Raw genomic sequence first — 60,948 nt, 5'->3', positions numbered from 1 at the left:
CCCAACAAATATACCCCCAAGGATTTGGACACAAGTCCCTTTTACCATTAGTTTCACTGCCTTTTGCCAAATGGCAAAAATCCCAGATCCAACTCACTCACCGCCAAAATTCTGAATGTTCTTGGCTGAAAGCTGCGCTTTCCACCAAGATTTAATAGATATCTGTGTAAATGTTTTTGTTTTAATATCGTCTGGCAAAGATGGGAGGGGGGACTCTAATGGGGCCAGCAGGGCCTCTGATGTATCTCCCTCTCTGTGCTTCAGAAATAAACTTAAAGACACGGGAAGTGACTGAAGGCAGCAGCACCTATGTCGGGCTCCCTCTACTGGCGTGAAGCTACTATTTCACTTTTAGTTTGACATTATTTAAACAGCGTTCTCTGAAACTGGGTCATCGAAGTCATAACCTGTCTGACTGTGACTCATCTAAAGAGAAGGTTTGTTTCTCCAGAGTGTGAGAGATGATAATTAGCTGAAATGACAGAGACCGTGTGGTATTCACAGCCATCACAATAGCACACCAAGGTGGACTCGTGAACTCCCTTTTGTGTCTGCTCTGACACGCAGACAAACAATCTGAGACCAGAGTAGCAAAATATTTTTAATGGAGGAATATTAATGTACAATATAAAAATGCAAACTGAAAAATAAAAAAATGTGGTACAGTTTGTTGTGGGGCCTAAATGTTGGGCTAGAGATCTTTCATGTCAGAGATTTTGTCTAAATAGAGCTAAGTGATTTTATTGTAAGTGTTTTAGGCATCAGTCGGTTTCTTTTTTCACTTTGAGATGACGTGAGTTTTTGGAAATAGCCCAGGACACACGACAGGCTCTCCAGGGTTAAACATCTATATTCTGAGGACAACAACAAATGCCAAATTGCCTACATAGCGTTGTGTGTGTGCTGTGAGGAGGAGGGCGAGGCAGCTGCACAGGACGAGGAGAGCGAGGAGGGAGGAGGTTGAGGGGTGGACGAGGAGGCAGAGGTGGCAGCTGATGAAGTCTCGGCCTTGTGCGTGATGAAGCGGAGACGCAGCTTCATGGCTGGACGCAAAGTCATGATGATTTTTTCCACCTGAATTAGAGACACGGAGACAGGTGGATAATTTGTGAATGGGATTCTTTGTGAAGGAAAAAATAAAAATGTAGGAAATGCAACAAATACCACTGAGAATCAGGAGTTAAACAGACCTATGTTCTGAAGGTACAGTAGAACTATAAGTACGACACAGACCACATTCATTAATGTGATGTCAGTCAAACTACAGCATGAGGTTAGCCTCAGATAAAGGCTAACCTCAGTGTACAATAATAGCGCTGTCCATTTAATTAATTATTTAATACACTGATAAATTCACTTTGCCTTTAGGTTAAGGATTTTTTGATTTAATCACAGGTAGAACAACAGCTCACCTGTTCTTTCACACTGTCTCCAGTGTACATGTATTTAATGTGATAAAGGAAGTCGCAGATCGGGTCCATGTAGCTGAGATGCTGGCAGCGTTGGTCCACAGCCTGGAGCATCTCATAGAAGGCCACGCCAATCTAAAACAAACACAAAACAAATATATGAAAAAAAAAACTACACAATTCAGACAAAATAAAACTTAATCAGCAAATTCTTGTGCAACTACAGATTAAACTACAGGTATTCACTTTTTCTTACTATCAATGTTATCATCTAAAGTATCTATGGTCAAACTTGTGTACCTCCAGCATGCATCGTGTTCTCTCCTGCTGGAAGCGCTGCAGGAACGGCCCTACCAGGTGATACACATAGAGCAACTGGAACTCAGTCTGGACGATGGGCTTCAGAGTCTCTGACAGGAATCTACACCAACACACAGTTATGTTAACATGATGATCATAAATGATATGTGGGCTATAAAACAGAGTCAAAGAAGAGACAGAGACTGAAAACGTCCTTACTTAGGAATCAGAGAGAGCTGTCCGATGGACGAGTGATGCCAGACAGCGTGTGCCAGTGCGAGCACATAACTGCAGTTCATTTCACTGTAACTCTGATGGCAGGCGGTGAAGTCCAGCAAGGCGAAGGGATAACCTGCCCACTCTGTCTCCGATGTCAGAGCCGGAGAGCTAATTACAGACACAATGCGGTCGTGGAGAACGATCCAATAGGGCTCCTGACAGAGGGAAACAGAGGTGGGCACGGTGAACAAACTGCTAATTTATCAAATGCTTAAGTGTTGTCGAGACTTGATGTGAATGCTTTTCTTACAGGCAGTGCGGTGATCACAAGTCCAATGGCATTCATCCAAGCTGTGATGCTGTCTCTGGGAACAAGGGGTTGGCTGTGAAGTAGAAGGAAGAAACTGATACTTTCACAAACCACGAGAGGGCACTCAGTAATCGCTGAATACTAAAAATAATATTTACTGATGCCAAAAGCGTGAAGTTAGAGTGTGGGTCAATTTCAGCAGACTAATGCGAACTGTAACATTTTGTGTGTCTATCGTACCTCTTCAAAACAACATTGAGCAGAGCATTGCCAACATCTTTTCCCGGTACTGCCAGAGCCATCAGCTCGACACAGGTGACGTGCAGGGCGTGAGCGGCAGGGTTGGGGAACTCGTTGAACCTCCAGTCACAGTTGGGGAAAGGACCAGGTGACTTTCCCGCCATGGGTGAAAGAGAGTTAAGGTGTGTAAGGGTGCAAGGGTTGATAGTGAGAAGGATGTTGGGTGTGTGTTTTGTTTTCCAACACTGTACTACTGTCCGCCCATGAGCCGCTTAAACATATTCCATCTTGTTTACAATATCTACAACCCTACCATGCGATACAATAAAGTGAGATTCAATTAACAGCAGACACAAACAGGTAGGAATGATTACTCTCTTTAAAGCAAAGAGACATTGAGTGAGACTAGTGGCATCAGCAGTGAGCTAAATATATTATGCAGCTACCCCCAGAGGCCCATGACTTTAGCATTAGACAGCAAAAGGGCAATGCTGTTAGGGAGAACAGTGATGGATCAATCCATCAACTGTACAAGATTAATAAGGATATTGTCCACCAGTCGTCCAATAAGCTTGCAGTAGTAAGTGTCATCAGGAATCCACACATTGTCCTCTCTGGGGTTCATGCCACACTTCAGGTAGGTTTCACTAAGGCACCATCCTGGGGTACGGTTCTCCTATAAAAGACAAACATGGAATGAGACAATATGGATGGTTTTAATACGTAATACATAATGTAGGTTTTTTTTAAAACATGATATATTAACTTGAGTTTATGTGTGTTCCCTGCATACCTTCAGAGAAGACATGATGGCATGAACAAGTTTCCTCTTCAGGTTTGTTCTGTCTCTCAGATGCCGTTCGTAGTAGTGAAGTGTGTTGTACAGGTAGGTGACTGGGCGGTCTGCAAACAAACGACAGTAAACAAAGATCATGCCTCTAGTGCTCAGTTTAAAGTCGAATTCTTTTTCATTCATAGGCGTGCTCGCTCACCATGGAACTTGTACAGCCCTCCTAGATGATCCAGCAGCGTTTCAAGTGACTTGGAGACAGGGAGAAGCTCCAGGAAGCGGTGGATGACGATGTCAAAGACAGGCAGGAAGCGCAGGCACACGTTACCGAAGTAGATTGGCAGGTACTGAGGCTGGAGCTGCATGGGCGGATTGACCTGCTCAGCAAGACCCTCAAAGTACAGCTTCTCTGGGTATTTCTAGAAAAAGAACAACAAATACCTTTTAAACTAATCTATATAACACTTTGTTTAGTTCTGTTACATGATTTGACCTGAATGTAACCTCATTTCACTTTTTCTTTTGTCTAAAAGTGTTTCTATCGTGTACCTTGTGATAACTCATGTGTTTATTGTGCCAGTCACTCTGCAGCCAGTGCTCGGGGGCGTTCTCCTTGACAAAATCATTGACTCGGTTCCTGAAGTCATTGGGCTTCAGCAGCAGCAACTGGATTATGAAGTAGCAAACCTGAGCCTCGTTCCCTTCATGGCTACGCATAGCCTGAAGGCAGAAGAGCAGAGTGACACATAGTTCTTGTCATATTTAGGAGATGTAAAGAGGCATATCTGCCCATGTTGTACTAAACAATCCAATATACTTCTCTGCATGCTTTATTATCCTCACCAAACACAGAATGAGTCTGTCCAGAGTGACTATGTTATATTTCCAGACCATGTCATTGAGTATTTCGATGCACTTGTTGAGCTGCTGTCCGCCAGCGGAGGTCGAGAACTCGTAGACAAGAAAATCTGCAAACGTGCGCACATGAGCCACCAGCGCACGAGCCCCGATACGGTCTAAGACCCTGTGGGAAAGAAAGTCAGGCTACAGTTAGTGCTACATCCCACAGCAATGCAAAATTTGTTTAAAGAGGCATCCCCATCACTACAACATGCATTCACTCAGTGGTTTCTGACATACTGAGTGTAGCGGATGGAAATATGGTATTTAATTTGAAATTCAAATATATTTTTTTGTTGATCAGCATCAGCCCTTAACAGTTAAAGTGTATTTAACTGCACAAAATAATGACAGTCAACCTGTAGCCTATCTGGTTTATTTGGTCTGTCTCCAGCAGCATCTTCCACAGCAGACAGAGGAACAGGGGGGGTGAGCCTTGCATGGAGAAGTGGGTAATGATGTCGTTCTCGTTGGCCATGGACTTCCACTTCCTGTACTCCTCTTCTACGTTCTTCTTCAGGTTGAAGCGAGACTCCTGGGGAACATTGTTCTGTTTAAAGAACGCCTGACGGAGGAAGAAAAGGATGGGCGTCATTAAGGCAGGATCAAGGAATATAAAGTGAGAAGAAACAAAATGAAAACGTCTGTCAGTGTCATTTATGCCAAAGTAACCACATGTACCTGTAGTGGAGCAGGGAAGCAGGACAGCGTGTGTGAGGCCCAGTTATGAGGTGTGAAGGTCATGATGGTCTGGAGAATGTCTTTACACCAAGTACCGTGGATAGAGTCTGATCCTGTGAAAAAGTCTGCACAAAAACAAACAGTGACCATAGGAACTCAAACAAATAGATATTGACAAGAACATGGAAACAGACACAGATAAGTAAGTAAGAAAAGTAAACGATGGGTACCAGTGACGTGCGTGGCTCTGGCCAAAGTGAGGATCAGGGCTCGATTTAACTCCTCAGACTCGGCTGAGAGAATCGTCTTTGGGTCGTTGAGGAAGCGGGTGAACTGAGGCTGCACCTCTGAACTCCCCAATGCTGTGATCAGCCGCAGAGCTGTGCTCTCAACACTGGACGAAGAGCAAGACAGATGACAAGAGATCACACTGATTGTTTCTGGGAGGTTTGACTTGACTTTGAGTAGTAATAGATGATACACAACAATATTGTTTGTGAATGTGTGGGTTCACGTTACCAAAGATGCAGCTGATTCTGGTTGGTCTGGGGTACAGCAGCCAGACTGTGCAGATGACTCAGTAGCTGGACTCTGTAGTGCGGCTGGATGTGGTGCATCCTGTAGCTAAACATCTCCAGCAATGTGTGAAGGATTCCCCACGCGTGAGACTTAAACACATTGGGCAACAGCTGGCCTGAAAAGACACACAGTGACGTTATTCAGCGTGCATCTGCTAGCCCAGCAAGACAAATTAATGTTAAGCTCAACTGTTTTCAATCAGAATGCAACCAAGTGGACAAGTGATGATGACTGGACACACAGTGGGCTGGGACATGCAACATTTTTACAGTCAATAACTATTATTCAACTATCATTATTATTGTTTGAGAAACATAATGATCTGAAATAACTAAATTTTAGCAGAGTGGACTTTTTCAGTAAATTAATATGTACTCACTGATGAATCCTTTGATGCCCAATGACTCAATCTCCATATAGACCAACAGTCTGCTGTATGTTTCCACCAGTGCAGGTGCCAGAGCAACACTGGACTTGGCATGAGCCAATTTTATCACTCGTGTAGCAATGCTGTGGATCAGACTAGACAAACAGGCAGATCATTAAGTTCCGTTAGGACAAGAACAATTCTACGGGTGTTAAGAATGGATCTGTGTACCTCTCTGTCTATCGCATATTTATTAGATGTTTAAAGATTTTGCAAATTTTCATCTCCATTTTCCATACCTCATCTTTGCATGCACTGTGAGTGAATCTAGCAGGTTCATTGGCAGTGGGGTGACGGACCCCGATGCCATACAGTTGGTTCCAGGTAGGTTTATCCTCATAGTGCCATTGCCATAGATAGTCTCTACCAAGACGCCCATCGGTAAGGTGAAGCATTCTGAGTTGGTGCTGTAAGCGTTACACAGCAGGGCGATCTTATAGTCAGACATACCCAGGGTCTTGTTTCGCAGAGACTGCTGGAGAAACCTAACAGACAGGATGGAAGGAGACTAGCATAAGTTCACACTTATGGTACCGCTCAGTTTGTAGTCATTTATTAACGTGAATCACATATTTCATGGTCCAGTATTTTAAGACACATACTCATGATGTAGTTTCAGAGAGTGTGGTATGGGTATCTGCAGTTTGGAGTTGTCATTTTGAGCTTTGCGGTTCAGGTGGATCCAGATGCAGGTCATCGCAAAAGAATGTGTCGACTGGGGCTTGTTAATGTCTGGAACTGGGATGCACTGAAGAAGGAAAAAAAAACAACAACATACAAACACATAAATCTGAATTTGTACTTTAACTCGAATAAATAAAACACTAAAACAAAATGATCCCCTCTATTACTGCATATACTACCATGTGACAAAACTGTACCAATAATCATCATTGTCTTACCTCTTTTTCTGGGTAAAGCAGGTCAAAGAGCTTCATGACAGGCAGGAAGTCAGCTAGGGCGTTCTTCTGAATGCTTCCTGATATGAACTGTAGTAGGACCCACATCAGGTGGTCTCTCCCTTTAATAAGACCTCTGCCTGCTAGCTGCAAGGGAAAAGAAGTGAGTAATAGAAAAGGTTACAGTGGAGCACCAGACCAGCTGTAGGCCTTACTGCATACATGCAGTCTATCTATTTAAAGTTGGTATGTATGTGATCGGAATAAAACTTAATTCTTAACTGAATATCAGAAATTCATTGTGCATTTACACTATTAATAATACAAACCTATGTATCAGCACACCGTCACCTGAGGTGATTGTTTTTTCAGTTATGATATGTGTCTGCAAACCCGTCATTCATTAAAAGGTTCATTATACTTTCCCGCCTCCTCTATGTTCTTCCTCACCTTTTGGTGTAACGACAGCACCATGTGTGGGAAGCTTGCAAACTGAAACAGCACAAAGAAAATGAGCTGGGAAGAGAGGTGCTGCCACAGCAATTGGCTGGTTCCTCCAATATCGGCGTCGAAGTGTTCCTCCGTCTCAGAGCGCTCCATGGCGTACACCACCAAGTCCACCAGCTGCTCCTCTAGCACCGGGCAACGCTGCTTTTGCTGACAGGGGAGGAGGGGAGTGTTAAAGGATGAAGAAAATAGTGGGCAGGAGATAGGAGGTTAAACAGGGAAAGGCATCCAAGGACAGAAAGTGACAGAAAACACGGAGAGACAGAGGAGGAGGGCAGATGAAAGAGAGACAGGCAAAGGGAGGGAGAAAATGACAGGAAGATCATCATCAATTTAATTCTCATACACTTTTTCATGTTAATGGATGCTCCAGCAATTGTTAGAAATAAAAAAAAAACAATAAAACACATTCCCATCCCCTGCATGCAGGACTGCACCACCTCCCTTTCCCTGTCATCATAGCCCCATTTCCACATTGACTGACTTCCTAAATGTTGCCTCTAATTTTCTTGTCATGTTATGCTGGCGACAAAAACGAAAAAAGCTAAATTTAAGTGTCCATGTAGCTCCAGTAATTAGTTTCACTGGAATGGTTTATGTCAAATGCTTTTCTACAGCTCCAGGGCACGCAGGAGGTTTTACAGTGAGTGAGTGAACCAATCACAAGCAATTGTGTCTGTGGGTAGTCTGTAGACAAATCCAGACAAGTAATAAGTAAACATGTCACCTTGTAAAATCAAATAATGGAAATTATTTACTGATTTTACTGGTGGCAGCAGGTCACGTAACATTGACCAAACAACAAAAGTAAATAATATGCGTCTGCTTTTCTGCGATGATCTCAAATATCACGTTAGGAACCAAATGTTTACATTTTATACAGTAAAACTTATATATTATTATATACTTGTTATTGTTGTGGGTTCCACATAAAAGAGACTTTTGATGAAAGACAGGAGGTGAACGGGAAGGAGGGAAGGGAGTCAGGAGAAAGTCAGAAAAATGGCTGGAGACAGAGAGAGACAGCAGAGTCGTATAGTGATGGAAAGGTAAGTTAAAAGACATTAAAGGTGCAGTGTGACGATTTGGTGGCACCTAGTGGTGAGGTTGCAGATTGCTACCAAATGACTACCATCATCCCCTACTCCTCTTATTCCAGGTGTAAGAGATGTCATTAGCTACCACTGCATCAATTAGCAATATGTCAAGTGAGAAAACAGTTATATATTTATAGAAATTAAATAGAAGTGTCGGCCATATGACTACATGTAAATTAAGTTAACGTATGGATGAAAAACAATAGGTCATAGCTTCCTTGGAAGGAGAACAGCTCTCCATGTAGATACAAAAGGTCCTAAAATAAAGAAAACATAATTTCTATGTTAAAATGATTACATGCCACTGAAAACATAATTATGAATACTAAATTCAATCTGATAATTGATCCCCTAAATATTACACACAGCAATTGGAAGTTTTATGTATAAACCCTAACTTCAGGCTATGTAGTACAATGTTTGAGTTTGGAACAGGTGTACTCTTCTGCGTGGGTTGGAGTTGAAATACCAAGTGGATGACTGTGTAGAAATGGCACTATAAACTATTACCGTTATCTATGGAGCTTAATTTTGAATTTTATGAACAAACTAACTTGAACCACTAGTGGCAAAGTAGGAGTGAGGACCTAACTGGGCCATTTTCACAAAACTGGGACACAGCATAACAGGGGATTGAGCAGCACGGCACAGCAGAGAGAACCAAAATATGACACAGAACAGCACGTCACAGCACTAAAAACACCAAACCAAATCAAACAGTGCAACATGTTCCTGCATGCAGGCTAACAGGTGGGGGAAGGTGAGGAGGTGGTGTGCTTGGGAAGAAGAAGAGCTGTGAAGATGACCTTAACTTCTCTTCTCCGATCCCTAAACACACACATGCACACGCACACACACACACACATACACACACACACACACAGAAAGAAAGAGAGGGCAAGAGTGGTGGAGAAGAGAGAAAGATCCACACATCCTCCGTCTACAGAGTTACATCTAAAATTCTTGAACTATCCATAGTACAACTAACAACTGATCCATAATCCCACCTAACACCTACCAACATCCCAACCCAAGGCAGGCTGGCAGGACACTGCCTACGGTGTCCGCCAGCCGTCAACTGCTTATTGAAAACTATAAAACATTGCTCAGTCTATCATTCTCTGCCACATTTAGTGGGATAACCACAATATTTGAGAAGTAGGCTGATACCTTTCATTAGGGTCATTTTATATTTTCAAAGTGTTTTTTTTCCCAGTCAATGCACCTTGCAGTTTATGAACAGGCTCAGTAACAACCATCAAGTTACGAAGTGAAGCAAATCAACAACAAGGCAAAACAACCCCTGCTGCCTTTCATTGCTGCTAATCATTAATACCACCCAGTCAGACAGCCAATCAGACTCACTCAGCTGACCTGGGCAAATCACTGACTAAACACTTCAAAATACCAAATCACACATTATCATGTCTTCTGGTTTTGAAGCTGTCTGTGCACATGCAATTCATATGCAATTACGTTATCTATAAGATGCTAAATTGGTTTGTTTGTAAAAATCTAATCTAATCTCATTTTAATCTTGAGAGATTAGAGTTTTTCTTCTAGTTCTTAGAAGAGTGTAACCATTACAAAATACAAGCCTTTAACTTGGTGGCACAAATTGCATTAGAGTAAGATTTCATGACATACTGCTGCAACAAAGCATCAAAAGTTAGTTTAGATTGAGAGTAGAAGACATGACAGTGAGACAAAATCAGTTTGGGGATCCACAAACCTAGTACTAGTAGTATTTCTTTCCATTTGCATTTCATTTTCTATTTTACTACCACTGCTGTCTAGCTATGGAACGCTACTTAAATGTCTTACGGTCGCCTAACAAATTCCTTGGCACATAGATAATAAACACTCAGCTTATTCATATGATTGCTTAATATAAAGGATATTAGTGGTCAAGTAAAGACCCTTATTTAAATTTGTAAAAATAGTATATTTTTGCCCAGATCAGCACAACAAAAAGCAGCAGTATGAAGCCAGACATGAGACGACCTCCCTAAAGGGCAATGACTAGACTACATCCATACATGCAGTGCAGCAGGACTTGAAGTGTCAACAGCAGGGTTTAAAGTCAGAAATACTTAATATCAGCCTGTTAGCTGACTAACCCTAACTCAGACCGCTCTAGCTCTAGTATAAAAACTCACTATGGATCACAAGATTAAAATCTGATCAAAATCAAAAGATTAGCTTAGGCAATAAAGAGAGAGAATCTTAAATGATGTGTAGAAATGAGCTTTTTGGTTCTCAGGAAGGCAAATGCACAAAAGAAAATGGTCAAATTAATTCTAATTAATGATTAAATATTAGGTGAATTAAACATTAACATTTCAAATAAATTGAATGTAAAAACTTGCTATTATTCCACCATTTCTGTTTCCAATAGAGATACTGAAAATTAGCATTACACATTGTCCATGCGTGGCTTCAATCAATACAGTGTATTGCTACTGTACTTTTTCAGCTAGAATAAATCCACAGATCAGGACATGTGCAAATCAAACTGATGTTACTAAAAATGACAGGAAACAAATTGCTTGCATATCACCAAATTAACTGGACAAATGATCCATGGTTAATGATCCTTAAACAGCGTCTCTCCATCGATCTACCTGCTTCTGTCTGTTTGTTATGCTTCGTCAGCCTGTTTGTCTGTGTAGCTGCATGTTGTATGTTTGGCCTCATTTGGCTTTTTCTACTATGTATGTGCCTGTGACGCCCTGCTGAGACTGTTTCAAGCTCTGTAGCTTTTCTCTTCACTTCTTTTCAAGTTGTCTTTTCTTTTTGTGTCCAATTTCCCCCATTTCTAGAACATCAGCATGCCTACAAAGCTAAGCATCCAACGGGCCAGTTAGTTGATAAGTCAGGAGGTGACCAGGAAGAGGAACAATGACATACCTGGGCAATGTTCAGAGTCTAGAGAGCGCATGGCAGAGAGACAGGCAAAAACCAATACACGACCAGAGAACAAAAAAGAGAGAAGAGAGAGAGAGAAACAAAGAAAGAAACAGAGGGGGGGGGAAGGAGAGACAGAGAGAAAAAGTGGTGACTAAGGAGCTAGGTTGGTCACTGTCTGTTCAGCACAGTAAGCATCAACTCAGCCAGTTCTGACATATAAACATGTTTCTGGTTTATTTGTCCAAAACCATAATGTAAATTCCAATACTCAGTTATTGTGCATCAAAAAAGCTTGTCAAACTGTGCTTATGGCTGTGCTCAGTGAGCTGGGCTGAGTTAAAACTGCATGAACCCAACAGGGCAAACTAACACCAGTGCATTATGGGTCAAGCTCACAGCATTGGCTTGCTTTACATATGGTTTTATACGGCTGTGTTATCAAAGAACAATGGACGAGGGCTTGAGGAAGTAAAGGGTGGAGGGGAGAGGAGATAGAAGAAATTAATATGATATATGAAGTAAAGGTCCAGGTAAAGATTAACAAAAAGAGGCAAAGGTGACAAACAAAGATCTGAACAGATACGGGAAAATATTAAATGAAGTAAAACGAAACAGAGGGATGGGAAAAGTGACGAGAGGTGGTGGCAAAGGAGCAAAAACAGAAGAAGTGGTTGTTTTACCTGTTTGTTGAGGCCTAACATGTTGCAGACCATCTCTCTTGAGTACGGCTGTTCTAATACATAGCGCAGCAAGCAGGTCTGGGGCTCAAACAGGTCCTTAATATGAGAAACACACACATTATTACTGCTTGTATGAACCTGTGCACATGCCAGGCGAGTGTGTTGAGTGTGCGTACAAGTGTTACCTTGTCAAACGGCAACATGCCTCTCAGAGGGAAGCGGAGAGTGGTGGGGTCTAATTTCCAGGAGTTACAGATGGCCCCACTGTTATTCACTACTGGTAACAGGCTGCATCGTCCTGTAGATACACATATTCACACATGAAATTACTAAACAGGCACACTGCAAACACCTGAGTTGCATTATACATTTCACATAAAGTTGGAAATCTGTTGCAGGCAATGCAGTATTCACAAGTTAGATTCGGCACTTTAAAACTTGATATCTTTCTGATAATAAGGTTCTTTGTGTTTATGAGGCTCTTACCACAGATGGAGTTGATTCTTGCTGTGGGTCTGAAACTATCCACAAAGTCTGATATCAAACTGCCCAGAAGCTACAAATGAGAGAGAGGCACAGAGAGATAAATGAGAATTGACACAATAGGAGAGAAAGTATAAATGAGAAATGGTGTTAGATACATGACAACATACTGTAGCAGCACACATACACACAAAACACACACTCACCCAGTGTGATAACTGTCCCTCCGGATACAGTTTTCGTATTTCTGTGACTGCAAAGTAGGCTGGCAAGAGGCATGCATTTCTGTCCAGGATATACTCCACCACCTGGATTACACCACAAAAAATTGAAAACACAAAATTAAACTGATTCTGTTTTCTTAAAGAGAAGTGCTCAAAAAATAATAAAGGAAATACATTTAAAAACAAAAGGTACCTCTCTGGCAGCCAGAAGTTGTTGGACTATAGCTGAGCTGACAGTGGTAGGAATGGTCTGAATTTTGTCCAAAACAGTTTTCAACAGATCCCGGACACCCTGAAATGTACACACACATACACCTTAGTTTTAAACATTATAAGATTTAATTTTAACAACTTCCTGTTTAATAATAAACATCAGCTTATTCAGTTAGTCCTTATAAAATTTCAGTTAAAGTAACTTAAAACGATACAAATCTAAGTCCTTTCAGATATGGTATCTTGGGAAGATTTTCTTCTTCAAAGAACAATGCACATAATGAAAAATGGGGCAAGCCATGTCATCTCTTGACTTTGAGGTAGTGCTTCTCTCCCTAACTCCCTAGCCCGAGTGGTTTCTGTGGCAAACAAAGCTGCTCCTGCCTTATCTAAAGTCAACTAGAAACATCTGTTTTTTACTGCTCAAAAACAACACACCTCATTATGTTAGAAGCAAACACATACACTCATCTAATCTGAACAAGGTGAAACAATGCATTCATATGATTACAATATAAAGTGTCAAATACAAAATCATGATCTATGATGTAGCCTAACAATCATAATTCTGTGACACAAAATATGAAATCAGCTGATTTCCACTACTTTTATTGTTAGTAAAAATAGTGAATGGACTACAAGTGCATCATTACCTAACTGATTCATTATACCCCTATTAATAAATGTTCTCAACTGTGCTTGTGTTCTTGTGTGTGTGTGTGTGTGTGTGTGTCAAAAACCTTGTAGTCCACCCCTCCAATGATCTTACGAATCAGTTTGAAAGTCAATGCCCACAACTGAGTCCTTTCCCACTCTAAACTGTCTGAGCTTATCAAAGCTCCACACACCATCCTACAGAGAGACAAAGAGATGGATGATTAGGACAGATTTAGATGATAACAGCTAGGAGGGCTTGTTAGGTGTTATCTCACAGCTTTAAACAGACTGAACATCACTGATTTGTTTTAGACCTGACAGGGATACTGCAGCCAAACCAAAAATCTTAACTGAATATTATTAGACTATCAATTCGTCTGTTTAGAGCCCATAGGGTATTTGTAATACATACATTTACATTTAGCTATTTGGCAGACACTTTTATCCAAAGCGACTTACAAGTAAAATACATACAGTATGAAGTATTGCAAATGAGTCTGGTCTGTGTTTGTACCTGGGTGGTAACAGACTGGTCTCCACAGCCATTGCTAGACAGTCATAGAGGAAGGAGATTCTTTTGGGACTGTGCTGGCTGTGAATAAACCGCACTATCCACTGTACACACTGTTCATGAGACTCCTGCAGAAGGAAATAGACGATGTTTTTAAACTATCCAGCCAATCATTTATCTTCTCTGAATGCATGAACTTGCATCTGTGTTGCAGTGTATAGACCTGTGGTAGTGTTCCCCAGTATTGTCTGAAGGCTCCAAGACAGCTGATCAGTTTAGTCCTCTCATCCTCTGGAGTATCCATAAACATCCTAAAACACAGCACAGATTAATTAGTATAGAGAAGAGTTTCAGTCAGTAGTCATTTCACAGCCAATGAACACAAAATGTAGGCATGTGTCTGTCTTTTGACTCATCTTACCCAGCAAAGGCCTCTTCTATCATCTCAGTTTTCTGAGAAGGGAAGAAGAGAGGAGAAACAGCTGTTAGTGACAAGACAATACAATATTGTAATGCCTTTCTACACGTGTTTAGTTTAATATTTCTTTGTTGTAATAATGGACTCAATAATAACAATTCTCTGTACAATAGAAATGTACATTAAATGTTTATTGTTTACTTTTAAGTTTCATATTTACACGTTTTTAAAAGTAGTTAGCTAAATTCAAGGCAGAAATTAGCTTGATCTTGCAGGTGAAATTATGCATTTGCAAAACCACAGCAGTTTAACATTGTTTTTTGGTAGATTAATAGTAAGGGCTAACGCTGTCTGAATGCTAACAACAGTTAGCTTTAAAATCAGTTTATAAAGATATAAATTACCACGACATCTTCGAAGATGCTCTGGAGCTGCGATTCCATCGATAGCGCCATATTTGCATCAAACAAAGTGCCAATTTTTACTGGACCATAACAGAAATCAGTCAGGCTTCTTCTTTAGCATCTGTGTCTGTGTTCACAGACAATGCTATCAAATAGCTAAGTGCTAACAGGCACCGGAATGCGCCGTAAGCCACGCCGGTGCAACAGCCAAAACATTCCGGAGACATACCACAGACACAAATCTAGTTCCGCTTCATTTTGTAATAGCTGTATTAAGCTCTCTTCACTGTAATAATTATGTATCACAGTCACAATATATGTGTAACAGCTTTCACAATATGCACCGCGCTGATTTAAGTCGGTATGTATTTTCCTAAATATATAGTTATAAATCCCACATAATACCTACAATACTATGTGACTTGGATAAATTGTTGGTGTTGCCCAGTAGATGTCGATATAGATGGTGAAAATTAAATTACTCGTGGTGATGCTCACGTCTGTTTTCTATGTGGTATTTCATTGAACGCCATTCAAATGAATTGCAATAACCTGTGTTGCAGAGTTGTGTTTTCAGTTTAACTTGGAACCAAATCCACAACCTAAATTCCAGGTGAAACACACACTGCTTCAAGGTTTTGCTCTGCGTGGTTATCAAGGTTGTAATTCAATAGCCTCACTTCTTGGAACTGATCCAAAAAGAAGCACCACAAGGCAATTCTGATGTTCTTCCGGGTGTAATGTTCCATGTAGCTGACATCCGTGAAGAAAAACAAGACCTGACCAAACTATTTGCATATTATTTGTTTTTGTGACAGCAGATAACCTCTTGTGGATTAGGTATTATCAACCATATGCTCTCCATGGCCAATTAACAAATTAATGTTAACTTGTGAGGAGAGTGTGGTAAAATGAGTTGTAAGGAACGATGAGTAGATATAGAACAAATACTTCTACATATAGCCTATTTAAGGGTGGAGTATTAAGGAAAAAGATCCCTATTTCTGTAGCTCAACTTGCCCCCAGGTTAGATGTAAGTCGAACTGAGTCTGTAGGTAAGTTGAGCCGTAAATTGACCATCTGAGTTTTTTAGTTTAAACCTGGGAATTGTTAACAGGTCCTCCAGCTACCCTCTTCAGCCAATCACTTAGTGAGATCAGGTGCAAAGACAACCCACAGACTCAACAGATAACCCACACCATGTAAATGAAGGATGCCAGGAACTTTCATGCAGTACACACATGATCATCACAAATACCAAAGACATGTTTAATATATTTTATTAGACCTGGATGAATTAGATTAGACCTGTGATGTCTGCCAAGCAAAAAACAAAAAATGCTTCCATCAAACACAACAACTTATACATTAAGTGTCTTTCCTGAATGTATGTGTTCATGATAGAACATGAACATATCTGTCTGGATGCAGGGTTTGGGTCATTTTACCCACTGGCTCATCTTACCCTTCTGTCCTCTAGGGCCTAAAAACATTTATAGCGAACCACATTTGCACCTTACAGTGGAAAAGTATCCCAGTTTCACATGTTTTACATATTATTACATTATTACATATAAGATATTACAACTTGTCCTCAATTTGGTGATTTTAGAACTATACCTTTGGGATTAAAATATTGGCTGTGTTACTACACTGCAAACACCTGACAGCTGCAGTTACATCAAGACTTTCAGGTGTAGCCTTCACCTGGAGCACAAAGGATCGTGTGCAGGGCGAGACCTGGAGAAGAAGTCGAGACAAGACAGGAGCACACACACACACACACACACACACACACACACACACACACACACACACACACACACACACACACACAGAGAGAGAGAGAGAGAGAGAGAGAGAGAGAGAGAGAGAGAGAGGTGTGATGTACAAAAACAAGTGAGGTCACATTCCTTCCTCGTACACGGAAACCTGCCGCAGACTTTGAACTGTAAATCGTCGAGGTTTTACTGGTTTGAAGGTCACTCTTATCCAACCCACGGCGACTCAATCGGCAGTTTTTCCCTCTTCTTCCTTGTAGGCTACGCGCGTTTTAGCAGCTTTCTTGTGATCGTGCGGACAGGTGTCACCTGCTGACAGGTGTACCGGCGCAGAAAACCGGGCGACGGAGCGCAAATGTTGGTCCCGGTGAAAGCATGAGCAGCACGTAGAGAGATGTGGAAGATGTGGACTGTGTTCGTGTTTCTGATCCTGGGGCTTCTGCGCTGCTCAGGTATGGATACACCCATTGTTTCTTTCATAAGCTGTTCTATGTGTTTACTTTGGTGACCATTACTACAAGAACCAGCTGATAGAGTATGCAGTAACGAAACGGTGTGTGCAAGTTGTTTTGATGCAAACTACATAATCATTGCAACCTGAACAACTGTGCAGCACTTATATTCATACAAATCAGTTTATGGTGTGAGTTCAATCAGTATCAATATCACAATAATAAAAGGCAATATATTCACATTAGGTAAACATGAAGTGTCAAAATATTGCTTTGTAACCTTGGTGATAAGGTAACAGAGGCCTCTCATTTATTGTGTACATGAAAGTACTGGTTATATACTGAGCTCTAAATCAAGGTTCCAGTTCAAAGGTCTGAATCACACAAACTGAGTGTGATGTGCAAATTTTAAAATGAGTTCAATTCGGATATTTGGGATAGATTACATTATCAGCTTAGATTATATGTTTTGTATTAAACTACAGCTACCAGCTTTAGTACAGATATTACACTCTTACTCATAGAAACTCATAGTAAATGTGTGCCTCTTGTCCTTCTCAAACTCTAAATCTTTCAATTTCTTTCTCCCCAGTCTCGTCCTCTCTCCCCAGCCCCATCAATGTTGTGTTTTCCTCGGTGAATCTGAAGAATGTGTTATCGTGGTCACCAGGAAATGGCACACCAAGTGACACACACTTTACCGTGCAGTATGCCATGTAAGTATAATAAACAAGTTGAAATAAAAACAAATAGAAGTAAAATATGGTAATTTAACTAATTTAACTGACAATGAGAAGGGTGACAGGAACAAGAGAAAAATGTAACCTGATCTAGTAAGGTTATATAGGTTAGCCTATGTAACCTGATGTCTTTCCTTAAGGGGACAATTGGACAAGCTAGTTGTTATTGTCTTGGCTAGAGCGGGGATTCAGAGGAGTCATCCTCTTATCTGTGTGGGTCTCATCTGTCGTTCCCAGCTATGGCGACACTGTGGAGACCAGTAAAGGAAAACAGGTGCACTGGAGGGCGGTACGACAGTGTACAAAAATAGTGCGAAACTGGTGTGATCTGAGCAATGAGACATGGGACATAGACCAGGGATACTACGCCAAAGTTCGTGCTGTCGGCTGGAAAACGTCTTCCAAATGGGCGTTGACCCATAGGAGATTCGATCCAAAGTTGGACAGTAAGTGGGATGATGGCTGAGACATATGTCCGAGTTACTACTTTTAATCGTTAAAAGTAGAATACATTTTTTTTGTCCGTTTGGTGACTTAGAATTTAAATTGTGACACACAATAATGTTAAACCAACCAAGAGCGAATATTTCTGTTTGTCCATACAGCTATTTTTGGTCCTCCACTGGTTTCTGTGGAAATACAGAACGACAGTGCCACTGTCACTCTGAAGGGACCAATGAGATATCTGCCTAACAACAACATGCCAGTGGTTTCCATGGCATCGGTCTACCCCTACATGGCCTACAACCTCTCCATCCACAATGCCCGTTGTGGTACTACTGTGAGTAGTCGTCTTCTCCAACCAGCGAGTGGCTTTAATTAAACACCCCTAAAGTTTTTCTACACCACACCGAACCAGTTTGAGACTAATTTTATTTGTGTATGTTTGTAGCATAACATCCTTCTGGAGTCTAGTTCGTACAAATTTCATTTGATGGAGTATGACACAGAGTACTGCTTCTCGGCCAAGGCAAGATTCCTTTCCATGCCTGTCCAGTGCCACTCCTCAGAATGGCTCTGCATAACAACACCTCAAGGTACAGTGTGTGTGGGAGAGAGAGCGAATATTTTTCTACCCTGGTTTGACAGGTAGAAAGGAATGTGACTAAACACGATACAGAAGCAAAAGAGACTTTGATTTACAGAGATAATTCTTTTTGCTTGTTTGTGTATCAGTTTCGGACATTCCCAAAATGTCAGTCAAGAAAAATGGTCTTGTGAAAGTTGTCCACATACAGTAGCATTTCCTGTGTGTACCTTTGCTATCATTTATGAATTCAATGTATTTGTGTGACTTATTTCCTGTCTCCCTCCAGATCCTGTGATTGGACAGTTGCAGAGGGTGGTTGTTAGTATTGTTGTTCCTTCTTTGTGCGCGTGTGCGCTTCTGTTGGTTGGCTACTTTCTCTGTAACTACCTGATGGGAAAAGGACAAAAAAGCCCATATATTCTGGTAATGCAAACACACACGTATGCATACACAGACCCACACACACTAGAAATTGAACTGCTTTCTGTTTCATTTTATTGTCCCGTGATGAAACCGCATTGATGAAGATTTAACCATCCACTGTGTGTAACCCTTTACAGACTGGGTGAGGTGCTTGAATACAAAAGTGTATTACTGAAAAACAGATAAGACTCTCAGTTTGTTAGTCATAGTAATTTTCAGGATAAGCACTCAGTCAAAAATGAATCCCTGTACAATGCAGAGTCTTCCAGATCAAATATGGGGATGTCAATACTAACACACACAATTCTGTCTACTTTCTGTATTACTATCTACATCATAGACAAGTCATGTCAATTTCAAATGTTTTCTCTAAAGCAAGTTAGCTAGTCTTTTAATGCTACACTTATTATCCTTCAACCCACAGAACCCACCTACTTTTCATCCGCCCCCGCTGATGTTCCCTAACCCTGAGAATCTCAACACCATTCTCATGATCATCAAGCCATCGTCAGACAAGGAGCCTCTGGGACCTGTCAATTGTCCAGATCCCCCACCAAGCTACTCCCCCCAGAGGTCTGAAACACCCTCAGAGCCTAAGGAGTCCTCTGGGGATTCATTAGTTGACTACGGATTTGTTGGCATAGCTCCTAAAATCAATGTCATCAGAGAAGAGGAAGAGAGAGAGAAGGGGCATGGCAGAGGAGATGATGAGAATGAACTGAAAGCTAAATGCCAGAAATGTGGAGCACAAAACAGCTATATGAAGAAAGAGTGGACAGTAGAAGACAGTCAGTTCACTGGATTTTATGCTGCCCAGGCAAGGCCATGCCTTCCACTGAGGTCAACCATCGTACCAATACACACACAGACAGAAATGTGCACACCAGCACAGGCACACGCATGGTCACAGTTAAATTCAGGTTTGCTGACCAAAACTCAGGGGATCAGCAAATCTAGGGAGTGTACAGGGTTATTCATAAACAAAAACCCACAAACCGGCCTCTTCCATATTCCTTTAAGTGTACAAACAAATAAAGAGGCAGGAATGGGGGGAAATGCAAGAGTAGCAGATGAAAAGTTAGATGGTGATGCAGAGGGAGGAAGCAAGAGTGAGAAAGTACCACTTCTGTCTGCTTACGCCTCCCAGAACGCGGCAGACATGCCACCTTTCCACACAGAGCAGTCAGATTTCCTACCTGATGACTATGGTGTTTTAAGACTGGCTACAGCACAAAGTGTAGTGGAAGAAGAAGAAGATGATGATGACTATTATGAGGAGGAAGAGGGAACCATTTGTATTAATTGGGACAATGAAACTAGAAAACTAGTGCTGCCAAAGGCAGATATAAGGTCCAACAAGCAGAGGGACAGGGATGGGTTGATGCAGGGAGAGACAGGGCGTAAGGAGTGGTTGAGTGGAGAGGATGAGGAGGTGAAGGTGACGAAGGGCGTACTGAGGCTGGAAAATTTGTTTGTCAGACAACCGTCCGAGGAAGAGGAGGCAGCAGGGGCTCCGAGAGAGATGGGGGGAGGAGGGGCAACAGGGTGTGAGGAGGATAATTTTATGACCAAATGGAACTTGGTTATCCTAGAGGACCAGTAAACAACCCCATTATTAGGAAAGCACTCTTCTTCTGCACTGAGCAAATTTAAAATAGCAAGACAAATGATTAAAAAAGTATATAATATAATTTAGATAAAATAATTATGTTAGAACACACATGGTATAATCTCTTTAGATAGAGTTACTTATGTGATTTATGCTGCTTTATTACTTTCAACCACAGTTTACTGATTTCTATAGCAAATCACACTATTTAATGTTCAGTTATAAAACATAAATAATGATGATCAGCTCTGAGGGATATTCCATATATTAAGGTTTGAGCTAAATATTATTGTTTTATTCTTATTTGTATTACTATTAATTTATTATTTTTATATTGCTCTTGTTCTGTATTTCTGAATAAATTCTGTACGTTAGCACTACGGTCACCTCTGCATTAAATCTGAGCACTAACCAATTATTCTGGGCTGATGTCCGACAGGAGTCTCCAAAACAACAAATTTGGATTTAGCTTAGTACAAAAATCCTAAAAAGGAACTTTACTTAGGTGTTTTCCTTACTTTTTCAATTTGTTTTGATATCGACCGTGACAGCAGTTTACTGTAGATATTCTATGACTGTACCCTGTTTACTTGATAACATTGTCTAGTTGTGGGTGGTTTTGGTTAAACATTACTCTGCCTCTGTTCTAGTTCCAGGTAAAACACCTAAACTTGTCTTTTTGAGACACTGCGGGCCAATAGATTACTTGTTTTGGATGAACTAGGCTCAGCGATAATGTCATCACTTCTTCATTTGCAGCTTCTGTTTTTCCCATCCACCATCAGTCAATATATCATATGAAGGGAATCATGAATACAAATATATTTTGTGATTTTTGTGTTCATACAATATGAAGGCAAAACTATAGCACTTTATTCTTGTATCTAATCTAGTTTTTATGTAAATTACGAAACAGCATGTCTACACCCTGAGTCGATATTATTTTCATGCATCATCTATTCCTTTTCTACATATTCCTGTCTGCATTCATCTTGTTTTTGTTTTTTTTTTGCCTTTTTTCTGTGTAGTTTTGTGAGTTTCTTTTGAGCTCAGATGTTCAGACACTTATTATATGAATATATGCAATGAATATAGCCCGTTAAATGATTTCACTTCAGGTTTTATACTTTGTTATTCAAATGCAAGTGGCAATGTGTAACAGTAAAAGAAAATCACTGTGGTGTTTTGTTAATGTTTGCCAAAGTTGTTTCTTATTCTATGTCTTTCTGGTTGTTGTTTTGAATTTATAACTACGTTACATGTGAAAAACACTATAAACACACATACTATACCATCGCTACCTGACCATTACTTGCATTCTGCTGTCTCACGACTCGGGACATTCCTGGCAGTAAATTCCCGTCAGATCTTTTTTTTTTTTTTTTTTTTTTAATGAGCACTGGTTGACCTGCAACGTGAAGGGGGAATTTTGAAACTCTACAGGTGTAGTTCCAGATTTATGTACTGTATTCATACAACTCAGGTTATCTGCACTGTGATGGTATGTTTGATGCTGTGAAGGTTGCTAAAATTATTTTACTATAAGAGAGTAGCAGTTTTCTATGTTGCAACATTATATATTCAAAAAGAAATAATAAAAGTATAAGAAAATATGTTGTGCTGGGGTTTTAAAGGCAACTGTTCTTTCACCTATATTTGCCTTTCTCACTAGGTGCATCCTTTATCAGGTTTTATCATAATATCAGAAACAACCTACTGTACAGTTCCAGGTAACACCCACATTCAAGGAACTGTTTTGATATTATTCCAGTTTTACTACACTGTTTTATTCCTGCTTATCTACCAGGTGAAAGAGTAAATAGAGACATCTGCTGGTCTAATTAAATTCACAGTAAACGAAAGAGCAAGGAAAGTTAATTTCACAGTAACATCACATTTTGTAATCTGATTTTATTAGCAAAACGTTTCTTTTTAAACTTTAATGAGACCCTGTAAGGGCCATATATATATATATAGCCACATATAATGGATCTTTAGAGCCGCATTGCTTCCAATATAACAAGGGTCCCTGCAATATGAAATTATAGTCTAAACCTTTGATTCCCATGACAGTACACATCAGTAACTACTAATTATTACAATTACAGTAGCAGTATTTAATGGTAAATCAGTGTCAATTTCTCCCATCTTTGTAAATGACGTCTGAAGCTCTTAGAGCAAGTGATAATCCACATCTACTAGTCAATTAAGAGTGTCACAGCAAAGGGTCTAAGTACTTTTATACTATAAATGATACATTTGGGTTTTTAATTTTTTTATGTATTTGCCTAACATTAAAAAAAAAAACATCATGGTGACACTGATGGTGACTTTGTTGTTATTACTTACTGAGTGTACAATAATGGGAAAAAGGAACTTTATCAGTTAAAAATTAAATGTACAATGCAAAAACATGTAAAAGGTGAAGTATCTGCATACTGTACTTCCTTTGTGGCAAACAGATTGTGTTTCCAGGATGGATCCACAAGTATTGTTATACTTAATATTGTAATTAAAAATACAATTTTGCAGAAAAGGCCCCGGTTTAATTAGCATTTTATTACTGTAGCAGTTTGAGGTAAAGGTTTGATGTTGTCCCTTTGTCTATGGTTTGAAGTCATGTTTTGTTAAATCATCAGAGGTGCTAGGTGAGAACATTTACTCAGGTACTGTGAGGTAGGTTACTTGTATTGGAGTACTTCCATTTTATGCCACTTTTCCTTTTACTCCTTTACAGTTTAGGGTGGAACAGTGCCCACTTTTTATTCATTACATTATTTGACAGCTTAGATGGAGATGTTTTTGTATTACAAAATGCAATTAATCTATAAATGATGATGTATTATTATGGCTTAACCAGCTGACAACAAACTAGTTAGAATTAAGCCCACATATAAATAGCATCAAGCTCAACAGTAGGCTTTAAATGATCCTACTGTTTTTTATTGGAGGTGTATTATACAAGTAAACCACTACTTCTACCACATCTGAATACTATCATCTTCAAAGAAACAGTTTAGTAGCTAGTAAAAGTATACAAGGCTGAGTATAGAGTTGCACAAAATGGAATAAGTACTGTAAATAAAGTACAACCTCAATGCTCTACTGAAGTACATGGAGTTTTATCACTTATCACTCTGATGTTGAACCTGTTCAAACCTGCAGGGGGCGCTCAGTGGTCCACCGGCAGCTCCTCCATCCCTCCACATCCATCATGGCGTCGTCCGGGCCGGCTTCAGCTCCCGCATCACCGGGGCGGGACCTCGGTGGGTCGGGCTGCCTACAGCTGGGCACTTCCGCCGGGATCGGGTTTCCTTCGGCTCTGGCATTTAAATTGAAGCCGCAGGAGATGAGCTGGTGCCGCATCCAGCGCTTCGCCGTGACAGAAAATCCGCCGTACGGAGCCGTCGCATCTTATTTGTGACTGGGAAACAGCAGAAACCTCATCTGGAGCTGAGCAGCGGAGCCGGAGAGGCTGAACAATAACTGTAGGGGGGGTTTGTGCTCCCACCGCGGCTCGGTGCATCATTTGTGGGATATTCCTCTCTGCTGGCTCCGGGACGAAATTAAATAGCGGTAACGTGATGTTGTGCATGGGTAGAATAATCTAGGCGTTAGTGGGCAGTGTTTATTTACTGGAGTCGGCCGGTAAACAACAACAATACACCCATTGAATGCAGGGTTTCCTCGGCCCAGGAGTGTGAGTGGCCTGGACTCGGGAGGACCGATGGACTGGATGATGAGGGTGCATTAGGTCAGGTGTTATTTTCATCTAAACTGATATAATTCAATGTTTCTCATGCAGATGTGAGAATATTTTATTATTTTTCTGCAAAATCTTCAGCAATATAAACCCTGGGAAAAAAACCAACTATCCATATCTTTCCACTGTCAATAATTGTATGGTTTAGATTTAAAGGTAGATATTTGTTTCTTAATTAGATTAAATTCTAGCTTTTACTGACTTTGGTGGCTTTTAGAAACAATTATATGTGGAAAATCTCACTTTAAAATAAGGACCTCATCCCTTATTCAATAGTTTGTCAGTAGATTAACAAATGTGTTAATCTATTGTGAGAGACTAACAGCCTGCCAATCAACAACAGAAAGAGTTGACACTAGTATCCAGCTGATCAACAGTCCTACAACACTACACTAAGCAGCCATGTTCAGCTGGCTTGGAACCGACGACAGGAGGAAGAAGGAGCCCGAAGTCTTTCAGACCGTCAGTGAAGGACTGAAGAAGCTGTACAAAACTAAACTCCTGCCCCTGGAGGAAAGCTACAAGTTCCACGAGTTCCACTCCCCGGCTCTGGAGGATGCTGACTTTGACAACAAGCCCATGGTCCTCCTGGTGGGACAGTACTCCACCGGCAAGACGAGCTTCATCCGGTGAGAACACAAACACATTCAGGACACTGATATGTATATATATATATATATATATATATATACATATATATATGTATACACGCACACGACAAGCTTCATATGGAGCATGAGGGGAACACAAACACATGGGGCAGATGCCACCAGAAAGATAGAAAGGGCAGAGGCTGACACACCCAAACTGACTTTTCCGTCTCTCGGCTTAGCAGTGAAGTGGTTTGACAGCAAGATTGAAAAAGAGTGCAGTGGTCGTGCAATAAAATGGATTTGAACAAAAATGAATTGGCATAGAAAACCAGTAAAAAGCCGCAGATGAAAAGGAAAAGGAAACCGAGATCATTGTTAACCCTGAAAAAAAAAAAACACTGGAGCCCGGAGCCTCACATCTGCGAGCTTTAACCGATTCATAAAAAGTTTATACGACTGCCAACAGTAAACACTTTTCCCCACGTGAAGCAAATGCTGATGAACTATATGTGTTGACACTGAGGCATCTGAACTAGCTGTGTAAGATTCACACACATTTAATTAAGTGAATCAAGTTAAGCAAAAAGCATTGTTTGCTTTCTGAGCAACGAAGTACTGAGGCCCTGAGGTGCAGAGGTTAGTAAAGAAAACAAGTGTGCAAACTTTAATTTTTACTTTTCTTTTCTTGGATTACCTTAATCAAACTCCTTACAAAAATGCCTCTAACATGATGGCTCTGCACGATCAACTAATAAAACATTTTCTACCTGGCTTTCTTCACTATTACGCAACCATTTTCCAGGCAGGTATGAGCAAGTTAAAATTTAAACGCACGAGAAACGGTTCCTCCTGTGTTTCTTCTGACTTTACGGCCTTCATCGATTATTCATTTCTTACGGTAACTTCTTTAATGTCCTGGTCCTGTCAATGCTTAGTTTATGTTTGTGTGTGTGAGAGAGAGACAGTAGGGGATATTAACAGCTGGGTGTTGGACCTTTGAACTGCAGGGCTGCTGTGAACGCTGTGCAAACTCAGACAGACATTGCACACTTGCAGAGGTAATTAGAGGGATAAGGCAGAAGAAAGCCAGAGAGAGGATGCTGTTAGTTACTTCCTGCTATAAGACAGGTTGGTGCAGACACTTTTGCTTTTGCTCTTCTTCCTCTTCTTTTTCTTTTTTTTTTTTTACTCTTTTCTTGATGACAGTTACCAGTCAGCAGCCTGGCCCTGCACCCCCAACATTATAACAGTAATATGCAAAATGGACAAGCTTCTGTCAGATCTGCTGCATTCACAGCATTGCTTTGATTTCATATCGCAGGAGCTCAGTGTGACTGAGAGAGCAGTGAACGTCTAAAATAAAAATGTAATTAATTAAATAAAATTTGATTAGATTGACAAGTCTTACAGTGGAAATGGATTTCTGTCTGACAGTTAAATAAAGGAAACAGTGGATGGAGAGATAAGATATACTGATAAAGGGAAATTTAGTTGTAAATAGTCAGTAACCTGAGCCTTTGTCATAAATTGATTTTCCACTTTTACTTCTTTCAAAGAGTAAATCATTAAGAGAATATATTTTCTTCAGTATGCAGTATATCATAAGTGTTTACACCACCCTTGTGCTCCTATATTCTCTTTACCCATAAGCAGATTTTTAAGGCCCTTCCGCATGTTGAACCTCATAACTATGTAACCGTGCCTGAGCACGGTTACATAAAGAATGAATAAAGTGAGCAGAATGTGACCCTAACCCTAACCCAGCACATGTATAGGAATTTCACACATACTATACGTCTCTGGTATCTCATGTACAGTATGGTAGATGCAGCGAGATGGCTCTACCAGGCACTGCTAGCTCCCTTGACAAGGTGTGCGTGTTTATGGAGAGGATGTATAAGCGAAATCATCCTTACAGTACATCTGGTAGAAGTTAAAATGAATACACGTCCCACGCTCAGGATGACAGCTATGGCCCTTTTAGCTGTAAATCTCTTTTTTTTTTTTATGGCCCGTGCTCACATAGTTGAAGTGATGAAAAGCAACAGAAACACACATACACACACATTTGTAACACGTGATGTCACTGAATCAACATTTCAACCTTTCATACTTAATACATATGGATCATTATGTCAGCATTTATAGCTAAGGTCAAATATTTACAGTAATTGTAAGCTGAACATAACACTTACTGTAAAACTTCTTCTAGAAAAGTTACTGTAGGTGTCTTGAAACGTATTTGGTTGCCTGTCGCTTAACCTTTTTCACCTCAGTCAGCTGTTTTTGATCATCAGTGAGCAAACGGGCCTGTGGCAATGCAGTTTATTTGACTGTTTATCCTCTCAGACTAGGAAAAGCTGAACCAAATACTTTATCTTTGGGAGTGCCAATGCCACTGTGTCTAAGATTTAATATAACATGGCAGGATATTGACTGAACTGTTTACATTAACATTTACATTTAGTTATATGGCAGACGCTTTTATCCAATGCGACTTACAAGTGAGGTCAAAATGACAGAAGCCCTTCTGACAGAGCCTTTCTCTTGGTGTATGTAGTAGCATACGTACAAATCAATTGTACTGTTTGAAACCATTTTTGGAGCTGGTGAGTGGCAGCCATCCATACTACACCGATGTAAAACTCCTCCAACCTTTGTTCCAGCAGCTTCTAATTTAGGGCAGAGCTGTTTTCTTGTGATTTTTTTTTTGATGGCATGATACCATCCAGGCCAATTTCCACTCAGCAAAATTGTTACTAAAAGTCATGCAGTGCCTCAGTTTCAAACATGAGGCTGCAGATGAATCCATCTACTGATATGAATGATATAAAGGCTGACTTATTTTACAATGGTTGGAGGTCTTATGTGTTTATTTAGATTATGTCATGACTGTTAAATACATGTACAATCACAAAATGTACTTATATAAATACTTTAAAACAGATACTTTAATCTCCTGTAAGCTCTTTGTATGCTGCACATTTCTTTCTACACTATTGTTCATTGTCTCAGGTAGAAGGGTTCTTCCAATGTACCAAAGGCTGTGACATATGGTTGATTTATTCTTACATGCTGTACAGATTATCAGAAACATCTGATCTCTTGTTTATTTTAATGCTACATCTCACCATCTCACCTCCAGCTACCTGTTGGAGCAGGATTTTCCAGGAATGAGAATTGGCCCCGAGCCCACCACTGACTCCTTCATTGCGGTGATGCACGGCAACACAGAAGGAGTCATCCCCGGCAATGCTTTGGTCGTTGATCCCAAGAAGCCTTTCAGAAAGCTGAACGCATTTGGAAATGCGTTTCTCAACAGGTAGACAACAAGCTTGCACATACACGCCTTGTGAAAGAGCTAGTTGAAGTGAAGTGATCGACACTTGATCCTAGAATATATTGCAAAAATACAGAATATAACAACAATAAGAAGAAGAACTGTGCTATTTTATTAAGGAGGGGAGATAGAAAGTGAGTTGGCTCACTATTTTAGCCATATCTTGGTCTGGTCCCCAATTTAATTAAGGAGCGATCTTTCATTTCCTATAATGATGGAGGCAAATAAGATTTATAACGTCTCTGTTTTTCTCAGCACTTCACTCCTGGTGGATTTCATGTCTCTCTCGTGGGGGCAGGCCTGTGGTTTCTCAGGGCCAATGCTTTCAGATATCTTTAGACGTGTGTGTGTGTGTGTGTGTGCGCGCTGAAAATACAAAATGTTGTACCAAGGTGAAGTATGTAAAACGTAGAAGGAAACGCAGAGAAAGCGTATAGAGGAGAAGGACAGTGAGAATCCACACCACAGTGCTACATTCCTGTGTGATTGAATTTCCCTCTGCTCACTGGTCAGGCTTTCTCTGCTAATGGCTCTGTGTGTGTGTATGTGTGTGTGTATGTGTGTCTGAGTGAGAGAGAGCCAGTCATCTTTGCAGAGTCATCCTACTGGAAAAGGGTAAAACTGCCAAAAACTCTTTACTCTTGCTCTTGCCGTAGTGTCCTCAATGTGAGGGCCCAGCACTGCTGAAAGGAGACAGGAGAAACGCTGACTGTCAGTGGGGATTAGTGGGGTTCGCAGTGAGGACGGCTGCTAATCTGTTTGTATTTATTCAGCAGGAGAAAAACTGAGACAGCAGCTGAGATGGTGGAGAAAGAGAAGAGAAGGGAGGCAGGGGTCTGTTGAGGAATGATGTTTGTTGTTAAATCATTTTCTACTTCTGTCCTGGTACTTTTACGTCTTCTCCCCCTCATGTGTAGGTTTGTGTGCGCCCAGCTGCCTAATCCAGTGCTGGAAAGCATCAGTGTGATTGACACTCCAGGAATATTGTCCGGAGAGAAGCAGAGAATCAGTCGAGGTAAGACACCGCACTCGAGACTCTCACGCCTTTATCTTCCACTGTTTGTGATGGTGTGCGAGTGAGTTGGTGCCGTGTTGGTGTTTGCTCGCTGAACCCCCCCCCCCCCCCCTTTCAACTGCAGCCCCCTGGTCGCACTGAACTCTAAACTACAGTGTCAGCATTTCCTTTGGGGTTGTGTGCGCGTGCGTGTGTGTCTGTTTACTTTAGCGTTTAACTATCAGGAGGATTATGCTTCATTCATTTCAAAGGGCAGGAAGCAGCAACAAAAAGATGAGCCTTAAATGCGATCGCTCTCACGCACACACTCAGGCACACGCGCATGCACGCAGTTCAGACTTTACTGTACTGAATTTAAAACAGGGATGTTAGCTCATGTGCTGGACTCTTTGTGAAATGTCAATAAAAAGAGCTACAGATTCAGGAGGGCTTGGTTGAGTCAGCAACATATGTTTTACATTTGGCTTGTAATGAAAATTCAGTATTTGTGGGACAAACTCTTCAGTCACTGCTGAACACCGACCACAGAGGTGCAACCAGGGAACCAGAAAACCATTCAAACAACTCTTTTGTTGTGTTGTAGATGTTTGCTATTATCAATAATAATTTGTATATATGTTTTGAACTGAGTTGAACCCCTACTAATCATTTATATTAGTATTGATTAGCATTAGATTGTCAGTATGTTTCTGTTGGAGACAGGATCAGGGTGAACATTACAGATTTACAGAGCTACACGAATTCTCTTCAGCTTTCTTTCATGTTGATTCGTGTCTGGCACGGTTGGCATTCCCAGGGCTAACCTCTGGCATTGCCATACCAACTGCTAACATTAAGAACAGAGCTTAGATAAACAGAGCTGGTCATAATTTACTCTTTACTCTCTGTCTCACTCTGACTTCAGTCGGATCCTTCCCTCCCGTTGCTGTGCCTCTTTTTCATTCCAAATAAGTCCTGTATTGTATCTTTTTCACAAGGATGTGTTCACATTTCTAACAGTGACTGTCAAACCATCGCATGTAGACTACATAATGTATTATTTTAGTTGCATTCATGATATATTCACATTACTAATCAGCTTATTATTGCTAACATCAATATAAAATAACAGTAAAAAATAGTCAACTCAATTAGTTTTGGTCTTCAAAGGTTTGCAGTCAGTGAACTTAATGAAATACTGATTGTCACCTCATGGTATGTACAGCATAAAGAACAAAGAACAAGTCATGGTCATTGGGTTCAGCGTGTTTCTTCACTGTTGGATTGGGTGTGCTGGGACTTTCATGCAAACATTTTTGGCATGACAGCGCTGTTGTCGGCAGCTTTTTGCTCAAGAACAACAGAGGCCGAATTCTTTGTCAGCGCTAATAGAATTTCTGGCTTACTTTATATTCAGTAGTTAGTTTAATTGGAACCGATCCAACTCAACTCTGTTCTACTTTCTATTTATTTTGTCAAAGTGTCCCTTGAACATGTTGTAAGATCAAATAAACAACACAGGGAGATGTGACCCTGCGATTGTCCATTAGATATGTAAAAAAAGAAAAAAAAAATAGAGGCTAAAGTGAATCTCTACTGAGTCAGCACAGCTGTGTTTTCTCTGGGGATATGGTGAAGTATTTGTGCGTGCGTGTGTGTTCCTTTTCATTTTCCTTTCATCCATTTTCATCACTTTGGTTACTCCTTGCCCTCGTTACCTTTCTGTCACCCGGTTGCATTGTTTTATCAATATCTGCATTTTTCTGTTTGTTTGTGTGTCTGTTCAGATGACGAGCTGTCAGGCTATAGTTGCCTACGTAGATGTCCTTATGGAGGTATTGTTGATGATAAATCAGGCCATCTGCCAGCTGCAAAAAGGCTGATTAAAGTGATATCTTGATTTCCAAGAATTTAAAGACATGTTCTTCACCAGACTTGTCTCATGGTTTTGGACAATAAACTATTTTTATGTTCACTTCAGTTGTTATCAATTAGGTTATTTAAGGTAGGTTTATCTCATGCTGCTACTGGGGAGAGTGATGGACAAACAACAGGATGACTTCAGGTAGCTCCTGATGCTCGGGGTTTTTGTACTGCTCTTTGAAAAAGTAGAGGCTTTGTTACAGCATCAGTGACGGAGACAAATGATGGCAGCAACAATCTGCCCAATTGTCCATTCAGGCTCTCTTAACATTCACCACATTCCCATGATATATAGAATTCATTGTCCCAAGAAGGCTTCTAGTGATCTTGAAGATCCTTAGTGAAGGTCAGAGAAGTTTTCTCCGGACAACAGTTTGGCTCATATATATTAAAAACTCTGAATAAAAAGTGTATGTATACTGAAGGACCTGACAGGCCTGTACCCAACAGCACCCCAAACTATTAGTTTTCTGTTACAATACACAGTAAAGTATCCAGTAATATAATGTGCTATTTAAATTAAGTATAAAAATCCTTGTACTTTAATGATAATGGACCACTATTATGACAAACATTTCATTTGTAGCCATAAGGCTGTCATTTAGTAACGCATGCTGCAGTGCAGTGAACAATACAACCTGAAAGAGGTGCATGCACTTTAGATACAGTATGTACTGTTGTTATTCCTGTTACCATGTGAAAAGTGCACTGAGTGAAGAATAAAATTCAGAACATCAAGGTATCTGTCTCTTTCTTAACCCAGCTTTACTCGAGCTGCAGTGTGTTCTCTTTTTTCCCCTCAGCTGTGCTCAGATGAAACTGAGATACACAGATAAAACCAGTTTCCACGTTTTACATACTTACTGCTACCATTGCTAAACCTTTGCTTATATCCCAGTGAGGAGTGTTTGACTCAGCACTGCACTGTTTTTAACCTCTTTTGTTCAATACGTAGATTGAATTGTTTCTACAAGAGCTGAGCATTAACTCTTCCTCTGCTGGGTGGAGCAGCAGCTGCAGTAGCAATAGCAGCAGTTCATTAAGTATGTAAAAAGGAGGATTTTTATCAGCTATGTTTGTATAGTTGGGCTGGAAAGGTGGGTCAGTCTGGATCAAACTGAGGTATATTACTATAGAGTGCTAACATATGCACAGCCTGTAGACTTAGTTTGTAATTTACAGAGATGTTTTTTTCCCACAAACATAGTTCATAAATCCATTCGACATTCTCTTTATTAACAAAAAGCTATGACTCATTAACAGCGAACATTAAATGCATCCTGCTATCCCGTATTCTCACGTGTTTACCATTGACTCTGGAGTTCTTATCTGTCCTTCAGTGTTGGTTGGAAATTTTAGCTCACTAATCCTTCAGGCTGTCCTTTGTCCTTTGTTCTCTTCTCATATGCGTTGGAATTTCTCTAGGTAAGATTCAGTTTTGTCCTTGAGTGGGAAAAAAAGTCAAAGGAGTCAATGATGTACTCCTGCTGACGGACTCCTTCGCTGAATCATTTATTGAAGCATTACTTATGAGGGCATCAACTCCTTCTTTCATTCATTGAAAAAGCCATGATTGCATTGGGCTCTAAAAAAAACAAGTTGTTCATTTACAGTGGGAAACAAATTGTAATATAATGCATTTATAGAATTAGGTAAGGTTTTCCTCCCACATTGTTTACAGGCATCTTAGTTTGAACCTTGGCAGCACCGTCCCATCAGTAAACACACATTCTTTTCTCTCAGCATGATGTATTATGAGTGTCGTTCTTACTGCCCCCTCAACGACCTGAAGCCATTGTAATGGTTTTCTTCTGGGAATATTGCAACATCACAGCCAAGCTTCATTTTTCATTTCTTTGGTTATATATAATGTTGAAAATCAGCAGAAGCACTTGTGATTTACATCTTTCATGTTTCATCAAAAGTGGTAAAGAAACAATGCCGTAGAAAGATATAAATTAATCTGTTATTCTCATTTTCCATTTTTGCTCAAACTCTCCCGTCCCTCTTCATTTCACCTTTTATTCCCAATCACTTGGAATCCTCATCTTGGATCCTCTTCTTTCCTCTCCTGCTCTTCCACGTCGTCTCAGGCTATGACTTTGCGGCTGTCTTGGAGTGGTTCGCAGAGCGAGTGGACAGGATCATATTGCTGTTCGACGCCCACAAACTGGACATCTCTGACGAGTTCTCAGAGGTGATAAAGGCCCTGAAGAACCATGAAGACAAGATCAGGTAGTATAGGACTGCTTGGCATGCAGGACGTGCATGTACGTCAACCTTAAGAGAGTTTGTCAACATCACCATTTTATCCTGTTGGTCTGTTCAGGGTTGTGCTGAACAAAGCTGACCAGATAGAGACCCAGCAGCTGATGAGAGTCTATGGTGCCCTGATGTGGTCACTGGGGAAAATAGTCAACACCCCTGAGGTAAGCAGGAACTGTAAGACGTGGAAAATTCAGATGTGGTGAGTGCAAAGTCAGCATGACCCACAGAGTCACATGGCCACGTTTATAAGAAATACACCAGGATGAAATAGACTGGAACCAGGTGATCAGAGTCAGTCATGAGGAACCATCTTAGAAATGATTAAACTGTCTAATACAGCTCATTTGTGAGAATATTAACTATTTATTATAGTTTTTTTTTATTTTTCCCTGTTCCCTAACACGATTGGAGCTGTTGTGCTCTTTATGTCCTCTGTTATGTTGTTTTTGTCCCATCTCCTGTTAATCTCCTCTCTGTCTCCCTCGCTGACAGGTGATCCGTGTCTACATCGGTTCATTTTGGTCCCACCCTCTGCTGATTCCTGACAACAGGAAGCTGTTTGAGGCAGAGGAGCAGGACTTATTTAAGGACATTCAGTCTTTGCCAAGGAATGCAGCACTTAGAAAGCTCAATGATCTGATCAAGAGGGCAAGACTTGCCAAGGTAAAGTACATGTAGGTAGGAAAAACAAACAGACCCACTCCATGGATGGAGAATTTGGCGAGGCACAGTTGCACTGATAGGATACATTGGAACGGATACATATGTGTAACCAGCAGACACAGAAGCTGACAGTATGTTTTTTCTGTTATTTGACAGTGTCAGTGTTAGATTTTCAGCACAGCTGTGTGTGTGTTTGCTATTTATTCTGCCCCATCTCTCACTCACACTCTCCAGCCTGTCCAGCTCCAAATTCCAGCTGTTAACCTTGACAGGAGAGGCTTGTCTCCGTCATAGAACCAATAGAAGCAGACAGATGTGTCCATCCTCCATCAAGTTAATCATTTCCTGTTTCCTCTCAGGACAGGAAGTCAGGTGCAAGAGGCAACAGCCCATTCTGTTATAGCACAAGGAAACATAGAGGATGTACTAATACTCACGTGCAGATATATCAAACTTAGAATCAAGTGCAGTATTCCTGTTTGATAGCTGATAGGGTGTGTGTATGTGTATTTTTTGTGATGAGCCTCAAGGACATGAGGAGGATTCAGGGAAACACGCACATGTGTCACCACAGCAACATAACAAATATGGGCTGTCCTATTCCTTTGGCAATGTTTTCATTGTGTTGAATATTAAATGCAAATGTCAGCCTTAAGGTAATCGGGGAGACTTAGTGTGTGACTAATCTGATGAAAGGAGTGTAAAGAGTCTCCAGAGTCCACGGTTGCAACAGTTGCTGCTTATGAATTCGCAATTGAGCCATTTATCAAAAGTCCTTAACATAGAAAAGCCACATACAAATAAAGGATGGGATTGGGACAACAATGAGATAAAACTTCTTTTTTATAAGACTGACTTAAAGTTGCTTCCCAAGTGACCTTGCTTGTGACTGCTCTGGTGTTTTGCAGGTCCATGCTTACATCATCAGCTCACTGAAGAAAGAGATGCCCTCTGTGTTCGGGAAGGAGAACAAGAAGAAAGAACTGATCGGCAGTCTGGGAGACATCTACAAACGCATTGAACGAGAACATCAGATATCACCTGGAGATTTTCCTAATTTGAAGAAGATGCAGGTGCAGTAAATGGAATAGGGTGAAGGGATTTAGATTTAAAGATAGAAGTTTGGATAGATCTTTTCTGTGTTATCTCTTCCAGGATCAACTCCAAGCTCAGGATCTCACCAAATTCCAGCCTCTGAAACCCAAACTCCTGGAGGCAGTTGATGATATGCTAGCTAATGATATTGCTAGTTTAATGGTCCTGGTCCGCCAAGAAGAAACTCAGCGCCCCAACCCAGTTGTGAAAGGTGGTGCATTCGATGGCACCTTGGACGGCCCATTTGGCCACGGGTATGGCGAAGGAGCGGGCGAAGGCATCGATGAAGCTGAGTGGGTCGTTGCACGCGACAAACCAGCTTATGACGAGATTTTTTACACGTTATCGCCTGTCAATGGGAAGGTGACGGGAGCCAACGCCAAGAAGGAGATGGTGAAATCAAAACTGCCCAATACGGTGCTGGGAAAGATCTGGAAGCTGGCAGATATCGATAAGGATGGGATGCTGGATGATGAGGAGTTTGCATTGGCCAATCACCTGATAAAGGTGAAACTAGAAGGACATGAACTGCCTTCAGAGCTGCCTGCACACCTGGTGCCTCCATCTAAGAGGAAAATTTCTGAGTAAATATAAAATTACTCTGAGCCCCCTGCCCCCAAAGCCTGTAAGTAGACCCTCCCACCCACAGAGAAAAACATACCAATTAAAATAGGAATTATGTTATGTTACAAACTATGATTAATTATAATGCTATTATTATTTATAGCATTATAGCAACAAACCCCAGCTACAAATCCCACTTTTATGCTGTTATCCTGTCATCTACTGTTTTCCTTTCCTCAGATATTATTAGAACAAAATATAATTAACATTTAAAAAAAGTGAATTAACTGTTGGCACACTGGCTTCAAACTTTAGACTTACAGAAAATAGACTTCTGTAGAATTTAACTTGTCGTCATCTTCTACATAGTAACGCTCGGATTTCAATGCTGCTGCACGGATTTCTGCACGCTGAGAAGACTTTTACTAGTGTCAAAAACCTGCTTCTGGAAGAGTTCTCCAGTTAAAGACAAGTTTAATTGGACGACTAGCTTAGTGGCCACTCTTTGTATTTAAAGGTGAGATAAAGTAGAAAGTGAAGTATAACAGATTGAAAGCCTAAAACAAGAAACACTGGAATACAGCGAAATGTAGGTTGATCTAAACTACTGGAACAACACGGGAGAGATGCAACATTATGAAGACAAAAGGAGTAAAGCAGAAATGAAAAATATAAATATATAAAAAACCAGTTGATCCGATCAAGAGTTCATCTACAATTTATAGTAGAAAGTCTGATTATATTAATTATCTGTAATCAATACAGTAAGCTCATGTCTGACTGTGACTGCATTACCTTTTTTTTTTTTCATGGCAACATATTAAACAACCCCAAAAATGTCCCGTCAAGCAGCTTAAGAGTACACACAAATGCACATTAATTAGCAGAAGCACATACACAAATAAAAATGGTTTTCATACTGTAACTAGACAATGACGCCTCCAATTACCATAAAAATAGTTGAAATCTATTATTAACCCTGTCTTTGGGGATTTTATCTAAATGAATTCTCAGAAATGAATCTTATTAACATGTGATTAACATAATGTGAAACTATACTATGGGTATTGTTTGGCCACACGTGTGCTGACATTCTCATTATAAATATATTGTACAGGACTTTGACGTTCACAGTTTTGTTTGGCACATCCTGACTATTGTATGTATGTATGCATTTGACCACATTTATCAGTGTTATTATTTGTACTGTACATGTACTATGTTAACAAGTCTCTAACATTATTCAAGCTGTCAAGCTTAAGTATTCCAACGACTAATCCATCTAACCAGGAAGTCCAAGAGTGAACACAGCTCATTTTATGATGAAAATGAAATTGACAATTTGTTTCTTAGTGTTTTTGAATGAAGTTTCAGCTTTCTATTTCATGTATTTAATTGTGCACATGCAATTGAGTGTAATTCCCCTTTGTATTACTGTAGCATTATGGCAGTAATATATACATGTTTAATGTTAAGACCATCTGTATGGTTCGCAATACGTTTAACTGAGTCTTAAAATGAAACATAAAGTAACATCAGATATCAGAAATGTTCACTAATATGTTGGGAGAGAGACCGTGTTGAGCTACTGAAATATTTCCAGTTAATGTTCATTTTATCCTCCTCCCTGTGTGTCTGTGTGCTGTTACTGTGAATCAAATGTACATAACAAGACTGCTTCCATTACATGAGCACAGATTGGAGAAAATATACAACACTAGCTCGTCATTTGACAAATGACTCACAGGAGACAGAAAAGAAACTTGTCCAATGTGGATTCTCTGCAGAACAAAGCTCTTGAAACTCACAAGTCATTTTAATACTCTGACAGATTGCAACGTGAAATCCTGTCTACTGGTAAAAGCACTAAGGGAAAAAACACTGGTGTGGTGGTGTTTTTGTCTGTTGTACGATGGTGACGCATTGCTTGGTCTGTACTTAACTGCTTTTCTGTCAACATACTAAACAGTACAGAAGTGTAATAAAAAATTCATTTACTCAACTTCCTGCCCTGATTTATTTGTGTGAGGGGCAATTTAAGTGACTATTTTTTTAGAAGGAATGGAAGCATAAATTTGTATTTAAAGTTCAGATCACTTCCTTCCCAATGTCCACACTGAGGAAAATCATGTTTTGAGGTAAAATAGGTTCTGGCTGAATAAACTGCTAGAAAAAGAAATATTCTGCAAGCATATATGTTAATCTACATGTTTTCCACTCCTTTATGATTATATCTTGTCTAGATCAATAAACAAGAGAATCAATGAAAATGATGATGAAAATATTATTGATTAGGGAAGGGAGCACACAATGCTATAGAAATTTTATATTATTTAATATGATTATATAGATATTAGGGTCCTTAAAAACACAGTTTAGGAATATTTCTCCATCTATGCTACAGATGTTGGTTATATCATCTGCAGAAGACATTATCCTTTAAAATGTTCCGTGTTTACATCAGGGACAGATTCCCACATTCTTCTCAGCAGTCACTGACACCATGAGCTAAAAATGGAGATATGTATACTGTATACATGTGTGGCATGAAATATTAAACAACACAGGCTCTGCATTACAGAGAACTGCAATATGTATGAGCATTAATGTGCACATGAATGTGTACGCACATTTGTATGTACACATTTTTGCTTAAATCCATCGTAGTGAGTACACGTCTATATTGTGAGGACATTTTGACTGACTCCCATGACTTGCGATGGCTGTGTACAGGATAACACTTCATAATCCAGGTTTGGTTTAGGTTTAGTTTACGCTACTTAGGTTACTGAATCTAACTGAACTCCACCATCCACAAAGTGAACACACATCTAATTTACACATTTATTTTACATGGATTTGTGGTTTTTAAATTAAATAATGATTTCATTTAAATTGTACAAAAGCAATAAATGTCTTTATTTATTAAGGTGTGTCTGATGTATTACACCAGTATGTGTCTATATATTATAATTTGAGTTTCATCAGTATCATAAGATGAGCCATTAAACCAATCAAAATGAGGCACCCATAAAAAAAATGTTGACCACAGTGTTCTCCCTGTGTCTGATAATCTGATGTACACAATGAGACTGCTGGTGTTCCATAAACACAGATTAGCAAATGCTGTAATCCACATCATTTTCTTTTCTTTATGCAACACCAGCTGATATTGCATAGATGAGATCAGACTTTCACACTAACATACATTGTAGAGTGGTGTTTTAGTTTGATGACCTAAGGGTGAAGGTTATTATGGCAAGTAAGAGTCTGGGCGTCACCAGGAAATTAATACATGGGAATGAAATGTCTTCTTTATTGAGGAAAACACAACTGTGTGTGTGTGTGCGTGTGTGTGTGTGTGTGTGTGTGTGTGTGTGTGTGGCAGGAAGTCAAAGCATCCCCTTGGGCAAACACATACATGCCACATGCAGAGAAGATGCAGCACAGAAAGTTCTGTTCTCGTGCACCACTTCCTGTCTATCTTGGTTTGACCCTCAGTCGTCCCACACATATACACATGTACAGACACAAACCGACATCCTAAAACATATAGTAAATGCTTTGATGTGCAGTGGTCTTGCGAAGGTCATATTACCATATGTTCCTGCTGGTGTGTGAGTAGTTATGTATGTTCCATTGTTCAGGAACCATCCCTACATTATAAAATAGCCAAAATTTAAAAAGTAATAGGAAAAAAAACAGGACAACTATTTCAAGTAGAGTATTTTAGTCTTTCCTGGACACGAGAGTGATGGAGAGAGGCAGGAAACGGACCAGAAAGAGACACAGATGGACAGTGGGAGAGAGCGAGAGGAAAAAGAGTTTTGACTCAGAGCCAGCTGAAACGTGTTTGTCTCTGGTTTTGGTTGGTATCTTATCTCTTTTAGGGAGGAACACAGTATATCTCGAACTGGTCTGTCAGTGGTAATAAATGTGGGATGTCTGTCAACAGCGAACGCACATGATGGATGTGTGTGTTTGTTTGGTGGAGACGCAGGCACGAGGAAGCTATACATCAGGATTGAACGTATACACGCCCACATACACGTGAGAAAGCTGATGTTTCAGAACAGGGGGAGTAAATTATGCTCTCTCTCTCTCTCTCTCTCTCACACACACACACACACACACATTTTTAGTTGAATTCTTAACTTATAGCAATGTATCAGACCACAAGAGAGACTCTGAACCGGGGAAGACTGGTTTCAGGTACGTGACCACTGGAGTGACGTTTCGGTGTTGAAATTATTTGACAGATTTGACCACATCAGTGTTAGTTCAACTCCTTAGAGATGTATTTAGACTCTGCCAATGCATTTCTGTTCCTTGTTTGGGCGTGTCAGCATCATTATCCCAGTGTGATGCTGCTTACATGATAAGTGGAATGACATCAAACTTGCGGAAATTTATAACCGATGCTGTGATTTCAGCAGCAGTGTTGGATGCCAGGACCGAACAGCTGTATAAATTCTGCACAAAATAATCAAGTGTAGACACGGCATGTTAACCAATACTACTCAAAATAATAAACATGTGACTCTGGAAAAGTTTGGTATGTACAAATCCCTTGGAGTGTTACTTTAGCACAGCTTTATAAGGTAAATATGGACATCTAGCATAGTGTTATAAATATGTGCCATATTGTTTAAGGTAAACTACTTAAATAAACATAAATTTGAGAGGTGAAAGTGTGTCAAGGCGCAACAGGTAGATGTGAGCTTGCTCCGCTAGTTTTTCTTCATTTTTGCAAATTCAAATTCTGTGCATTTCTAAAACACAGCAGCCCGGCTGGAAAAGGCCCTGCAAACAGGTGTGTGACAGCTGCTTCTTTACGCCTGCCGGCGATGTCTGCTTGTATTTATTATCAGTGCATTACTTGCATTTTATTTCTCATTTACTCAAACAAAAATAAATAGAAGTGAAGGATATGATCCTACAGTGTAGTTTGCTGGAACACACACAACGCTGAGCAAACCAAGAATGTCGCTCAGCTGGTGAATGACCCAGGCCCAAGCCGCAGTAATTGAAAACGACAACCACTTGCGACACTCTCTGAGCCGTAACTCATCGCCACTTTGATGAGGACGCGTGTGCTTCAGGGTGCCGTGGTCACAAGGTCGGCCAAGCGCTGGCACCTTACCGTTAATTGCCCTGTGTCTCCATGGTGACAGGAACTGTATGAGCAAACAAAACAAAATACAAATCAAAAATCTGATTTAACTCTAAAAGCATCAACAGTGGTCGTACCAGGGTTCATTCAAATGTCCTTGAAAATGAATCGATTAATATAAATGATATTAATTGAAAGTTGACACATTGTGGGTTGGTTCAGCTGGTTGTGGGCGACGGAAAGTATGAAAAACAGAGTCGATAAATGACATGTCTTTGTCAGGTCATCTGTCTCTGCAATGTTTGTATCCTGTGGCTGAAGGAAACAATTAGTGTGTCTGTGTGTGTGTGTGTGTGTGTGTGTGTGTGTGTGTGTGTGTGTGTGTGTGTTAAAAGTAACCCCATGTTCTCGTGGTCATTCCTTGAACCTCTTCCTGGTTTAAATAAGGCCATGGACGAGGTCGACATCCTGTGAAAGCACGCACACACAAACACACGCACAGATGCTTTTGTTCAGCGCCTTTCTTTGAATGTTACAACACGTCCATCTTAAGTTTCTTCGAAAAACTCTTTTGAGACTCCTGCCAAACAAGTGTGACCTTTGACCCAAGCATCACTGTTTGGAAACCAGGAAACATGTCAGAAAAAAAACTATGATTTGACCGAGAACAAATGTAAAAGGTGTAAATAAAATAATAAAAGCAAATTGAGGATATTACAGACAGATGACGTCCACTGTCATTTTAAATGAAGACATTCTGACAGTTTTACTTGTTTTTATTGTTATACAGTTATGCAGCAGCCTGTATGGAGACATAATATCTCTGGGAAAGAAAACAGTTGATTTGTATTTTGTTCACACAATTGTTAGATAAGACAATGTATTTCCTATGTGCATTAAAATTCCCACTTCAAATACCTGACAATTAATCTCCAGGATGTCGTGCCATGAATGAATTTTACACGAAATGTCACGGTCAGATTTTCTTTCATTCTTTGTCATTTTTCTTCTTGACATCATTGACAGTTCATTTTTAGGAAGCAAAAGCTCATTCAAGATTTTGATATTGAGATTATGTCTTTTCCGCTGATTGATTCATTGCACAGACGAGGTGCAGACCAACCAAACTGGTCTGAACTCACCTCACATTCTTCTGTTTGGCGATTTTCCTGTACATTTTACACGTGCGTGAATGTGATGCACATGCAGGAACCAACTTTTCATCATTGTTATGCAAGACCATGTCCAAATGAGGAACTCTCTGATAGGTTATCAGAGTACATGATGTTTTTCAGGGAGCACAGGCACCAGACTGACTCAGCTGCAGACAGCAGGTCTCATTTCTTCAGTCGTGGACATTAATATTATTCTTACTCAAGCTCATTAGTACGAAAGCTCAATAAACCATTCTGACTAAAAATGTAACTTTGACCATGTTAAAAATGAATAATCTTGCATAACTTGAGTATATTATATAGACAGCCCTGCAGTTTCTGTAATGGTAAATAACTACGGAAAAAAAACAAACATATTTCCTCACTGTTATTTTACCAGTTCAGTCTATATACAGTATATTTTACTGCAGTCCTCACTGTACATTGTAGTCTCTTCACAGAGCGGCACCTCTTAGATCCAGTTTTGCCTCTGAATCCCTCCTTGCCATCAATTCCTGCTCCACTGGATTAACTCTATTTTACTGAGACATTTATAGCCTGAGAAATGGACGTGCTGTCCTGTAATTGTCTTATTCTGATTTTCACTTTAGCATTTTTCCAGCGCACAGGGTAGTCGTCCCGGAGAGCCACCCCTCTGAATGAAAACGAAGGGAACACTGTTCCACTTGATGAATGAGCGTCTGTTATCTGAACTGGTCAAGGGCCAGGATGAGGAGAGGATGTTCCGAGAGGAGACGGTGGATATTGTTTGCTAAATATTTTCCTTTTTCACTGACAGACAGGATGCATTCTTAGAAAACACAGAGTTCAAATAGAAACATAACAGTAATGCAAGCACAACAAGAACTTACTTTGAGATGATACTTACTATTGTCTTTTTTTGACGTTTAGAAATAACTCCAGGTCTGTTTAAAATCCACAATCCCACTAGCCAATCATATTGAAATCATTACCTTTACATGTCCCAATCTAATCTGCTGTGATCCTTCTCCTCTCTGCTCCAAACTTCTCTGCTGCCACCCACTGGTCACTCAGCTGCATTTGTGTCGCAACTCTTTTTAAGTTTTTTGATGGATTGAACTAGAGGTTAATACAATATAGTGGAAAATATGCTTTTATTTGTTTTGCATGTCATAGTCACATTTGCACAAGATGACATGACACAATAATTACATGTGATAATTATACTGAAACTCATTCTCTTTATTAGGAGAATTATTTAAAACAGCTCTAGTTCTGCTTCACTGTACTTGTACTGTCTTTTTTGTTTTTTTTAAATTAACTATTTGTAGGGTCCTCCCTCCCTTCTTTTGTTTAGTGAACCTGGGAGCACGCCTGCTAGTTAGGTGACTCACCCTGGGGCAAGGTGCCGTCACCTGCATGCAGTGTTTGCATGTGAAATGTGTGGTGTCTCTGTCACCCCTGTACACCCTTTACTTCAGTATGCCTCTCCGTTTACCAGCCTCCTGCATTTTGGTTGGGCTGAGCCACAAATTTCCCTTTATTAAAGTATCTTTATGCTTCTAGATGAAACCCTCTTACAAGGAGAGTTGTATAAAGTACACAAACTCAAGTAAAAATGCGAGTACTTGCCCAGGAAAGTACTTCACTTCTACAAGTAGAAATACCCTTTAGTTTTTCCAATCAAGTAGAAGTGAGTACAATCGTTAAATTTCACTTAGAGTGTAAGAAAGAAGAAGTACTCCACTAAGAGAACAGTGGATTTTAAACAATGTGTTTTCTGATGCTGTTGACAACATAAATGTAGAAGTTTAAACCTTTTTGACAAATTCTAACAAATTGTCACTAAAACGTGTTAATAATCTACAGACGGTGGAATGAATAAAAAAGGGCTTGTGGGAAGTGTAATGTCTTTCATATCAATGTCTTCGTCCAACTTAAAGAAACCTGACGATTGGTGAAGTCGCTTTTAAATTGCTACAGAACTGATTATTACACAACTTCCTGTTGTGCTCGAGGTTCTTTTGTCAAAATCATTCTCCAGCTTTGCAGACAGACAAAAACAGAAGACAGTTTAACTCCAGTTTTAACTAATGTTTTTCAGATCACACTGTACAGGTGCCTTTTTTATATTTGATCACTATTTGCTCTGTTATATATTAATAAATTATATTATATTGTATTTTATTCTTGTTTGGGAAGCTGGCATCGTAACACATTGTTTGTGTACTTGGCTAAAAAAATAATTCTGGTTTTCATTCTAAAGCTACAACATGCAGCTTAAAGAAACAATATATACCAATCACACCAAGCATTTAAACCAGGTACTGAAGCCCTAATTCAAAATATATGAATACATCTCACTTTTATTTCCAGCTACCAGCTGCTCTGTCCAGTTCAACTGACCTCCCACATGGGGAACCTGTAAAAACTACACACACGCTCTCATCATGTCTGCGTCTTATCTTTGCCATGGTTGAGAGCCAAAAGAGACTTGTCAGCATGTGGTTGGATCCATTTTTAACATATCTCCCTTTTAAAAATCTGTGTATGTTTGTAAAGAGTGTAAAAGAGTCTATGCGAGGAGGAAATACCTGCCAAGCCGTGTTTACCTATGGATGAGCTGTAAATCTTAAATGACTCAAAGGTTTATGACCTATGAATATATTGTGAGCCTAAAAGTTTCTAAAACAGGCTTACGTTCAGAATATCCTGTTGAGTTTGTTTGTTTTTTTTAATCAGCACCACGGGCTTATTGAGACGCTATTTTGAACCGTTTATTACCTTGATCGATTTGATTCGTTCCTAATTATTAATTTTGTGGCATTCAGCAGGGAAATTTGCTGAGGTTAGCCAAATCAGAAAAGAGGAAGTGAGAAGGTGAGATGAGCTAATTTGCTGATCTGTAGTACTGGCAAGTAACGCCCTCCTCCTACTATGAACCCCAAAGCGGACTTTCCATTTCAGACTTTCCAAACTCCACTTTAATTTACTAAAGTGAGGTAGCGCAAGGAAATCCCAATCTGTGCACCCTAAACCAAAAAAACCCCAATATATTTATATTTAAATATATTGATATTTTATATATCTTTACTAACCATCACTAATTAGACATTTTGAACTCAACAAACTTTCCCTTGAGCCTAAGTATAATAATTATTTACACTCCACCATATTAACAGAAGTGGTTCTGCGCGATAGTGTAAGGTATAAGTGAAATTTACCTGTAGAAGGACATATTTGTATTTACTTGGTTTTCACACGTCCATATCTGTGCATTCTTTTTGCACTCTACCCCTACCTGTGTAACAAACCACAGGTTTCGGTTTGACTTAGCTGGTGGAAGGTTCTGCTGTAGTCAGGTTGTGGGGTTTTGTGTCTCAGACACACACATGCAAAATGATCTGTATGCCTGTTGCTCATGTTGAAAAGAAATATACATTTAGATTTTTCTGCTTTATATTTTGTTAGCAGATATAACTTTATACGTGTGTATTCCATTTTGTAAAGTTTAAATGCACGTGTGAATTCAGTGAAGCCATCCACATGTACACTGAACCAGGCTATGTCTGCAGTTGCAAATTAATATTATTATAAATAAATATATATATATACATATATATGTATTTAACATTTAACAGTTAAGGGAATAATTGAACTCTTAGTAATACAACTGTGTGGTGCAGTGATGATCTGACACCTGAAAAGACATTTCATTCTCACGAGTCTAACTGTGATCTGGCCTTTTCTTGTTTCGACAAGCAGTCATCAATCGACTCACCGACTTTCATTTTAGTAACGACCTCCTCGATGTCAACAGAGTGAGGTCACACTACAGAAACAGCCCTCCTGAGGGGCTGCATCAGCTGCGTCTCAGTCTTCCGCTGTGCTCTTACTTGATCTCTCTGCGGCCTTTGATACAGTACCTTTAAATCACCTGATCCTTCTTTCTACACTCTCTGATTTGGGCATCACTGGCACAGCTCTGGCCTGGCTTAAGTCGTACGTATGATATCTTGGCAGTGGCAAGTTCTCTAACTCTCGCTGCCTCTCTACTGTAATGCTGCAGTTCTCAGTTCTCTATTCCTCTACTTTTTTGATCTATACTACATCCCTAGGTGCCATCGTTCAGTAGCATGGCCTATCATTGCTATCTTCCTGTCCTTTTCACCGGATGACTCCACTAAACCGTTATGCACCTCTGTGTGTCTCTCTGACATCCCTGCCTGAATGAGAGAGAGAGGCATCGTCAACTCAACAAAACAGAAGTTCTTGTATTCCCAGTCAATCCTTCGATACTACACAGCATACCCATCAACACTGTCGACACAAGGTCTGACACAAACCTGGTGGTGATCCCTGATGATCAACTAAGCTTTACTGACCACGTCCCCTCTGTGTCAGGGGCGAGCAGATTTCCAAAAGATCATCCAAAACATCCAAAAGATCAGACCCTACCTTTCAGATGCATATGGAACCCGAATTCATTGTGCAGGCTCGGGTCATATCTCGTCTCACCTACGCCAAACTGTGTCTTGTGGCCCCCTAACCTCCCCTCATCAGATCCCAGGTAAATGTTTCAGCTCAGTGGTTCCACAAGGGTGGAACGAGCTACCACCCTCTGCAGCCTCCCAATCTTCAAAAATCTGCTGAAAACAGAACTATTACGCAGCTTTGACTGCAAATTGACTAAATATGAATGACAATGACTTCCACTTGATATTGACCTATATGTGGTTCAGTTATGTATAATAACTGTAAACACAGCAAACCACTGTGCCCCAATTAAAGTCTGGTTGGGGACTGTCGCTAGTCATCTCTGTCTATTGTCTCAAACCTTTACGATGATGAGTTTCAGACAGACATCCAATACTGAAGTAATAAATATGATAGATGACATATGAGGTCTTAATTACAACTACTGCTGCCGATTCTTTGACCCCTTAATCACTACTAATCCTGCATCCTTAACATACACTATACACCACATGGTTGGAAAGGTTAATCAGCTTAAAAATCAAACTATGTAGTCAGTACTAAAACTGTGGCCATCAATATTGTCAGTAATGTTATTATAATTTCAGACAATGTGTTGAAACGGATGCAGAAATCTTTTGTCAACCTCAGCACAACTGATGCCATTTGTTTTCTATTTAACATGCTAACGGCACAACAAGTCCAAAAAAGTTACTTACAGTAAATTAAATCTCAGAGCAAAAAATATAATTACATCTGAAATAGTAATAGTAATAATTATTTTTATCAGCCGCATGTTTAATAGTGAAGAGTGGTAATAATTTCACATCATGTTTTATCATTTCAAACCATATTCTTCACATAACCACATAATGCAGCCATCATCAGAGGAGTGTAAAACCACAGTGCATCTGCATAATGCACAACGTGCACAGAGATGCACAGACGTGCACACGTTCACACACTTCATAGAAGTTAGAAGTGCTCATAATGTTTTTCTCCATTTCATCGAATCTGGTCTCTCCCACATCATCCTCTGCCCTCCACCCCCTCATTTTTTCCCCCACTCGCTTGTCTTACTCAGAAGCGTTGACCACATGACCACAGACTGTTTGCAAGCTCTGAAGTTTCAGGTACAGGTCTTAATTTTGTCATGGTGCAAGTTCCTGCCCATGTCATATACATGTGACGAGCAGCATTATAAATTGAGAGGAGAAAACAGACAGAAGACAGACGCTGACAGCAAGACATCCAGACAAGGCAATGATGAAGATGATGAAGAACCCTATCGTTCTGGTGGCCTGCGCCTTGCTCTTCCTTTCCCTCGCTGCATCTCAATGTAAGTTCATTTCTTTAATAATAAATTAAAGTAATTAAGTTATCAATACACATAATAAACGTTATGTGCATTTGAATCTACATTTATTTTAGCTTGTATCAAAACTAATTATATCAGAATCAAACCAACCCCCAACTTGTTTTGAGACGCTGCAGCGGCACTAGAGGCGTCTGCAATTGAGTGCACTCTAAAGTGTAAAGGGACAACATACAAATAAAGATATTTTCAATTTACTTCTGTCTCTGTTGATGACATTTTCCACGTCTCCGTTGCATTCACAGCCAGCTTTAGTCCACACGAGTGCTGTTTTAAGTTCATCTCCAAGGCGCTGCCCAAGAGAAACGTGATGGCCTACAAAAACACAGACAAGCTGTGTCCAATGCAAGGTGTCCTGTAAGTGTCCTGTCTCCTGTTGTCTCCTTCAAGCAGTTCAGAATGAACTTATGAATAACATTTATTGTCATAATATATGAAATTAAAGACAGTGCTAAAAGAAGGAAATTCAAAATTGATCTACGTAAATTAAAATGTATTATATATATATCTATATATCTCTATATATCTATATATCTCTATATATATATATATATCTATATATATATATATATATATATATATATATATATATATATATATATATATATATATATATATATTTTTTATATATATATTAAAATGCATACATAAAAATAATTCCTGTGTGTATATTTAATGACAGAAGCAACATAAATTAACATGGCATAAACAATCTTTATCTCTCTTTTAGCTTTACAATGAGGTCCGGCTCTGAAATCTGTGCAGACCCATCTATGGAGTGGGTCAAGAACATCATTGAGGCCAGAGAAAAAGTCAAGGCTAAAGTGAACAAAGCTGAGCCCCGAGAATCAGAGTAAACCAACGCAAGTTTTACCGCTACACTGTGTTAATGTCACTGAGGAAAGTGCCGGTGTAGTGAAAAACCTGTGACGTCTCTATAAATGCAAAATGACTGTTCACGTTTGTATTACCTCTTCTTTCTCTTCTTTGTATTATCTATTCTCTCCATAAATATTGCAGTAAATTATACTTAAAATTGTTTTCACCTTTTATTAAAAACATATAAGCTTCATTTTCTCTTTGTCTTTTTGTCTTTGATTCATCTTTCAAGCAAAACTTTGAACAAATGAAATTAAATTCTACATTATTGTGCCCATTGAATTTGTACACATCATATTTTTGCCAAAACAGCAGCGAAGGATCTGAGCTGATGTGGTTTCTAGCTGGTAAAGCCACAGAAAACTCAGATCTGCACCACCAGATTTAACTCTTCAGACTTGAGCACATGAGATTTTGGTCCAGCAGGTGTCACTCATCTCTCTTTTTAACATTCTCTTAAGTAAAAAATAAGAGTTTCACAGTGGCCTTCAAGGGCCAGGTTTCCATTGCTCTTGCTGGACTCCAGCGAAAATGAAGAATTGTTTAATCTCATTTTCAGTTGCGCTCTTGAGAGCAATCACTCACTGAAAAGGATTTCAGTCCTGTTTTTTATCAGCTAAACCAGACTGCAGTCGGTTAGAGGGTCGCCGTACACACCAAGCTGAACGTGTCATCCCTGTCAGATGGCAGCTGCCTGGGGTCAATGCTAAAATAACACATACTTGAGGGAAAACATATGCTCATATCCGTGGCCAAACTGTAGGTAGCAAGTCTCAAACTCCCGCCGCTCTTGCTCACTTGATATTTCGCACAAACTGACCCGAAAAGCTGCTCAGATGACGTCAATGCAGTGACATCATCGCCCATCACCTTTCTTTAAATAGTTTCAGACCCAGATTTTTATTTCCTGCTGCCCTCCATGCTTCCAAACATGCCACTCTACGTGCGTATGTGTGTGTGCACACCATCGTATGAGCACAATTCCCCAACAAGCTCTCACGACAGATGCTTTATACTCACACAACAGGTGACCCATTAAAGAAGATGGTCTGATTAGATTTCGGAGGACCTAGCTGCATAGATCTGCATATTAATAAGGCTAAAATTCAAGCGGGAGCCAGCGTAGCTCCAGTGCTTCTAGTTTGCAATTGTGATTTAGTTTAAGAGCCGAAATGACAAAACAGTTAAGCTAACGAGCACAATATTAAAGCCATATTTCACTTGGTCCTCTGTCATGTTGGATTTGCTCTGGCGAAAAAGCAACGTCGTGACACTACGAACAGAGTCTTGGAGATGTCCTATTAAATTTGCATATGAGCATGTCTGTCAGTGCAACCTATGTGTAGCAGAACAAAATTAGGACACAAGAAAGTAGCCCGAGGTTTCACAGTCGCCAGTGATGGGAGAACTGCTCTGATCCTTTACTTATAGTTAAACAGGCTCACATTAGTTACATTAAAAGTTCTGTATTAAAGTGATATACACTATAAAAGATAATGGAAAATCAAATGGCTCTTTGGTGGAAGTGACAACAACTCAGTCATAATAATACAATGTAAGAACATAGGAAGTAAAAAGTGCAGTGTTTCCATCTGGCACCAAATGGCAATAATTAAAAATATTGAAGTATAATAACTTAAACTAAGTTACTATAACTGCTACTATAACTTCTTGTGGTATATCATCAGTAGTTAGGGCTAAAGAATTAGCAACAAAATGCTAAATTTAAAATATCAAAAGTAAAAATACAAATTCAAAATTACCCTTTATCAGATGGCTGGATTGAGAAATGTAATTTCTTTGTGCCATGACACTCAAAAAGGCTGTGAACACTGAACATGTGATTTGTCATTATAGGGTATTGTTTGTAGATATAAGACTTTAACATAACACATAAAAAGTTAAGCACTGAAAATACTTTCTGGATGCACAGTAGTGGCACATCAAGCTGTACATTACAGACACTTCACTGTTGTATGTTCAGTATGTATTAGTTTATATTTTGTAACAATGATTCAAATGATTCAATGTAGTGACTACATTGTACTTAGTTACTTTCCCACAATACATATTTAAGGTGATTTAACAGTGAAAGGAAGGATTATTTCTCCGTGCACAGAGATAAAGCGCTAATAATGACACACGTGCACTGGAGCCAGAAGAACTGAGACAGTGACTCTGAATAAGCTCCAAAGAGCACAAACAATATTTCCTTTTTATAACTTGTTCCTGCGGCTTTGTACTAACAATAAAATATTGTTTGTTCATAAAAAAAGCTGAATGAATACACAATCTGCTGTGATACAGTTGTACGGGGAATTCATGCGGCGTAGCAGGAGACTGAGGAAAATAAAGAGGAGGAAAAACATAAAGGCAGCAGGAGTCAGCCGGGAGTCTGCAGATGAAAGGCGAGAGAAAAGGAGTGTGTGGACGCAACAGTCACTGTGGTGATGATCCGATCTGGGGTGATGAACACAATGGGATGCCATCAGGAGCACCCACACACACACATTAACACACACAAGAGCGCACATACATAAATAACCGGTGTGTATGATGTCAGCTTTTCCTGACAGATGGAATCAACACAAATTAAACCTTCAGAGAGAGAGAGAGAGAGAGTGTGTGTGTGTGTGTGTGTGTGCAGCAGCAAGACAGGATGGAGAAAGAGTCGGAAGAGAAATTTACACAATCAGATGTGCAAGAATGTTTTTTTTTTTTTTTTTTTTTTTAGCAACGAAGTGTCAAAGCATTTGCCAAGATCAACGCCTGTCAGTCACACACTCACACTCCCAATGATGATTAAGTTGAGTTGAATTTGCAGAGTCCTGTTAGACACGTAACAATGCTGCTTTGCATGACACAAAGAGTGTAAAAGCACCTTCTGTAGCCGCTATCATGTGTGTCAAGGAATTAAAGGAAATTAAAAGTGGGAATTGAAGAGAAATTAGTAGAAATAGAGGGAGAGATGAGACAAAAAGGACCCAAAAAAAAAACCTAGAGATCAATATCTGTATAATTACCTACAGCTTGCTGAGTTGCTAGGAGACTAACCACAAATGAGAGAGAGGGACAGAGAAGAAGAAGTAGAAGACGACGAAGAAGAAGAAGAGGAGGAGGAAGACAGACAGAGAGCGGCAGACTAGAGAAGTAGAGAATAATTTCAGGGTTGCAATGATGCCCATTGTGTTTCTGCCACTTGTGGTTGTGCAGCGGCCCAATGTCGACAGAGATGGAAGAGGAGGAAAAAAAAAAAAAAGAAAATTAGAAATAGAATTTATGGGGGGTCCCCTAGGAATTGGGTTGCATGCATAATTACTGAGATATTGACACTGGCTGTATCTTTGTCCTATCCTGTTCCTCCCCACTGTCCATCGTACACACCTCTCACTCACCTCTTGGTTTTCTATTCCTTTATCCCTCACCCCAGCTTACTTTTACTTTCTCTCTCTTCCCCGTGTGTGTCTTTCTTTATGTCGTTTAGTTTCGTGTGGCTTCTCTTGCTCTCACGTGTTTCTTTTCCAGTCATCATCTGTGCTAACAGCCATAAATCCTCACAGGGATGAACAACAATTAGATTCCAAATGATGCTTTACAATATTACAACATCAGCTCTAATTAGCTATTATTGCAGACTATTCTCGTTAATCACTGCGTGACTGAGCAAAACATGTAAACAAACAAGCACTGTCATATTAGGAAGCTACGCCCAAGTATAGGGGTAGGGTTTGTTATGTGTTCACATTAATATTTTAAATGAGACATAAATGTGTTTAGTCTCTTAGTGCAATGACATCAGTCACTTATTAGGTTAAGATGCACTAAACGCCACATTGTTAAATGTGACAAGCCATCATGAGCAACATTGAATTGGGGTACTGTTCCTTTATCTGGAAAGACGATGAGGAGGGCAGGGAGTGAGGCATGGAGAAGACAGGAGAGAGAGAGAGAGAGCCAGACGTAGTAGAAAAAGGGGGGTTGTTGTGAGCACTTTCTCCTCTCTATCTTGGAGAGGTGTGTGGGCTGAGCCTGATTTTACAGAAAGAAAGAAAGAAATACTTCAGAGGACATTGCTGAAAAGAGCTGCACATCTTTTGAGGATTTTTTCTGAAGACATTCAAAGTGTTTTAAGGAGGAACTAACCCTGATTCAGCTTTCCTGAAGAGAGTGTGTAACACATGGAAACAAATGGCAGATATCAGACCTCTGATGAGACAGTTTAAGGACTTTTAAGGAAGTGGACAATCTTTATCTTGTCTCCCTCCAACCTGTTTCCCGGAGCACTGTCATGGACCTAAGGTGATCTTTTTTCCCCCCCAAGTCATTTCATCATCTATCTAAGAAATCTTTGAAGACAACTGTTCTCCAGGGAAGCAGCAAATTCACTTTTGCTCAATTTGCTAAAAGGCTTTTTAAGCTGCATCATTCTGAAGGTTTTTAAAAAACATTACAGGCTATTTCATTACATTTGACTGGAACTGATTATTATACTTTAGGCTATTCTATGTCACTCATTTTCTATAGGTTTACACTAATGTTAGACAGCTTGTGAATGTTATTTATGTGCCTGTGAATGTGACCTAGATGGTGACTTTAAGCCAGCAGTTTACATGTACTGATGACATTTAGATAATTCTCTGGGGATCGCTGCTGGTAGTTTTTTGGTCCTTCACTGAATTGCTAATAATCTTCTTTATCCAGAAAAACAGTTCTTCTACAGAAAAAGATAATCACAGACTAGTTTAAGTCTTTATTCACTGAATAGACAGAGTAAATAAAGGAAGAGTGATGGCACAGAAAGAAGAAGGAACAGAGCAGGCCCCTGCTTTGTCCCTCTTTGTTAAGTCAGGAGAAAATCTAGGGGCCAAAACTGTGACCGGAACCTCTACAGCGGGCGGAGGAGTGGTGGTGGAGGTCAGGGAGAAGAAGGGACCTCTGCGGGCTGCGATACCCACAATGCCTTTCCCTCTGGCTGTCATCTGCCTGTTTCTGAACACCTTCATACCTGGACTTGGTGAGTTGGGAATTCCCCTTTTCGTTCTTCTTTGCATGCCTTTAAAAATAATATAAATAATGTTTCTAAGTAGTTTGAAGGTTTATTGTACAGTGGACAGGAACGGCTTAATTTCACTATTGAATTTAGGATGAAGAGTGAAGCTAAGTCGAATGATTCCTACACTGCTGGACAGTAAGGTGGGAATAAGAACCACATTTTTGTTGATTTAATTTTAAAAGCAGCCACTCATTTTAGTTTGTTCCCAAAAAAATTTCAAGTGGAGAAAAAAAAAAAGTGTGAGTCCCAGTTACAATAAGATTTGAGGATCATCTGCATAGAGGTAGACACTGATTTTATACGTTTTTTAAAGGTTAAACAAAATGGGCGGATGACCGAGCTCTGAGGGACAAAGCAATCATGTCACAATTAAATTAGAGCGCTCCCCCTTTAAATAATTGTTTTCCTTTCATTCTATGCTTATGTCTGTGGCCCTTAATAAAAGGAGTGTCAATAAAAAGACAGAATAAAGTGGCCAATTAAAGACACAAGAGAGCAAACGTGAGAGAAAGTAAACATGCAGAGTGGTCATCAAATTGGAAGACTCCCACAGACATGGAGAGTTTATAGCTGCGATACAAGCACGCATGCCAGCGAACAGAAAACTAAACAAACATGAAGAATTAAACAAATATCAGAGTGGAATGAAGAGTGACCATAAGAAAAGCAGCGACTTAAAAATAGTTTGCAAAAACAATCAGCAGTCTGGTAAAGTGAGATATTTTTACTCACTCTTGGCACTGGTGAAAATCTCAAGTCTGCCTATGCGTGGTTGCATATCCTAAATCCTTGTGTATCCCTGACTTCCAATAATAGTAAGTACAAATAAATAATAAACCTCTAAATTGTGTGTTCAATCCCACAAAGGATTGATGACATTTGAACTATGATGATACCACAGCATGATGAATTCACATGGAATAAAAGAAAAGTCTGATCTACTTCACTTACTGCAATTCATCCTGGTTTAATAATGGCACGATATGGAAAATCCATCTACAGCAATTGTCTCTCTGTCGGTCTTTTGATCCAGATGCACATGCTTTGCTCTTATTATGATGTCTCCCTCTGTCTTGCCTTTACCCCCTAATTTCCAGTTTTAATCCTACACTGTATGAATCTGTGTGGTAACATTATGCAACAACATCTGGTGGCTAAAGACACACAAACACTGACATACTCACACACACAGCGTGCGGCAGCATCCTCATTTGTACACTGCAAAAGCCTGTGGAGCCAAAATGCCACACACACACACACACACACACACACATGCACACATGCACACATCTATCATCAATCACACGCATTAACTATATAATCTTGTTTATCCACCGTCTTAAAGACACATCACAAGCTATACACGTCCAGATGAGCTCATGCGTGGTGACATGCACACACACACAGCCATTCACTAATCTAGATTAGTGCCGTGGTTTGGTTGAGGAGCAGTGATACAGAAATGGTAGCATGAAGTCAAATTTATTAAAGGAACGGCAGAATATTTATGAATGTGAGTACAGTGATGCAAAGACAACAGACAAGAATCATAGAGAACAACACAAATTTATGCATTTTCAATAGACTCGTGTCTCCATAGCAATCAGTAAGAACTGGGTCCATGGCTAAATAACCTATGACGTGTCCTCTCCGGCTCTTGGCTGCTGGTCGTAACTCTCTGGAGAGTCATGTTCGTGTGCTCACACTCCCTTCTTCTCCTCGTCTCTCTTCTCTTCCTCTGTGCGACTTCTCGGATTTGCCGAATTCGACGTGTCTTTTCGTTGATTGAATCTTTTTCTCAGTCAACGTGCATTTGGCTGCAACCTTTCCTACAAAAGCTGTCGGATTAGATTGTTTGATAAAAAGGGACGAAACACAAATTGAGTGAAATAATGGCTTTTTTTCCAGGCTTTTCTGACAGATCTGGTGCCCTGACATGTTGTCCCAACATTTATAAAAAAAGCATTAACACAACATCTTATCTAGGTGTGAGTGTGTGTGTGTGTGTGTGTGTGTGTGTGTGTGTGTGTGTGTGTGTGTGTGTGTGAGCACAAAGTGACTGTAGGTTTGTCTGAATGCCTTGACATTTCATTGAATAGCTGCAGCTAGTTACCATGACAACACTGACTAAAATGAACACAATACATGCAAGTGTGTGTGTGTGTGTGTGTGTGTGTGTGTGTGTGTGTGTGTGTGTGTGTGTGTGTGTGTCAATGTCGTTTGGGTCTAATTGACTGAGACTGAAAACAGCTTCTTGTTCTATTGAACCTGCAGCCAAAACGAAATTCAGAAATGGGCAATTGAATTTGCACAAGGTCAATTCAGGGGATTTGTAACAGTGTCTGGCTCCTTTTTATATCTGTAACATCTCAGTGATTAGCCCGCTATGCAGAGGAACATCAGGACTCCCTAAAATAAAAACAAAAACCACATGAACTGAAAGGCTCCTTTCAAAGGTGACAAAACCCGCCTAGTATCACAATCTAACAATTCCTTTACGTGAAACTATGATGGACTGCTGGTAGCAGACTGAATGTGGCTCCTGAAGTGAGACACTGTGATAGCTATGACTGAGCGCTCTCTGTTTTGTCACGTGCGTCTTTAGGAGTTCGTTAAAGGACGAGTTTGAGTCACACGTTCTTGCGTGAGGGTTTGGATTGAGATTGAAACCATTCTCAGCAAGGTGCGCTGACTGTGGAGCCCGAGCCACGACGGCTTTGTTCACCAGCATCTGCAAAGTCCCGCAACTAAAGCGCATATGTAGTTTTGTTTGATCATGCACTCTCACAAATAGACAGACAAGCAGAAAGTGACATTAGAAATGAGTCCACGAAATATAACTTGTTAAGGTTTAGTCACCTACACTAAACATACTTGATTATGGTTAGAAAACAGTGTTGGAGTGTCTACTCAGTGTGTGTGTTTCCACGCTCGGTGCTCTGCGCTGAGCAGGACAATTCAACCTGACAGCCTCATTCTCTCTGCTCCGCTTGTTGTAACTTTACATTAATCCTTCCTGATGTTACGTTGCCACAGTCTTAGATTGTCCCTGCAACGTAATGAAGACTGAGCAGAGATCTATTGGGGTGCCGTTAGTCAGTGTGGTGTAAACTCATTAAAGAGCTGTCAGCTCGTAAAATAATTACACGTAAAGGAAACTGCAGGTCACTACGGTTGGGTTACAGTCTTTACCATAAGAGGACTGGAAAGTGTGAGGCTTTGACACAGGGAGCTAAAATGAATGATTCAGCCCCTGGTGTGTGTGTGTGTGTGTGTGTGTGTGTGCGCGTGCACGTGTGTGTATGTGTGGTATGTGATATTGGAGACTCTGAATGCGTTTACTGGATCATGTTGACATCTTAGCCCTGGATGCTCGCAAATGTTTTTAGCCGAGTGCACTGGGAATTCTGTCTTTATGAGGACCAACTCCCTTCACCACAAATGTAAAAGTTAGTTAATTATCATGGATATTTGGAAATCAGCGTTATCGATTCACTTCAAGGGTTTGGGGATTTGCTTTTGACGCTTCTGTTGTTGATGATTTGGAATTCTTTGAAAGCCTCCTGCACTGATTTGCACTCAGTGATACAGTAACACAGTAATTTGATTAGTTTTACAGTGACTTCTCTGACTCTGCTTTGCCACACAAAAGACTGTTGGCCTTTCTTTGTCTTCTTACTTTCTTAAGTCTCCCTTTTATTCTCCTTCCCTTTCTGTCGTTCACACTCTTACACTCCATCATTAACCTCCCACACTACCAGTGGGTGCTCTGTGGAGCTCTCTGTTTAATTGTAGTCATTAGTCTGGGTAATATCTAGGCGCACGCACATAGGCACTGACACACACACATCTCCCACATGCAACATACAGGGGAGGATTCAGGAGGTTTTCACACATGGAGACATGTAGATTTCCAATGGAGAGTACTAAGATTTATCAAACCAGCAGAGACTGTGTTGAGCACACATTCATGCACAGCTGTCTTTGTAAGAGTTCAACAGCTTCAAGGTGTGGAGCAGTGAAATAATTAAACCAGTTCACTGCTTCGATGTTACCTGTGCGTTTGAATTAGTAGATTAATCAGTAATGAAAAGAACCACTAATTGCAGCCCTTAAACGTTTATAATCTTCACAGGCAAAGCAAATATCTAACTCTTCTAACACTTATATGATATAAAATCACTGTTCAGTGAACTCAACACACGTGTCAAGTACCTAACGCAGACCATGGAAGCTGAAAGCCATCCAGAAAAGCTGAAAAGTAACCACCAGACTGTATAAATCCTGGTTCACATGCCAAAAACTCAGATGGTTGTGATGTGTAACCATTCAGCCACCAGCTTGCTGTCAATCACGGCTCATTTCTGGAGGTGGGAAGCTCCACCAGCAGCCAGAGCATCTGCTGGTGGGTGTGACCTCTCCGACCTGAAAAATGTCTCTTGTCTGATCGGACCAAATCGGCTCCGGGTGGGAGCTCGTCAGTTGCTCTTTCTGTGAGAGGCTTGAAAGTAAAACTACACGCTGCATCTTTTTCATCTCTTCTTTTCCACACGTGCCCTTTTTAAACTTTTCCATAACTGCAGCAGTTACTATTCTGGCACGGTGCTTGTTTTTCCAGATGAGGCCATTGTAGGCCATGTGAAAATAAATATTATGGTGTTCATTCAGATTTGTTAGATATTCAGGGTGAGATTGTTATTATTTGTGTTTCCGTCTCCGTCTTCAGTGTACCTGCTACACAGAGACTGAGAAAAAAACAGTGATAACAAACCCCCGTCTACGTGAGTCAAGTTTGACTTTCCCTTGCTCTCAAGAAGCAAGATGCAGCTGGCAACCCGGATACTCCTCCGTCTCCCACTTGCTGTGTTATTTGAATTTCTCCAGTGTGATAGGAATGTAAGCAGAAGGCGAAAGGCCAAGGCCGAGATGTACCTGATGTGTCCACTAGGCAGTTTGTGGTTTGCATCCAGTATTCTCAGCGTTCAATTCAGTATTTGCCAACGAGCAGAAAAAAGAAAGAATGAGCTGATTCTCTGAATAATGCAGTAAGTGACATAGTTTTACTCTCAGTGTGACTTTCTGAATAAATACTAGTTAAATGGAGGAGTGGAAATAGTCCTGAACCCGTGGTGAGACTAATGACTTTGTGCATGGGACTAATCTCAGGTCAGTTTAGTGACAGTTTTATCAAGAACAACCACTGAAACACAGAATCCCACTGAGCTTGTTTATACTGTCTGAACGCTGCTTGAAGCTGATGTGTCTCATAAATATTTAGAACTGAATATGTACACATTTATACACGGCCCCCGGGCTCCGCTGATAAAGTGCACACAATGAAACCTGCAGTCATAAGAGTGATAACATGTATAATTTTACATCATTACCACTGAACCCCAGTAAGTTACCTTTATAGTCTTATATACTTTTATGGTATTAAAGTATTATAGTGCAGATGCTGTGCTAGATGCCAGTTCACTCTTACTGTTGTGAAAGTATGCACTTCAAAGTTGTTTGTGTGTTTATTAATATTTTAAAAGATACTGACTGAAAAGAATCTCTTTTTCACAATTTAATAACAGAGTTAGAAAAAGTCGCTGCTTATGACATAAGGTGAGCAACAAGCTGACAGCTGTGCCAACCTAGTGGCTCCACTCACAGCTGTGAATGAAGGGATGGATGTCACGTATGAAACAAGAGCTGATAGTGGGTCAGTGTGAGAAAATGCCCAAAACACACTGCAGACAGTTACAATTATAGCAGCGATAGTAGGCGATTCTAAATCTGTCATTAATAATATGAGGCAGCACCGAGATACAGAGAGTTAAAAATCATGTTTTATATATGTTCTGCTCCTGAGGAAACGTTGTCATGGAAACATCCTGTAATGAAATAATCTGATCAGTGTGCACCGAGACACACACACGCTTCTGTGTGTAACACATGCACACACACACACACACACACACACACACAGAGAGAACATTAACTGTATAATGAACAAGGCCTGGGAAGGTCCAGGTCTTGAGTTAATAGGATCAAGAGCGATACATGATTTCATTCAGGCAGACAAGGGTTGTCCACAGATACAGTAATCCAGTTTCAGCTCAGTCACAGTGGATATGAGCATCAATCTGTCTGCGCTCTTTTACATGGCATTGATCCGGTGCTTCCACGGCCAGGCGCTCACCAACAGTGGCCACTTTAATACTGACTCATTTGGTGCAGGCACGCGGAGTGGACAATGTGAGAAAACACGGCACAGACCAGCCTCACTGTGCTGAACCTGTAGTTTCTTCCAGGCAAAGACAACAGTGTTATTGTTTCTCGCCTTATGTACAGTATGATACACTAAGCATAGGGGTTGCTTATGCAGTTTTGGTCTAACTCCACCAATAAATTTACTTTGCAAGGCCAGTCAATTAGACAATTAGCAAACATTAGCTTCCTAACATGATAAATTAAGATGATTAACATGATAAACACCTGCTGAACATCATCTCATCGACATGTTAGTATGCTGATGTTAGTATTTAGCTCTAAGCACTGCTGTCAGTTACACTGTGCCATGTTTCCAGTAGACGAAAGCACATGTCTCATCCTGTTTATTTCACTGGAAATTCCACAGTCTGCTGTCTGGTATATTTCACTGAGTGGAACCAACCCAAGTTGGGCTAAACACATCATAGAGTCCAGTGCATGGATGTATAGTTTTTTTTACGTTTTTCAATCAGCTGTGCAGTTTTTACTTCTGCTGACAGGATGTTTTGCTGGTTTCGCCTCACAGGGACCTTCGTCTCAGCCTTCACCGTGCTGTGCG

General features: G+C 40.2%; 5 protein-coding genes across 8 annotated transcripts in view; 4 read left to right on the top strand and 1 right to left on the bottom strand.

Moving 5' to 3' along the window:
• Positions 1 to 788: 788 nt before the first annotated feature.
• Positions 789 to 15,024, bottom strand: med23 (mediator complex subunit 23). The gene is made up of 30 exons (XM_026341607.1): positions 14,859 to 15,024; positions 14,458 to 14,489; positions 14,260 to 14,347; positions 14,040 to 14,164; positions 13,609 to 13,720; positions 12,849 to 12,947; positions 12,638 to 12,739; positions 12,435 to 12,504; positions 12,134 to 12,246; positions 11,949 to 12,044; positions 7,205 to 7,411; positions 6,758 to 6,901; positions 6,458 to 6,603; positions 6,095 to 6,340; positions 5,808 to 5,950; positions 5,369 to 5,543; positions 5,080 to 5,243; positions 4,850 to 4,974; positions 4,528 to 4,733; positions 4,112 to 4,292; positions 3,818 to 3,988; positions 3,471 to 3,687; positions 3,272 to 3,381; positions 3,028 to 3,154; positions 2,479 to 2,644; positions 2,239 to 2,311; positions 1,929 to 2,143; positions 1,710 to 1,830; positions 1,413 to 1,544; positions 789 to 1,074 (listed from the first exon to the last, which is right to left on the bottom strand). The coding sequence occupies exons 1-30, from the start codon at positions 14,907 to 14,909 to the stop codon at positions 883 to 885; spliced, it is 4,149 nt and encodes a 1,382-aa protein (XP_026197392.1). The 5' UTR covers positions 14,910 to 15,024; the 3' UTR covers positions 789 to 882.
• Positions 15,025 to 16,795: 1,771 nt separating this feature from the next.
• Positions 16,796 to 22,189, top strand: il20ra (interleukin 20 receptor, alpha). Its single transcript, XM_026341989.1, has 7 exons — positions 16,796 to 17,091; positions 17,684 to 17,807; positions 18,069 to 18,277; positions 18,437 to 18,612; positions 18,724 to 18,868; positions 19,148 to 19,284; positions 19,709 to 22,189. Exons 1-7 carry the CDS (start codon positions 17,034 to 17,036, stop codon positions 20,885 to 20,887), a joined length of 2,028 nt encoding a protein of 675 aa, XP_026197774.1. The 5' UTR covers positions 16,796 to 17,033; the 3' UTR covers positions 20,888 to 22,189.
• Positions 22,190 to 24,205: 2,016 nt separating this feature from the next.
• ehd3 (EH-domain containing 3) lies at positions 24,206 to 38,098 on the top strand. 3 transcript variants are annotated; one of them, XM_033325875.1, is made up of 9 exons: positions 24,206 to 24,647; positions 25,000 to 25,285; positions 28,395 to 28,571; positions 29,507 to 29,604; positions 33,600 to 33,741; positions 33,836 to 33,935; positions 34,267 to 34,437; positions 35,346 to 35,510; positions 35,593 to 38,098. In XM_033325875.1, the coding sequence occupies exons 2-9, from the start codon at positions 25,059 to 25,061 to the stop codon at positions 36,118 to 36,120; spliced, it is 1,608 nt and encodes a 535-aa protein (XP_033181766.1). In that variant the 5' UTR covers positions 24,206 to 24,647; positions 25,000 to 25,058; the 3' UTR covers positions 36,121 to 38,098. The 3 variants fall into 3 exon arrangements, with proteins under 3 accessions (XP_033181766.1, XP_033181767.1, XP_026196796.1); XM_033325876.1 differs by having other exon boundaries at positions 24,206 to 25,285; positions 35,593 to 36,157; positions 36,466 to 38,098; XM_026341011.1 differs by having other exon boundaries at positions 24,206 to 25,285.
• A 9,917-nt stretch (positions 38,099 to 48,015) lies between these two features.
• ccl38a.4 (chemokine (C-C motif) ligand 38, duplicate 4) lies at positions 48,016 to 49,268 on the top strand. Its single transcript, XM_026341569.1, has 3 exons — positions 48,016 to 48,160; positions 48,442 to 48,553; positions 48,927 to 49,268. Exons 1-3 carry the CDS (start codon positions 48,085 to 48,087, stop codon positions 49,051 to 49,053), a joined length of 315 nt encoding a protein of 104 aa, XP_026197354.1. The 5' UTR covers positions 48,016 to 48,084; the 3' UTR covers positions 49,054 to 49,268.
• Positions 49,269 to 53,064: 3,796 nt separating this feature from the next.
• Positions 53,065 to 60,948, top strand: part of stum (stum, mechanosensory transduction mediator homolog) — a 13,468-nt gene continuing 5,584 nt past the window's right edge. For both annotated transcript variants that reach the window (XM_026340680.1, XM_026340679.1), the window contains exons 1-2: positions 53,065 to 54,089; positions 60,916 to 60,948. The exon at positions 60,916 to 60,948 is cut by the window's right edge and continues 150 nt beyond it. In XM_026340680.1, coding sequence (XP_026196465.1) covers positions 53,864 to 54,089; positions 60,916 to 60,948 — 259 coding nt within the window. In that variant the 5' untranslated portion in view covers positions 53,065 to 53,863. The remainder of the gene's footprint in view (positions 54,090 to 60,915) is intronic.

Source organism: Anabas testudineus, chromosome 24 (genome assembly GCF_900324465.2).
Source record: "Anabas testudineus chromosome 24, fAnaTes1.2, whole genome shotgun sequence".
In the NCBI taxonomy this organism is placed as follows: domain Eukaryota; kingdom Metazoa; phylum Chordata; class Actinopteri; order Anabantiformes; family Anabantidae; genus Anabas; species Anabas testudineus.
This window is presented reverse-complemented; position numbering and strand designations above follow the sequence as displayed.

Coding starts and splice junctions, on each gene's coding strand:
- ccl38a.4 (XM_026341569.1), top strand. CDS start 48,085: ATGATGAAGATGATGAAGAACCCTATCGTTCTGGTGGCCTGCGCCTTG. Junction 48,161..48,441: donor TTCCCTCGCTGCATCTCAAT/GTAAGTTCATTT, acceptor TTGCATTCACAG/CCAGCTTTAGTCCACACGAG. Junction 48,554..48,926: donor TGTCCAATGCAAGGTGTCCT/GTAAGTGTCCTG, acceptor TCTCTCTTTTAG/CTTTACAATGAGGTCCGGCT.
- il20ra (XM_026341989.1), top strand. CDS start 17,034: ATGTGGAAGATGTGGACTGTGTTCGTGTTTCTGATCCTGGGGCTTCTG. Junction 18,278..18,436: donor ATTCGATCCAAAGTTGGACA/GTAAGTGGGATG, acceptor TTGTCCATACAG/CTATTTTTGGTCCTCCACTG. Junction 19,285..19,708: donor AAAAAAGCCCATATATTCTG/GTAATGCAAACA, acceptor TTCAACCCACAG/AACCCACCTACTTTTCATCC.
- med23 (XM_026341607.1), bottom strand. CDS start 14,909: ATGGCGCTATCGATGGAATCGCAGCTCCAGAGCATCTTCGAAGATGTC. Junction 4,975..5,079: donor CAGAGCCACGCACGTCACTG/GTACCCATCGTT, acceptor GTTTTTGTGCAG/ACTTTTTCACAGGATCAGAC. Junction 1,075..1,412: donor GAGACAGTGTGAAAGAACAG/GTGAGCTGTTGT, acceptor TCTCTAATTCAG/GTGGAAAAAATCATCATGAC.
- ehd3 (XM_033325875.1), top strand. CDS start 25,059: ATGTTCAGCTGGCTTGGAACCGACGACAGGAGGAAGAAGGAGCCCGAA. Junction 28,572..29,506: donor GGAAATGCGTTTCTCAACAG/GTAGACAACAAG, acceptor CCTCATGTGTAG/GTTTGTGTGCGCCCAGCTGC. Junction 35,511..35,592: donor CTAATTTGAAGAAGATGCAG/GTGCAGTAAATG, acceptor TATCTCTTCCAG/GATCAACTCCAAGCTCAGGA.